Raw genomic sequence first — 72,089 nt, forward strand, 5'->3', positions numbered from 1 at the left:
CCGCCTGCCTCTGCCTCCCAAGTTCTGGGATTAAAGGCGTGCGCCACCACCGCCCGGCACGTGCTCATGTTTCTTAGAATATACTGCCCCTATGCAACTCTCAGACCCTGTTTCTACCACACAAGAGACGCAAACAGAGTCCAGTGCTTCTGGGCTATTTGATCACAAACGTTTCTGGGAGGGTGAGATCCTCAAACCACTGTGTAATTATAAGTCGTCGTTTACACAGAAATAAACACCACACACTGCTCCCCGGACGCAATGGAGTTAACAAGAGTGCTACTTGTCTGGAAGAGCAGCCAGTGCTCTTAACCAGAGCCACTTCTCCAGCCCCAATGCACACATATTTAAAAAGCCGATTGCCCCGGTTTTTGGCATAGGTAGCTAGCTGTAAGGTGAGATAGGTCTGGAGTGGAGCAGATGCTAAGGAGCTTTAGACATGTCGATGTGCTCGCTATCTCTAAAGCTGAGGTTGAAGTATCTATGAATAAATTGATTTGTAGCTCAGAAGAGATATAGGGAGAAGACAGACAGCTGGGTTTATGGGTTTGCACGAGGCACCTGGAGACACGCAGTGAAAGGCAGTGAGCTTTCACTCCTGCTTAAGTCCTGTTGGTGGAGCTAGGTTAGCTGTGATTTTTATTGACCTATACACCAGGTCCTGCACTACATCATTGCATAGAATACTCAAGACCACAATGAACTAGGGCCTCATTCAACCATTTTATAGAACACGCATGCTTCAGTAGGGCCCTACCAAGGGGCAATGAGAAGCAGAGATCCAGGAACCTAGCAGAGGGTCCAAAGCTCTTCACATGATGCTGGAGACGGAATCACTAGCAATGTGATTCAGCTCTTTCCATTACATTAAGCACTTAGTTACATCAGTGTATGAGAAGCCTGTAAGATACCAGAGTATCTTTTCACTCAGAAACAGGATATGCTTCTCTCAGATAAACTTCAAACGCATCTATATGTGCATCATTATTTTGTTTATTCATTTATTATGGCTTTTTTATGGTTTATTGGTATGAAGGTGTCAGATCCTCTGGAACTGGATTTTCAGACAGTTGTGAGCTACCATGTGGGTGCTGGGAATTGAACCTGGGTCCTCGGGAAGAGCAGTCAGTTCTCTTAACCGCTGAGCCATCTCTCCAGCCGCTATTTATGGCTTTTAGAGACAGTGTTTCTCTTTGTAGTCCTTGCTGTCCTGGAACTCACTCTGCAGAGCCTGCCTCTGCCTTTTAAGTGCTGACAATAAAGGCAAATGCAACCACCACCTGGCTTCTATATGAGGCAGGAGGATTGTGGTTTTAAGGTCAGTGTGGACTATATAAAAAGACTTCATATAAAAACTAAAAGAGTAGTGAAGACTGAGTAAAGCAGGACTTACCTTAGTCTAAGGCTAAACCATCCTCAAAATATTCTCCACTGAGCAACATCAGCAAACGGAACAGATGTAAAAAGCCTGGTCACCATAGCAATTTCCAGAACAGTCTGGACTATACATATGCAATGAGTTCTTACCTCAGGAAAAGACTTACCTGGGTACCGTGTCACACGCCTTTAGACACAGCATTCAGAAGGCAGAGGCAGGCCTCTGTGAGTTGAAGGCCAGCCTGGTCTACAGAGTAAGTTCCAGATCATCCTAGGATATACTGTGAGATAGCTCATTAGGCACTTGGTGACCAATGACGCAAACCCGACTGCCCAAGTCTGAGTCACATATAAACACATTAATTTTTTTAAATAAAAAGCTCCACATCCTTTAAAAAACCAACCAACAAACAAACCCCTCAGGTATGAATGGCCTTTATTTTTGTGTTGTGTGATGCTGCAGATCAAAGCCAGCATCTGAGCTTGAGGTACTCTACCTCTGGGCTACCCTGTGCATACTTGTATCTCTCTCTTTTTTTCTTTTTCTGAGACGGGGTTTCTCTGTAGCTTTGGAGCCTGTCCTGGAACTTGCTCTGTAGATCAGGCTGGCCTCGAACTCACAGAGATTCCCCCAGCCTCTGACTTCCAAGTACGGGGATTAATGGTGTGCGCCACCATTTCAGACAACAAAAAAAGATTTAGGTTTAAAGGCAAAAAGAACCACTGCTTCAGAGACAACAAGACATTAACAAGCAAAGACTGACAGAGCTAGATGGAAGATGGACAGGAAAGAGTGTGGGGTCATGAACCACTTAGATTATTAAAGAGGGATGGCGCATCTGGCAAGACAAAAACCTTCCTTCCTGTTCCTTTCTACACGATGTTAGGCAAACTGAGACGAAAACCACAAAAAGCTCAATTTAGTATTGTCAGCTTTATTTTGAATTAACCATCTATCAAGAGTGCACGCCAAAAGAGTAGAAAAAAAAATTAAGGAGCCTATCAAAAATGTCCCCTGATGAGCGGGAGGAAGGATGAGACGTTAGGAGCCCTTCTTAGAGAAGGAGATGTTCTCCAGGTTATGGATGCCATTTTTGTCAATGACCCGAACGCTGAAGGTAGGCAGATTCAAGATGAAGCGCTTCTGGAGCTGCAGAGAGACAAGGGAACCAGTGAGCAGACATTTACTGACTACTAAGCACGTGGCAGGTTCTGCCCTCAGCTAAGGGGACAAGTGTAAAGGCTCTCCTCTTGTGGAACTGGCCAGTTGGTACCATGTCACTGCAGAATGTCTAGACAGGAGCCGGATGCTGACTGGAAGGCAGTGGCCATGACCTGGGAAACGCAGCTGTGAGCCTGCCTCTGGCCAGTCAGCAGGCACACGAGACAATCCAATGTGTATCCTCACAGTCTGCTACCAGTCGGTCTACAAGAACACACTTGCCTCTAAGAAAGTCTCCATATACTAAGCTAGCAAGGAGGTCATCTAAGAACAGACTCTGGACCGGGACAGGAAGCCCTAGGTGCCAACAGTTTATGTAGTCACTTCCCCGTGTGTGTGTGTCTGTGTGTGTGTGTGTGCTCGCGCGTGCGCGTGCACTTGCAGCTGCAGAGATGGTGGGAATCATGTCCAGAGAACATTCCTGGAACAAGCCATGCTCTTCTCTTGCAGTCCAGGTTAAGGCTGTCCTGGTTACCTCTTCCCACTAGGATATCTGTGGGTAATACGACATGTCTGTCAGCTGGATGGTTAAGAAACCCACGACTGATTCTCAGCAGCTCCCGTGAAGGGAAATTTAAAAAGAGGAAGAGGGATGAGGCCACTGTGGCCTAAAAATGATAGAGTTACTTACACAAGAGGCAACTGAAGCCGACAGTGCTGCCAATGCCCTCACCTGCTCTGTTCCCTCTCTCACTAGACAATTCATTCAAGTTCATCCTTAGGTCACAAGGAAAAAGAATGACATGTCTAACAAGGCTACTTTCTGCCAGCTCACCCTGTATCCTACACTCTTCCTATGAGAAGACTTTGGGTGTGTGACTTCCCACAACAAAGATCTCTCTCCCCCTCTGATCCAAATTCCCAGGGGCTTTCTCCGGTGACCTGAATGCAATGTTACGGGAGTAGGCTTTATGGTGGCACAGAGTGTACACAGTCCAGGGTGTTAGGGCCTGATTATCACTGCATTCAAATCATCTGGTTGCCTAGCCAGATGTACCGGCAGACATCTTTAATCCCAGCACTTGGGAGGCAGAGGCAGGCGGATCTCCCTGAGTTTCAGGCCAGTCTGATCTACAGAGCTAGTTCCAGGTGCTACATAGAAAAACCCCGGCTCGCCGGGCGGTGGTGGCACACGCCTTTAATCCCAGCACTCGGGAGGCAGAGGTAGGCGGATCTCTGTGAGTTCGAGACCAGCCTGGTCTACAAGAGCTAGTTCCAGGACAGGCTCCAAAACCACAGAGAAACTTTGTCTCGAAAAACCAAAAAAAAAAAAAAAAAAAAAATCATTAGAAAAAAAATCATTTAGTTGCCAGTTAAAACAAGAGACTCAGTCTCTACCTATCTACAAATGATTTAGAACTAGGTGCTGGGGCCTACCAGGGATAAGGGAAGCTTCCCCGAGGTGAAACACAGTGGATTTTGAGAACCACTAGTCTAGATTAACCAGAAAGGAAAATAATTAAATCAATGAAACCGACACTGACGCGGAGGTGACCGAGGGAGAAGCTAATATGCAAGTGCATTACCCACACCAACCTCCTCCACGGTAGCAACTTCCCGTCTGACAAGGAGCAGAAACAAGCAACCAAGAACAGGAACGGTATTTCAAACGGAGACAAAACATTCCTTCCGGATCCCCTGGGAGCTACTCACCTCCTCCAGACATTTCCTAAGAAGCTCCACTGCCCTCTCACGTGAGATAGCTGAAAGAGAACAGAGGCGGAGCACTGTAGGCTGTCGGTGCCCAGCTCCTAACAGCCTGTGATTAAGTTTCAAACTTCCTCAGGTCTGAGTGCCACACAATTGGAAAAAGCAAAACACACTCGGACTTCTAGCCTGTAACAAAGTTAGTCCACATGCAGGGGAGGGCGCCCCAGACCAATGCTCCCACAGCCCTGAGCCATCACAAATTGATTTGCTGCAGTGAAGGGTAAGCATGACAGAATTCTGTCTCCTCTGGCCTGGACCCGCCTCTCAAGAAGTTCAGCAGCCTGCCTCTCTTTTTCATAGCTCAGCCTCACCAGTCCCCTTTAGTCCAGGGCTTAAATCATTTCCACCTGCCCTTGCCAGCTGCAAATCAGGGATCGGGAGGACAAGGCCAGAGCGCCACCCTCATGCTCCCAGCTGGGTCTCAGTGGAACAATGGGAAGACAGTTAAGAGGATGGAACTGAAACTCTTCTGAACAAGATCCAAAGGAATCGCTCGTAGGCGTGGCAAACCGGGATGACATATTAGGCTTTAGGCTTCCAGGGCGGCTGGTGGTTACTTTGGTGGGGGAAGTCAGCTGTATTACTGACAGATGCCAAATTAAGAGACAGTCACCAGGAGGCCAGGCTAATTCTTTTCAGGATGTGGCCTGCAGCTCTAGCATGGCTGAGGGCTCATGAGAGAGCAGTACCACAAAGAGAGACCCTGCCGACTGCTATGACGTTTCCAGGGAAGACTGGAGTGCAAGGGGGAAATGCTCAACCGTGCCGCAGCTCTAGCCTGGGAGAGCCCGCCAGGAATGTCCAGTCCTCACGGCTAACGCTGAGGCTGGGAATGGGTCAGAGACAGACTTGGCACAAAAGCATTGCTCTTCTCATGTTTCATCAAGCTGACAGTTTAGGTACAAGCAAAGAAATGATTTTCTTTTATAGGAGGGAGTGATCTTCAAAAGCTTTGACATTTTTAAATAAAGAAGTCTTTAGCTGCCATGGTTGGACCTGTTCATCCTTACAAGTTCAAAACATTCGCATAAACTGTTTTGTTTACGGCTTGGCTCACTGTGGACAGCTGAGACATCAATAACCACCTAGGCAGAGGGAAATGCACGTAAGAGAAGAACTGGATAAGGAATGTATTCATGGTGACATCTGCCCCAGCACCCCTTTCAAACAAAGTAAAACCCAGCTCTAGAGAGAGGAGTAACTTATTTTGGTTGGCAGGAAGACTTTTTAAAAAATAAGTACGTTGGTATTTTGCCGTGGTATCAGGTCTTCTGGACCTGGAGTGACAGACAGTTGTGAGGTGTCATGTGGGTGCTAGGAATTGAACCCAGGTCCTCTGGAAGAAGCGCCAGTGCTACTAACTGTTGAGGCACCTTTCCAGCCCTGGCAGGCAGAGTTTTATCAATAAGGTTTTTGAAGATTGTATTGACCCATGAGAGAGAGCAGCTTCCAGAGAGGAGTTATCCTCAGCCAACTCCAAGGCTTGACAAAACTGGGAAACAGCTAAGGGTTTCTCCCTAGACTGCCAGTACTTACTTGGTGTGTAGTATCGGTCAAGGATACTGAGAGTCAGGAAGGCACCATAGCCATGAGCTGCAAAAGGAGCCTTGGCCAAGGCTGCCAGGTAGTCCATATAGTAAAGGGCTGGCCCTTCATGGTCATCATAACCAGCCAGGAGGAGGTTCACATGATATGGAGTCTGCAAAGAAAAGACACAACAATGTGCTGATTAGAGCAGCACGCCAACAACGCAAACAGGAACAGGAGTTCTGGCTCCTGACAACAAGCAAATACTAGCAGCAACTGGCTAAATCACACGTGGAAGTAAAAGTTCACTCCTACCTGGAGAACTAGTATGGTCAGAGGTACAGGAAAAGGCTTTTGTTGTTGTTGTTTGTTTGTTTCTATTTAAGGTCTATGGAAAAGAACCTCATATGGGCCGTCAAGAATGGTTCAGCAGGTGAGGGGACTTAATAGCCAAGCATAATGATCCAAGTTTGATCCCAGGGAACCTGACTCCCACCAGCTGTCCACACACGCATGCACACATAGGCAGATACACACACACCACACACGTTGTAATCAGAGAATGCTTTTCCGCTTCCCTGCAACCCATACCTGAATAATCACACAAAAACTGTATTAATTATAACATTGTTTGGCCAACAGCTCAGGCATATGTCCAGTTAGCTCATTATATATTAATTATTAATTTGTGTATCATAATGATACTGTGGCTTACTGGTAAGGTTCTGGGAGTCATTCTCCTTTGGCAGCTTCATGGCGTCTGCCTGACTCTGCCTTCTTTTCCCCTATATATGTATCACTGTTCAGATCTCCCTCTGGGCTTCACTCTGCTAAGCCATTGGCCGAAACAGCTTTATTCATCAACTAATAAAAGCAATACACACAGAGAAGGACATCCACATCATACGTGGTGGGGAGAGGAGGGAGATGATACAAAAGCACTTCAAAGGCTTAGATGTTCTTGGGTCATTCTTTACTACTGAAACCAAGAGCATGGAATAATGGTGCACACCTTAAATCCCAGCACTTGGGGGACAAAGGCAGGCAGATCTCTGTGAGTTCCAGGTCAGCCAAGGCTATATGGAGAGACCCTGTTTCAAACAACAACAAAACCCAATGCAATTACGCAATCAGTCCAGAGACTGGGTCCAATTATGTCATTCAAAAGAAACAAGCTAATGAGCCTAGGAGTTTAGGACTGGGGTCTAGACTGGGCAACAAAAATCCCACCCTCCCCCAAATCCCACCCCAAACTAGTTTAGGTTAGGCATTAGCTTAATATCAAACAATAAACTGTATGTTCTATAATTACTGAGCGGGGAAAAGAGAAGGGAAGGATAGAGGCACAGCAAATATTTAAGCTAAAACCACTACACTTTTTTTTCTTTCTTCCCTCCCTTCTCCTTTTCTTTCTTTTGTTTTTCTGAGACAGGCTTTCTCTGTAGCTTTGAAGCCTGTCTTAGAACTCCAGGTTGGCTTTGAACTCACAGAGATTCATCTGCCTCTGCCTCCTGAGTGCTGGGATTAAATGTGTGTGCCACCACCACCGGGTGTCTTTTGGTTTTTCTGTAACCTTGGCTGTCCTGGCACTTGCTCTGTAGATCAGGCTGGCCTTCAACTCACAGAGATCCACTTGCTTCTCGAGTCCTGGGATTAAAGGTGGGTGCTACCACTACCTGGCAATCAGTACTTTTCAACTCAGGGAAAAAAAAGGAAGAGGAGTCCATGATGACAAAGAGCAGCCCCAGAGCTGAAGAGCTAAATGAATTGCTGGCATTTTCTCTCTCTGAGCTGCATTTATTTATTGTGTGTGTACATGCCCTTCATTTCCCTTTCCTTTCTGGAAGGCCCCATTTACTTCTCGTATCTGTGTATCTATGGAGGTTAGAGGACAGTTCTGTGGGGTTGGCTTTATCCCTCCACTATGTGGGTCCTGGGATTAAACTCAGGTTTCAGGGTTGGCGGTAAGCAGCTTTTCCCACTGGGCTATCCCTCCAGCCTAACATCCTTCTAATACAACAAGATTCCGATAAAATGGATAAAATCTACTTTTCATCAATGACACAAATAAAAAGATGGTTGTAACTTGCATTTAATAAATATTTGTTCTTCATATTACCTGTAAGTCTAAAAACACAAAGTCTGTGTTGCTGTTCATTTCCAAATGGATAATTACTTTTCCTGTATCAGCCGGGGCATTTGCCTTGCTAAATGCAGTCTGTCTATGCCCCAGGCAGCAGTGGTGGCAATCCCATTTTGTGGGCTTCCTTTTTGTTTATTCTTATATCTCTTGTATCTGTTTCAGGGGGTAGCATACAAGCCTTGTCCATGGTTTGTGCCTATCCCTACACTTATGCTTGTGTTCAATTAAATGAGACATTCTATCATGGAACATGAAGTTGGAACAACAAATGGCTTTAAAAGAGACACTGTATATTTTTGTACAGTGATCAACGTGGGCATCTGTTAGCTTGAAGAAACTCATGTTAGAGCACACAAATATACCCACTGGAATCCTGCTAACCCAGATGTGCCACTAAGCAGGTAGACTTCTAATGTCCCTCGAAAATAAAGGAGTACCAACCTCCAAACAAGTGCCTGGTCATGGAGTAAAATAGTAAACAGCTCACAGGAATAAGAATGAGCCACAAGTAGTCAGGACTGTGAAAATAATGGCCAGCCTATCTATCACATTTCCAGTTTAGTGTGCTGTAGTTTGGAACTGTACTTGGGACTACCTTCTCAGTAAGTCCAACCATAGGTAAGAGGTTTAAGTGTTATACACTATGAATATCTATTTTCTTTTATTATGCTTACTTATTGTGTGTGTGTATTTGCCTGCGTGCACACGCCATGGCACATATGTGGCTTCAGAGGACAACTTTGCAGCAGTGGTTCTCTCACCATGTGGGCCATGGGAACTGAACTGAGGCCCAGGAGCAAGTGCTTCTACCAGCTGATCCATCTCACTGGGCCCTGAGCATGTTTTCTTATGTGCCAAACTAAGTTGATTGCTATTACTTCTATCTTCTAAGGCAAGAGAAAACAATACAGAAAAAGCCCCAGATTCTGGGGCAGGAGAGTTACCTAAATTTCTAGTGTGTTAGCTACATTCTAACATTTTAATAAAGCACACTTTAAACAACAACAAAAGCTCTGCTTAAATTAGCTAAAGATAAAAATATATAGTTAATAGATTTTTTAAAATTTATTTATTATGTATACAATATTCTGTCTGTGTGTATCCCTGCAGGCCAGAAGAGGGCATTACAGATGGTTGTGAGCCATCATGTGGTTGCTGGGAATTGAACTCAGGACCTTTGGAAGAGCAGGCAATGCTCTTAACCTCTGAGCCACCTCTCCAGCCCCAATAGAATTAGTTTTAAAGTGTTAAAACAGTCAGTACTACAAATCTGACAAGGCATAGAATATTGTGATGGTCTTTTTATTTTACTTTTTTCTTTGAGAGAGAGGGGTTTCTCTGTGTAACCCTAACTGTCCTGGAACTCGCGCTGTAGACCATGGTGGCCTTAAACTCATAGAGATCTGCCTGCCTTTGGCCTCCCAAGGTGTGTGACACCATCACCTCACTAAATCTTATGATGTTCTTATAGTTTAGGGATGGGGAGAAAAAGGCTAGCCTAATGTCTTTAATTAGTATTCTTCCTGTAAGAGAATCCAACGATACATTTTCTTACCTATCACAAAGTAAGTTTAATCTTTTTCCTAAGTTTATAACTTGGTCCTTCCAGCTCAGTATAGCCAGAATAGCCACTGCAAGATTAACCAAACCAATTTTACCAAGTTGCATGGTGTATTAGGAATCCATAGACACTCAAAGAGGCCCCAAGCAGCAGATTCCAGGTATGTTCTATTTAATGAAGTCTTCCTATAGTATGAGATTAAATCATGCTTCAGAATAATCCATGCTACTCAACAGCCATTACTAGAAGATTTTATATGAGACCCCATGTAAACACAAGTACAGAAGCAACTGTGGTGCTTACTTGATCTACATTATTTATTTATGCTTAAGCATCTCATATACACTTAGTGAAGTTGGTAGCCAGAACCTACAACTTGTGGTACAGAAGTTAACTCACAAATATTGTGTGACTTCGAATTGCCAACTTCTGCATGTGTGAGATCTTAAGCATAAATAAGTGGTGCTGTCTAGACTAATTAAGTCAATACAGCTGGGTGACAACGTGCTGTTTCAGAAATTCTGACAATTCTCCATCAAAGACCTTTGACTTATGTTGGCTTTGTTTGTTTGTTTGTTTTGTCTTTAAATTTCAAATAAAGTTTTGAATGTTGTCATTGTTTTGCTGGAATCAGATCAATTCCAAGTCACCTTTGTGCTATTCTAAGCAGTTCTATAAGGAAAGGTAACAGCTACATGTCCCTACAATTTTGTTCTAACAGCTTACACAATGGTGACTTCTCGTGGTGTGATGGGAAAACAGTATATAAAAGATACAATCCACCTATTCACAAATATTTCATTCATTCATATATATATATATATATATATATATATATATATATATATATATATATACTGGTTTTTCAAGACAGGGTTTCTCTGTAGCTTTGGAGCCTGTCCTGGAACTAGCTCTTGTAGACCAGGCTGGCCTCGAACTCACAGAGATCCGCCTGCCTCTGCCTCCCGAGTGCTGGGATTAAAGGCGTGCGCCACCACCGCCCGGCTATTTCATATATTATAAACTCTGTGAAGACAGGAGTGTGTCTGTCTTCTTCAACGATGCACAGGCATACAGCATATATTCAATAAACATTTGTTAAAAACTATTTATTTTAAGTACATGTGTGTGTGCCCGAGTGTATGTTTTTAAAAGAAGAAAATGGGGCCTGTTACATCCTTGCCTTGTTTTAGTGGTTTTCATGATATTTTCTTGTAATATTAAACATTGGCCACATATATGTTAAAATGTTTGAGATACTCTTTTGTATGATTATTAGTGTTCACTCATTAAACAAATGTTTATTGAATATATGCTGTATGCCTGTGCCCTCAGAAGAGGTACTGGATCCATTGGAACTGGGGTTATAGACAATTGTGAGTTGCCATGTGGGTGCTGGGAACTGAACCAGGCCCTCTGCAAAAACAGTAAATGTTCTCAACTACTGAGCCACTTCTCCAGCCCCAATAGGCCCCATTTCTGACAAGTGGTTCAGGTTTAAACTAAATGCCTACAGCTCCCTAAATAAGTGGATTTGTTGCTTCTCTTTCCACCTCCCTCTAGACACAAGTTGCTAAGAAGAAAACAGTTTAGGATGCGAGCTAGGCATTGAGTCCCAAATAAAGAGGGGGCTAAACCACAGACAAACAACTCAGGAAGAAACAGGCCACAGGAGCAAAGGGCTGGGCCTGAGCTTGAATTCTGACTCTACTAACATAAAATCCGCCTTTCTCTTTTCGGGAGGCAGGTGGAGACATGGTCTTTATACAGCCCTGGAACTCACTACGTGATGAAGCTGGCCTTGAATTTGCTGTGAGTATTCTGTCTCATATCTCTAGTGCTGGGATCACAGAAATGTGTCACCATACCAAGATAAAAATTGCCTCTTATTACACGTGTGTGAGGGGCTAGGCAGATAGACTTTCCCCTCTTAAAAAGTACACAATAAGCTTATTTACTATGTGAAGAGTTTCAGGCCATTTTAAGATTTCCTGGTGTTTTAATAAATACATGTGAAGGGGTCAGGGCAAGGCTGGACGCACAGTAATATAAAAACCCAGCCACTCTCACCTGCTCACTTTTAGGAACTGACTGTACTAACAGGCTGGACAAGATAATACAAAGATCAAGGAGATGCTATTACAGAGAATAATCTACCTTTTATGGTTGCCAAAGGGATAACATCGAACTGGGTCCTATCTATAAAGCATATCTCTCATGTACTTCCTCCTGAGATCAAGACGCATTAACTCATCTCACAGATGCCCCTGAGAATCACAGAGCTAAGCTCAGTTACACACTGTGACTTGTACATTTGGGAGTGGGGAGTGTACATCACACACAGAAAGTCTGCTTAAATCTAACTTTTGTGCATACAATTCCTTGTTTGTTTCCTTATTATGAAAAAGAACACTGTGGTGTTTAAGAAGTGTGTGAAATTCCATAAATTTTACAGCTAAAGAGAACAGTTGTCACAAATACACGAAACAACAAAATCAGCGATGAGAGTCTGGGCGGTGACAAGCAGCGGTGTGACATCTGGCGGAAGCCAAAGTCACAGCAAGGGGGAGAGAGGTGGGCGTGAGGAAGCATCCTGCCGAGCGTGGACACAGAAAAGGAAAGGAATTGACAGTCTTCTTTTGGAGCCAGGCCAGCCTTTGCCACCTCTAATTGAATGGGACGACATCACTATGACTGAGGGTCTTGAGAAAGTGCAGGGCCATGTTGCACCTTGGAATCCTAAGCAGTGTGGGAAGCAGACGCCCATGCCTACTGGGTCAATAATGTGGAAGTAGGCACTAAAACACCACAGGACAAATGAGATGAGCATTTTAATCAACGGATTTCTAAACATATTAGACAATATATCTTTTTGTTGTTGTTGTTTTTGAGACAACAACAAGCCTGTCCTGGAACTAGCTCTTATAGACCAGGCTGGCCTCGAACTCACAGGGACCCACCTGCCTCTGCCTCCCAAGTGCTGGGATTAAAGGTGTGAGCCACCACTGCCCGGCTCAACAATATATCTTGAAAAGAATACTGTGGCTACCTTTTTGGGTGGTCGTGGTGGGAATCAAGCCCCGGGCCCTGTGCACACTAAACACCCGCTTTAACATTGATCTATCCCACCAGCCCCGTGCCTGCTGTTTCTTTTAGTCCAGCAGATTGCCAAGATTCCACCTTTTACCCTAAGATGGATAAAATATAAAAATGCAGTTTGGAGGATCTATGAGCTCAGTGAGCTTACCCAGCATTCCCTTTACACATGGAGCCAATGGTTCAAAAAAAGAGAAGACTGTCATCTACATGGGTCCTTAACACCAGATTCAAGACCAGAATTCAGGCTTCCCAACTACAAGTTCTCTGTACCCTCCAGGAAACTACTCTGTCTCCACAAAATGGAAATTAGTAGAAATGTATGATTCAATATACAGCCGTGAATTTCACACACAAACACCCCCCCAATTTTTATACTAGTACCAACTGTTCTGCATTGATCAACAATTCAACAATGTTTTAGGACTTAGGAGAGCAGGTTTAATGCCATAGCTGTGATTCTTCTGTAAGTATCTGTAGGAGGTATCCCTTAACTGCTTTGTCAGGATCCATTTCATCTTCATTAGGAAGTAAACTGGATCAATTATTCTTCGATACTAGTGCTGAACTGACTGAGCAACTTGTTTTCAGTAACCAACAGAATTTACTACCTTTGGGTGGTTTCAGAGTATAATGTTTTAAAATTCTAATTCTGCCACTTTAATAGCAGACTAAGATTATTTCTGTGTTTGTTGAGTGACAGAGTATACATGTGGTCACCTGTAAGAATCTAGTTCTTTCCCACTACCATTTGAGTTCCAGAAACCAAACTCAGGCATGGCAGCAAGTGTCTCTACCTGCTGTGCCATCTTGCTGGCCCTATCACAGATTTCCACACTTAAAATAAATTCATTCCAAACATTTTATTTTATTTGTTTTTTTGTTTTTTGTTTTTCGAGACAGGGTTTCTCTGTGGCTTTGGAGCCTGTCCTGGAACTAGCTCTGTAGACCAGGCTGGTCTCGAACTCGCAGAGATCCGCCTGCCTCTGCCTCCCAAGTGCTGGGATTAAAGGCGTGCGCCACCACCGCTCGGCCATTCCAAACATTTTAAAATTGAGTAATTTCCAATTATCGTGATTAAATACTTTTACTTGATCTAAAATAATATTTTAAATAATATTTATTACTTATTCCTAAGTAATACAGAATCATTTCCATACAACAGAGATCTCACTAAATAACCCATGTTTGCCTTGGACTCATGGCAATTCTCCTGCCTCAGACCTCCAAGTACTGAGATTACAGGAATCAGCCACCATATCCAGACAAAAATGTCCGTTTTTAAGAAAACCATGTACACAGTCAGGTGGCAGAGCATCCCTTTAATCCCAGCACTCGGGAGACAGAGACAGGCAGATCTCTGTGAGTTCGAAGTCAGTCTGCTCTACAGAGTGAGTTCCAGGACAGGCTCCAAAGCTATGGAGAAACTTTGCCCCATACGCCTTTAATCTTAGCACTTGGGAAGCAGAGGCAGGTGGATCTTTGTGAGTTTGAGGCCAGCCTGGTCTACAGAATGAGTTTCAGGACAGGCACCAAAGCTACACACAGAAACCCTGTCTCAAAAACCAAACCAAACAAACAACCAAAAACCAAACCAAACAAAAAAGATCCTTTCTTAAAGGAAAGGAGGAACATGAACAGTATGTAACCACGGAGGAGATGGTGAAATTTAACCACTTTAGGCCAGGAACTGACATTTATATGTATGACGAATTAGGATGAAACAGAAAGGGAGAACATTCGAAGTGTACCCCAGTAGTCTAGTGGAAGATAGTGAGGGTTAAGCTGTGGCAGAGGGGGATGGGGCAGATGTGGATTATGAGGTATATTTAGAAGGTAAACTGGTAAGACTGAGGAACGAGGAACAGAAAATGCAACAAAGAGTTAAGACTTTCACTAAGGGGAAAGTGGTCAGTCAGTAAGCCTGAGCCAAGGCAGCCAGTGAGGAGCGTTTACTCGCACCAATGCCTACACGCTCTGACACGTGGAAGACAGTAAAGGGTATAATCACAACGGGACACTTGCCGGAAGTATATGTAGGGTTGCTATGACAGCACGACGTTGAAGGTGACATTCATGTGAAGGAACGGGGTGAAGAGTTCAGAGAAGATTTCCCTAATAAATGCTAAACTGAGCTTAATCAGTGTTCTGGAGAGAATATTAGCAAGGACACAGATACAAGAAAGAACTTAAGGAAGGTTGAGCTCCTGTTACTGACTGGCTAAAGGAAAGGAGAGAGTTGGAAATTGAACACAGTTTCCTTCTTAATCCTTAATCCTATGGACAAATAGAAAAGAAAAAACCCTACAAGTTTAAACTAATTAGAATCAGAATATTAACTCTAGGTTTCACAAATGTACTTAATCACTGCAGCACTAAAGACTGTTTGTAACCACAGCTCTGTAGGAGGATTCCAAATTCCCAGCTTTGACTATACTTTGCTTCAAAAATGAAAACCAACAGGTTGGGGAGGTGGTTCAGTCAAACTCAACCCCCAGCATGCATGTAAAAGGCCAGGCTTGGCAGTGCACCTGTAAATCCTGCTGAGGCAGAGACAGGAGGTTCTTAGGACTTGATGGCTAGCCAGCTTAGCTGAATCTGCTGAGTTCCAACTGACTAGGATCCTACCTTTAAAAACAAAATAAAACACCCAGGATAAACAGCACTGAGGAGACACTCAGTGTCTTCACGCCTCTGCCCACATGCACACAAGAGCACATACACACAGACATTAAAGAAAACAGAGGGCTGGAGAGATGGCTCAACGGCTAAGAGTGCATATTGTGTTTGGTGTTGTGGCACATGACCTTTAATCCTAGCAATCCCATAACTCAGGAGGCAGATACAAAACTAGGGCTATAGAGAAACTATGAAAGAGAGAAAAGAAAAGCAAGCAAGCAAGCAAGCAGAGGCATGAGGTCAATTCCCAGCACCCATACCTGCTTACAAATGTTTGTAACTGCAGCTCCAGGGATCCGATACCAGTGGCCTCCAAGGGTACTTGCACTCCCCTGTATCTGCCCCACGTAACTAAAAATAATACATTTTGACTGGAGAGACAGCTGTGTGGTTAAGAGCAATTGTTGCTCTTGTAGAGGGTCACATGGTGGCTCACAGCTATCCATAACTGCAGTTCCAGGGGATCCAACACCCTCTTCTGTCTTCTTCAGGAACTAGGCACACATGTGGTGTACAGATACACAGGCAGGCAAAACATTCATACACATTAAATGGGTTAGATCAATATGTAAGAGCTAGCCAATAAGAGGCTGGAACGAATGGGCCAGGCAGTGTTTAAAAGAATAGTTTCCCTGTAATTATTTCAGGTTAAAGCTAGCCGTGTGGGCGGCCGGGTGCCAGGAACGTAGCCCGCCGCTCATATTACAACATAAAATAAGCTTAAAAAACATTTAAAATAAAATAACTCTGGAACTGGAGAGATGATTCAGTGGTTAAGAGCACTTGTTCTTGACCCATGTTCAAGTCTCAGCATCCTCACAGTGGTTCACAATAACCAGCAATTTGCCGGGCGGTGGTGGCGCACGCCTTTAATCCCAGCACTTGGGAGGCAGAGGCAGGCGGATCTCTGTGAGTTCGAGACCAGCCTGGTCTACAAGAGCTAGTTCCAGAAAGGCTCCAAAACCACAGAGAAACCCTGTCTCGAAAAACCAAAAAAAAAAAAAAAAAAAAAAAAACCGGCAATTTAAGTTACATGGGATCTGATACCCCTTTCTGACCTCCCTGGGACCAGGTATGCATGTGGCACACATACATAACATATACAGGTCAAGCACTCACACAGAAAAGAAGTAATAAAAACAATCTTAAACTCACCAGCCAGGCGGTGGTGGTGCACACTTGCCTTCAATCCTAGCACTCAGGAGGCAGAGGCAGGTGGTTCTCTGAGTTTGAGGCCAGCCTGGTCTACAGAGAGAGTTCCAGGACAGCTTGAACTACATAGAGAAGCCCTGTTTTGAAAGATAAAACAACCACAAAAACCTCAAACCAAAAAGACACAAACCACTAAATATTTGCTAGGGATGTAGCTCAGTGGTTCAAAACTTCCCTAGGATGTATGAGGCCCTAGGTTTAATCTCTAGTGACTTAATCAATGTCTATAAACGTGCATGCCACACCGAGAACAAAGAAGCAAGGTGCTACAAATGAAATAGCCACGGGACTTTCTGAAACGCTAAATGAGATACGTCTACAATCCAACCATATTTCTGAAACCCTAAATGAGATACGTCTACAATCCAACCATATTTTTGCTGCTCTTTTTTCTTTGAAAGTATATTGCTCCACTTAGAGCCTCAAATGCCCAACCCACTTGTCTAATGGTGATATGATGATCACAGTGCTTACCTGTGTTAAAGTTCCTAGGAGTCAATAGTAAGTACTAAATAAATCTGAAGCGTAGGAGCCAAAGGAAAAGGAAGGAAGAAAAAAAATTAAGTAGCATGTAACCTCAATGTTTATTAAGTCCACCCCATAAAAATGCTAAAATGCTATTAATTTTATTTCTCTAAAGCCATTGCTAAGCTCAAGTTTGGTTGATTCTATTAAACGCTGTAACCTTACAGTAATTAGAAGTTGAGAAATTTAATGAGTTGAAATGCAACATGGCACAGATGCCTTATTATACCAACTAGTTAACACAGTATTTGTTTTCTACATTAATTTTACTTGCTAATCAAAAATACTGCTTTCTCCCAAATAACATCAAAATAAAATTGCTGACCCTGCAATGGCAAAACCAACACCACGTTTGCAACAAGGTTGCTTGGATCCTTTCTCTTGAGCTGGTGGTTTCTAGGACAAATGTAGGGTTCCATGTACATTCAAGTGAATTACTAAAACTCAAACACAGACAGACTCATGCTTTGCTATACACATGCATAGCACAGCTTACATATTAATGTCTACACAGAGCATGTCCGTGAATATCTAGGAACGCTGATGCATAACAGATTCATCTCCAAGTGAATAGACACTATTCTAGGAGGGAACACTTAGAATATATACAACTGTGTATGTTTTCAGATGTCAACAGTGTACACACAGAGTAACAATGAATTCTCCAGGAAAAAGACTATTTAGGAACCCTTCTGTGAGAACAGTGTTCCCTATTAACACCTCATATCCAACGTAAGTTATTCCTACTGTCAGTAGCTACATGAGCTCAAAACTCTCCCTATTTCCTCAAATACTCCAAAGAGCAGCCAATGGTCTAACAAAATCTGATCTGATTATGCAAATCTCCTCTTTAGCCAAAAGATTTTCAGAAAGGCCCACCGATTTTTTCTTTTGTTTTACATAATTTATTTATTTTTATTTTGTGTGTATGAAATGTTTGTCTCCATGGCATGTATGTATGTATTACAAGATGCATACCTGGTGCCCAAGGAGGCCAGAAGAGGGAGTTGGATCCAGTGGAGCTAGAGTTACAGATAGCTGTGAGCTATGATATAGGTGCTAAAATCTGTGTCCTTCTTAACCACTGAGCCATCCTGCCAGGCCTGCCCACTGCTTTTATGATAACATGGACCACCTCTCAAGTTTCAATCTCTTAAAATCCCTCTACCTGGGCAGACTTTTGAGTTTTATGACAGCCAGGGCTACAGAGAGAAAGCCTGTCTTGAAAAACAACAATAAAACCCCTCTAAAACTCCCAGTCTTATTTACCAAACTATAGAGTTTTATATACAATAGAATATGTCACCTATTAACATTTTGAAAAAATCAGTAATACCCTAATTTGTATACTGTATCCTATTACTTAAAACAGATAAAATTGAGCATCTGCAAACACTAACATGCTCTCGCACATCCTGGTCTGTGCTCCCAGCTGTCCCTTCTCCTGCATCTTTTGTCTTTCAAAGCATAGGTTAAGTCTGTTCCCAGAATGCCCTGTGTACATATGTATCCCAGCACTTTCATTCTGCAGTACAACTGACTTTTTACTTCCATTTTCCCATCTGAAGGGACACACTGAACTTCGCACCTGCTTCCTCAGCCCTAAAGACAGTGCAGGCTGGAGATCTGCTGAATGAATGGCTATCGGCAATTAAAGAGCATCTTGGCTCTAGGTCACCCCTATTTAAGGCTTCAGAAAAGGATTCATATGACTCTGGTAGAACATTTCAGTGATTCAGGTTATTATATTTGGGTCAGGATTTAAGTAGGTGGTGAGCATTTGCCTGGCAAGCACAAGGCTCTAAATTTGGTCCTCAGCTCCCTAACACAAGAACAAAAACAAACAAAAACACCAACAATTAGCACACAGAAAAGATTACTTTCCCCTTCCTTTTCTTCTTCTTCCCAGTCCTGTTAATTTACAATTATGTTTTCTTGCTGTTAGCCCTTCTTTTGTCTTTTTATGAACTAGACCTTTTTATGAGTAACATGTAAAATACATAAAACATACATGTATAGCTTAAATGAGTGTAACAGATACATATGCAAGACTTCCCGGGTTAATGAAAAGCAGTCAATTCTTCCTCTACTGCGAAGCCTTCTTCACTGTACACATGCATTTTTTGGTCAGACAATAAAAGGGTTTTGGGGACCAGTCCTTAAATCCATAACATTGTATGCTCCTACAAAGATAAAAAGAGTCAGCAAGAAGCCTGGGCTTATGTGTGCTTCTGTCTGTGTGTTAGGACTTACCCACAACCGCACCTACACAAACTAGGGCACTGGTGTAACCGTAAAGGTGGGGTAAGTTGGCGTTTCTAAAGCAAACACCGAAAACTAAAAGTATGTTCTTATTAAGCTCCAGCCTTGAACCAAACCTTGATAGAAAAACCACATAAAGTTTTAAAGATATTGTTTCAAAATAATACAAATCTAAGCCAATTACTTATATTATTTCACCTCCACTGTGCTTAGGAAAGATATTTTAGGTGAAAAGTTGGCATTATGGGATTGTACGATTCCAGGCATCCAATAGGCTTATTCCATACAACCAGAACAGGGGTTCTCTCTGCTCACAGCAGGCATCCAACAGGGTAGCACATATATGCTCTCTGAGTGAGAAAGCAACACCTTCTCACATACAACCCCCTGGAGAGATGGGGAAGGGGAGGGGGAGGACTTTACACCTGCAGAATCCTAACTCTATCAGCACTAGGGCTGGGAAAAACACCACATAATTTTTTTAAGAAGGGGAAAAAAGGTTTTCTGATAAAGAAGAATCATCTGAAGCCATTTTCTTTTCCTTAGGAGCCAGTAGGTATAATGATTCAACAAGCACTCGGTCTTCTTAACGGACTTAGGCAAGCCCTAACAACTGAATAAGCAAGCTGCCTAAAGGACTGCCGTCAGAAGTCTTACCCTGGTGTCATGTTAATTAAGGTACCTCAACTTCAAGGCACACCTGTCTCTGGGCCTTTGGATAATCAAAATGATCACTAAAAATAGAACAGTAGTATCTCCAATGGGGCAGACATGAGCCACCCCCAGTCCTAGGGGACTGATGTGACCTGGGATATTCATATGTTTTGCAGTACAAATGAATACCTATCTAAATGTAGCCCTGTTTAGTTTTTAGTCTACCCTATTGATACTAGGAGGTAAAGCGACAAACACATATAACTCTTAGCCCACAATGAAAATCCACAGACTAGCTGAGACATTTGTGGGGGAGGAAAACTGCTCCCCACCAGCAGAAAACTGCTAGTTGTATCGAAAGTCCAGGAATTGATTAACATCTTCAATTTTGTTTTTCTCCCCAATTTCCCCGTCACCCAGAGCAGCCAGCTCTGTCTGTCGGGATGCCCGGGCTGGGTAGCAGTGCTGCCAAAGGCTGCCATTTGCTCCAAGGCACCGCCATCTGCAGCAGCACAACATTGTCTCCGGAAAATAAACACATCTGCCTGTGCCAGTGTCCTCCCACTGTGCCGCCCATCTGGAGCAGGTGAGCTGGAAGGCAAGCCTGGGCAAGGGCAAGAGGGGGCGAGCAGGGAAGACGAGGCCCCAAGGGAGATGGCACACAGAGGAAGAAGGCCGTGCTTCGTCATGTCACATCCTGCTAACCACATTTGCCAAAAAGCATGTGAAATTACCCTTGTTAGTGATATTTTAATCACATGTAACAAATGGTTGGCTGTGTTTAGGGGATAAGACCTGCAAAGCCAAGGTTTCACCTGGCCCATCTGTTCACCAATCACATGATCCCAAGGCTACCAATAAACAGAAGATGGTCTCGGACCCAGCCACGTAAGGCATCAAGAGAATAACTCCAGTGCAGAACAGCAGTCTCTCAGCAACAGGATTCTTTCAGAAGAGGAGCACACTGTACCTGCCTCCCATTACTCAAAGCAAATGCTTCAAAACCAGAGCAGAGAGAAGTAGTGGTCACTTCTGAAGTGACTAATACCAAAACTTTTCCGGAGTTTCTTTTCCCTTCATTGAAACAAATATATTCAAGCCTTGACATCAGATCTTTATGTTTAATTTCTTGCAACCAGGGTTGGACTAGGGCCTTGCTAAACGGGTGCTCCACTGCTGAGCTACCCCCGCCCCCGCCCCCACCAACAGACCTTAGATCATGCCATCTGATCCAATCACCGCACAGATCATGCCATCTGATCCAATCACCGCACAGATCATGCCATCTGATCCAATCACCGCACAGATCATGCCATCTGATCCAATCACCGCACAGATCATGCCATCTGATCCAATCACCGCACAGATCATGCCATCTGATCCAATCACCGCACAGATCATGCCATCTGATCCAATCACCGCACAGATCATGCCATCTGATCCAATCACCGCAGGCTCTCAGCGCTGTCAACTAGCTCACAGCAGGGCAGGCCTAAACTTCCTACGACAGGTTTTAACTATTAGATTTTAAACTACAGGGGATAAGAATGATGAAGCCATTTTTTTCTGATTAAAATTTTACATGTAATTCCTAAATGTGGAAAATAGAGGTGGGGGTTAATTGGAGTGGAATGAGCCGAGGCTTTATCACACTGATCTTTCCTGGTAAGTGTTTAATGCCAGCGTAGGGATAAGGATTGGAAACCAGTATGCCAGGTTAGATAGCCTTCATTATTTCTACTGTTTATTTGCTAAGCATTCGCGCGACAGAGACACCAAGGGTTTATGAAGCACTCCAGGAAAAGGTTCTATGCAGACACTGAGCATTCCCTGAACGATGCCACACTACAGAGGCCAGCATTCTGCTAAAGCTTCAGCACAAAACTTCACATTCCCCAAGGACCGCAGCCCACACCAGTGACATGGGGATGGTGTACAGAGCAGATTTTTTTTTAAATATTTTTTTATGGTTTATTTAACTTTATGTGCATTGGTGTGAAGGTGTCAGATCCCCTGCAACTGGATCTTCAGACAGTTGTGAGCTGCCATGTGGGTGCTGGGAATTGAACCCAGGTCCTCTGGAAGAGCAGTCAGTGCTCTTAACCACTGAGCCATCTCTCCAGCCCCCCAGAGCAGATTTTTAAGGAAATCAGATAATCATATAAAAAACCCCAACAGTGGGGCAAGGCAGGCAAAATGACTCAAGGTTTGCAACCAAGCCTAACGGTCTAAGTTCAACCCCTGAGTCCCATCCCAAAGGATGAGAGAACCCGACTCCCAGTTTCTGCTGGGCTCCACAGGAGTGCCATGGCATGCACACAGCATGTGCACGTGCACACATACAAAAACAGGGCTTGAGTGACAGAGCACATACTTAGCATGCCTAAGGCTCATTCAAAACCCCAAACTAGGAAATATAAGCTTAATTCTCACTCAATAAAAACCCAGGAGACATTTTCCTGGTTTTTTTTTTTTTTATGAATTAAAATATTTTATTAGGCTGAGCAGTGGTGGCACACGCCTTTAATCCCAGCACTTGGGAGGCAGAAGTAGTGGATCTCTGAGTTTGAGGCCAGCCTAGTCTACAGAGCGAGTTCCAGGACAGGCTCCAAAGCTACAGAGAAACCCTGTCTCAAAAAAATAAAAAACACAACAAAAAATTTTTTTATTAGGTCCTAGGTTCAAGCCAAGGTGACAGATGGCATGGAGAGAAGGGGTTAATTAACTGGAATTTCAATAGCCCTTCATAGCTAGTGGCGATCATACATCCTGGGGAGGTCTAGAACAAAGCTATGGAACAGATGCTTGGTGCTGGTTTATTTCTATATTCTCCGTCAATACTAGCAAATTCCTATAGCCCCCACTGTAGTAATTAATCAGCTCAATTAAAAATCAACAAATAAGCTGGGTGGTGGTGGCACACGTCTTTAATCCCAGTACCTGAGAGGCAGAGGCAGGTGGATCTCTGAGTTTGAAGCTAGCCTGGTCTACAGAGTGAGTTTCAGGACAGCCAGCGCTACACAGAGAAACCCTGTCTCAAAAAATCAAAACCCAACAAACAAAATCAACAAATAATTTCCTATAAAGATAACTTATAACCATTAAATTGCTTCTTTAACCAAACAGTAATAGAGGCATTAAAAACAAAATCATTTATTAATCATTACATGTTTTACATAATGTACAAAGAGCTTTGCATGATTATCTCTTAATCTTTATAATAATCGCATAAAGTCCTATTATTTTGTAAATAGGGACACTGATCTTTGAATTAGTTCAAAGACACAACTAGCAGTAGTCTAAAGACTATTCAACCACAATTCCAAATCGTCTGCATTTTATTGACCTATTACACAACTCATTATATACACACAACCGATACCACTGGTAAGCACATGTGCACACGCACACTGAAAAGCAAACACTCTAAGCTATAGACATGGAACTTCATAGACATAAAATCTGGTTAATCCAAAGTATGGATCACGTGTCAAACAATGTCACCTTGTAAATATTCCAAATGTAATAACTTTAGGAATATACAAAACTATTATTTCTCTCTGTAGAATAAAATAAAGTACTGAGGTTAGAGGGGATGGCTCAGCAGTTAAGAGCATCTAATGCTTTCAGAGGATCTGTGTTCTCTTCCTAGCACCTGTATCAAGTCACTCATGATCACCTGTAACTCTAACTCCAGGGAATCCAATGCCCTCTTCTTGTCCACCTAGGCACCTACACACACACGCGCACATGCACACCCATATATACTTAAAAATAAAATTCTAAATAACTAAAGTACAAATTCCTATTTTAGAATCCACTCTGATAAGGGACTAGAAGAACAAAGAAGCACAGGCAGAGGCAGTCAATACATACCAGAGCGCCTTGTCATTGTGCACAAGGGATAAGTATTTGTTTAGAACATCAAACATTCTGCTAGCAGAGAAGATTACATGGATGCACTGCATTTTCACGAAGCAAATTCTCACTCTTATCTCAATTTTAAAAGGAGCTTAATTCATTCAATGTCTGCAGCATTTAACGGTAAACCTATTATTGTGCCCAAAACTGGAATTCTTATTCCAGTTCTGCTTTGTAAGTCAGAGGAACATTCTACACAAGAAGCTATGGCATACTCCTTGCATAACACAGGCACTTCTGGGTGGTAGGAAATCAATTTTGTCCCACACTTCTCCCTCAAAGATTAAATAAAAGATCCCTAACTTTTCACCCAGATAAAAATAATGTACATAGGGCTGGAGAGATGGCTCAGAGGTTAAGAGCATTGCCTGCTCTTCCAAAGGTCCTGAGTTCAATTCCCAGCAACCACATGGTGGCTCACAACCATCTGTAATTGGGTCTGATGCCCTCTTCTGGCCTGCAGGCATACACACAGAAAGAATATTGTATACATAAAAAATAAATAAATAAATATTTAAAAAAAATAATGTACATAAATCTGTCTTCACCTTGCAATCCATTATGTCTGTGACTTATTCTTAAAAATAATGATCACTTGTACAAATGTATTATATATATATATTGTACTATGTATTATATATAGACATACATGCTGGCAAAACACATAAGTTAAAAAAAATTATATACTGGATCATTGAGATTGCAAAGCCCTTGGTCAAAGCTAGCAGTGGGATAGATTCTATTTAGGGAGATGTTTGGGGTCTGGTATTGGGCACTGGAAAATAAAAGTGCTTTAAAGATCTACAGTAGGTCTAGAAAGATGGCTCAATGGTTAAGAGTCTGTACTGCTCCCAACACCCATGTCAGGAGCCTCACACCCTGCTATACCGAGCTCCAGCTCCAGAGTGAGCCAATGCCACTGACCTCTTTAGGCGCATGCAGTCATGTGCACATATTCATACACAGACATACAAACATAGCTTTAAAAATAAATCTTTTAAAAAACCAACGGCAAGCAGGCATATAAAAAGCTTAACACCCACACTTGCTTTGATTACACGTGACTAAGTTTACGAAGGTAGATGAACCCAAAGCATCAAAAGACGAATGCCCTAAACTGTTACTGAACAACCAAAGAGTTGACCTTAAGGTAAACAGTCAAATTATGGTACAATTACTGCCACTTTGTCTGACCTGCTGTGTGCCCTGAACTAGTCCCTCTGCCACTTTATGCTTTTCACAGTATCAGCAAGAGAATCAACGATTATCTGTCTCAGTGGAATAGTGAGTAGATTAAATTATTAAGCAAAATGCTTTGGGCAAAAGTCATATGAATGTTAAATATTATGATTTACAAGTATTCATTTTCCTGGCACTCCTGTGGGGTTAGGAAGTTATCTGGATATCATAGATAATAAATAGGCATGGGGGTAAGGTCCCATGGTAAGAGTCTATTTACTTAGTCCCTATGGAGAAAATACACACCCTTTGGCAATCATGTGAACTTCCTTGGCACACCCTACACAGTCTTTAAGCATTCAATCTCTAAGTCAACTTTGCCTCTTTTAACATGAGACAGAGAATGCTACAGTACAAGACCAGAAAAAAAGAAGACAACTCCCCATGCTTGGCTGAAGAGTCACAGAAAGCTAGGGATAATCTCCCTCCATTACTGTGTAGGGACCTTCAGCTACAGTTGAACAAAAATAAAAACACCTCAAAAATTTTTTGGCACTTTCTTACAAAATTCACCATATTCTAACTTGGGGTGATGGGAGGCAGAGGCAGGCAGATCCCTATGAGATCAAGGCCAGTCTGGTTTACAGAGCAAGTTCCAGGACAGCTAAGACTATACAAAGAAACAGTGCCTGAAAATAAACAAACAAACAAACAAATAATAAATAAAATCAGCATATTATTACTGCACAAACCAGCAATCACACTCCTTAGTATTTGCCAAGAAAATTGAAAACATCTAAACAAATCCAAGATGCAAACTGCCTCAAATTGAAAGCAACAAAGATGTCCTTCAGTAAAGGGCAAAGAATAAATAAACTGCTGTATACTAAGAGCCTAAAATTGCTTTGAAAAAAATTAAGTCTCAGGGAATGGGGCAATTTATCACAACAAACACTACACCTCTCTTTTGAGGCTCAGCAGGTAAAGACAACTGCCTTCACGCCTGTCAATCTTACAGCTTGATCCCTGCAACCCACAAAGTTGGAAGGCGAGAACCAACTCCTCTTAACTTTTTTCTGACCTCCACACCCACACCACATACAAAATAAACATTAAGAAAACAAAAAAACCGCCGGGCGGTGGTGGCGCACGCCTTTAATCCAGGCACTCGGGAGGCAGAGGCAGGAGGATCTCTGTGAGTTCGAGACCAGCCTGGTCTACAAGAGCTAGTTCCAGGACAGGCTCCAAAGCTACAGAGAAACCCTGTCTCAAAAAAAAAAAACAAAAAACCAAAACGTTCTTTTAATTTACTTCTTAAAATAAGGCATCTTATCATTACATTTTCAGGGCTGACCTAGAACTAGCTATGTAGACCAAACTAGCTTTGAATTCAATAACCTTCGTTAGTCTCCCAAGCAACAAAATTAGATAGTAAAAAGCAGTAACAAAGGAAAACAAACCCAAGGGAATTAAAAAGGGATGAATAGCAATGGGAAGGTCTCAGGAAAGCCAAAAAGGGGGCAAAAATACCGTTCATGTCTAAAAGAAATATAAAAGCACCCATCTTTCTGCTGTTATTGTAGGCCACTAGCTGCACTGCTTACCCGACTCCGAAGACAGTCAGCCAGGTTCCGACGTGTGAAATTAGCTGCTGCCGTGGGGGACAATTCATATCCTGTCCAAAACATAAACAATTGTATCTGAGTGCAGCAAGAAAATAACAGCATCCACCCAAATCACTTCTCTATACCTTTTCTTTTTAAAGACAGGCTTTAAACTTGAGCTCCTCCTGTTTCTGCCTCCTAAGTGCCAGGATTGCAGGTGTGCACCACCACAATATCCTAACTGGACTATTGTTAAAAGCCATTTTTATTTACTTATGTTTTCTAAAATATGATCTTGTGTAAACGGGGTCTCTTAAGTCAGGCTGCACTTGAGGATGGCCTTGAACTCCAGTCATCCCACCTCCATCTTCCAAACTGGGCGCCACTCTGTTGTAATAGGAGCAGCGGGGCTGCGTCCCCAGTGGCCCGCGTGGCTAGCTTATGTCCCGAAATAATTACACGGAAACTGTATTCTTTTGAACACTGCCTAGCCCATTAGTTTCAGCCTCTTATTAGCTAGCTCTTACATATTCATCTAACCCATTTTTAATAATCTGTGTAGCACCACGATCTGGTGGCTTACCAGGGAGATCTTAACCTGCGTCTGTCTGGAGTGGGAGAATCATGGCCACTCCTGACTCAGCTTCTTTTTTTTAGCATTTTGTTTTGTCTACTACACCCACCTAAGGGTTGGCCTATCAAATGGGCCTAGGCAGTTTCTTTATTAATTAACCAATGAAAGCAACATTTTAATACAAGACCCACCTCCATCACTTACCCAGGTAACTTAGGGTCTTTAAAAGCTAGCCTTGCAAACACAATTTTTCTTTTAGGCACTGTCGTTTAGCACCTAAAACACATGGAACAAGCAACTCTTCCTAATCTTATCCAGTTGACCCCTCTCAGGACAGCCGAGAAACAGCACCAGTCTTCAGGAGCACTCTCAGACCCTTCACCCTAAGTATGTGTAAGCCCAAATAGCGTATGTTTTAGGTTCCTGAATGGCAGGTTCCGAGTCCTGATCACTCATAAATTTCCAGTGTATTAAGCACAGTGTTTAACACTGGTAACATCTTCAAAAATACTTAAGTAAGTGGGTATATAATGCTAAATGTACTGCCTAAAAAAAATGTATGAATGTATGCTAACTAATCTTTTTACATATGTGATCATATAAAAATTAAACTAAAGCTATATTCTGTCTTTTTGGGTTTTTTTTTGTTTTTTTTTTTTTGTTTTTCGAGATAGGGTTTCTCTGTGGCTTTGGAGCCTGTCCTGGAACTAGCTCTTGTAGACCAGGCTGGTCTCGAACTCACAGAGATCCGCCTACCTCTGCCTCCCAAGTGCTGGGATTAAAGGCGTGCGCCACCACCGCCCGGCTTTTTGTTTTTTTAAAAATATTTATTTACTTATTATGTATACAATATTCTTCCTGCATGTATGCCTGAAGGCCAGAAGAGGGCACCAGACCTCATTACAGATGGTTGTGAGCCACCATGTGGCTGCTGAGAATTGAACTCAGGACCTTTGGAAGAGCAGGCAATGCTCTTAACTGCTGAGCCATCTCTTCAGCCCCGTCTTTTTGTTTTTTAAGATGGTTTCTATGTGCAGCCCTAGCTGTCCTTGAACTCAGAGACCCATCTGCCTCTGCCTCAAGTGCTAAACATTTGTAAACCATCATGTGGGTCTGGTACCAATCAGATCCCCTGCAAGAGCAGCTCAAATGCTCTTAACTACTAAGCCATTTATTTCTCCAGCCCCAGTCCAATGTGACTGGTGTACTCATGAGAGGAGATCTGGACAGAAACACGGAGGGAAAGTCATGTAAAGGCACAGAGGGAAGATGGCCACCTACAAGTCAACAAAAAGGACTCAGAAGAATCCAATCCAGCTAACTCCCTGACCTCAGTAGCCTCTTGAGATATGAAAGGGTTCTGCTGTTCAAACTGCCTGGCCTGTGGAACCTTGTTATGCGACCCTAGAAAACTAATGCAGCAGCCAAAGCTACCCTCCAAGTCTTACCCACCATTCCGCATCTTATAAAGCTGCACGTTTTTCTGGATATATTCTGCAAACTGTACAGTGTCTCCAGCCTCTCCAACACACAGGAGTAAGATTTTTTCACTCATCTTAAACATCTTGTCATGATCTGCTCAAAGAAAAAAAAATCCATATTAGAAAATATCACCACAGAAACAAAAGGTCATTTATTATATGCAACCATAAACAGGTCTTCTAATTACTAGCTAAATAATTTTACTAACCATTATTATTATAAGAATAGTTTCAGCCGGGCGGTGGTGGCACACGCCTTTAATCCCAGCACTCAGGAGGCAGAGGCAGGCGGATCTCTGTGAGTTCGAGACCAGCCTGGTCTACAAGAGCTAGTTGCAGGACAGGCTCCAAAGCCACAGAGAAACCCTGTCTCGAAAAACAAAATAAGTAAATAAGTAAATAATAAAAAAAGAATAGTTTCACTAACCAACAGGTTAACTACATATTTTACTAAGGTTAATTTCAATTGAAAATTGTATATGAAAGCAGACTATTTAAAATACAGTTGTGGGGGAAGGCAGGGTTGGAGAGACGGCTCAGCAATAAAGAGCATTGGCTGCTTTTCAGAGAACCCAGGTTCGATTCCCAGCACTGACATTAGGATTCACAACCATCTGAAACTTCAGTTCCAGGGAATCCCACACCTTCTCCTGACCTCTAGGGGCACTGCTCACATGTGGTGCATACACGCACCTATACACATAAAAATAAATAACTATTTTGTTCTAATTACAATTTGGGGCTATAGATGTATCAGAGTGAGACAGCATATGCTGTGTGCATGTGAGGTCCTGAGTCCAATCTCTAGCACTTAATTAATTAATTAAACAATAAAATTTAAGATTGACATGGGGTCACATGCTTTAATCCCAGTACCCCAGAGGCAGAGGTAAGCTGATCTCTGTGAGCTGGAGCCCGCCTGCCTGTTCTACATGGTATGCTATAAGACAATTATTACTACATAGTGAGACCCTATCTCAAAATACAAACAAACAAGCAACAAAAACCAATTTAAGAACATTTAAAATACAAGGAATAGAAAAATGGGGTGGGGGGAGTGAGGCAAACTGAAGGAATCCAGACTACCGTGATTACCTTGAGGCACAAGACCAGGTTCAAAGTTCTGTTACTACAAATACAAATGTTATATAAACATACAAAAAATGTGAAAAGAATGGATTCTACAGTTCAAATTAAGGAACCATTTCAAGAAAAAACAATCAGCGGAGACTTCAAATCTCAAAGTAAATGACTGCACTTCCAAAACAAAAAAGAAAAGTAGCTGCCAAAGAAGAAACTTTAAGGAATGCGCTAACAGTGAGCTATCTAAATACCTAACAAAACCGTAATACTCTAACCTTATCTAGCTGAACCAGACTCATTCAGATTAAATAGATAAATAATTAATCAGGCTGTAATTGTTGCCTAGGGAAGAGAGCTCAGTATTTAGTCTGCAGCTTCAGAGGAAAGCTTAACTCTTCCTATCTTCCCCTGCTTTCACTTTTCATTTCTCTAACAGTGCTGAGTAATCTCCCCTGGGAGACATGTTTTCCTGTATGAAAGCTTTTGAAATGTCAAAATCTCTTAATAGGATTTAAGGAACAAATGCAACTATCAAATACTTTACAAGTGTTGGAGAGTTGTAGACACTAACAATATGGATTTTTAGACTGGAGGGGGGGGTCCTACATAAAATATGCCTATAGACAATGTTGAATTGCCTTAAAACTCCCAAATAAACAATTTTTCACTTGCTACACATTCAAAGACTGTTAGTTTGCAAAGTTGTTATAAAAGGAAGATTCATTTACGCACGCACGCACGCACAGGGCCAGAAGGGTAGATATTCTAAGTTCCTGACAATGGTAAGAACATGAACAATTTTGATTTCCTTCTTTTGCTTATTAGTATTTTCCAAATCTCTATACTTAACATGCTTCATCTTTGTAAGAAAACATAATTTAATAAGTTTACATTATTTTTAGAAGCAAAAAAGGATAAGCATCATGGCTCAGCAGGTAAAAAAAGCACTTGCCTCCCTGAATTCAATCCCCAGAACCCACACAGAGGAAGAGAAATGACCCCTGCACACGTGTGTGACATGTCTGCACACATAATATCGGGGAGCAAAGTAGTTCTTGTTGGGGAGTAAGTTTACAAACATCACATTTCAGCAAAAAGGCTAAGATTCTAGGCAGTAAACTGTTAATTATGAAATAAATGTAATTCAGGCAAATTTACCTTAAACAGGGAGCATGCTCACGCTCACAAAAGACGGTCCTTCAGAACAGGGCTGTACAAGACTCCGCCTGTACAGCTCTAGGACGTTCTTACACTCAATAAACTCACAGGACCCACACACAGACAGCCAGATGAGAACAAGCATGTAATGCCACGTGGGAACCGACCAGACACGCATTCTGCTCAGACACAGTTACCAAAAATGTGTAAGTGGTGACACTATCACTTCTGAATGCCTAGGTCACAGGTAAGGAAAACTATTACTCTTAGTGTTAGACAACAGAGTCTAAATCACATATGCTGTGGGAATTCAGAAAAGCAAGTTTCTGGAGACCTCTGAGTAACTTAAAAAGGTACTCTGTTGAGAGCAAGAGAAAAAGGCATGAACTTAACTACATATCCAAGCAAACTGAGAGCGGAACCAGTTAGCTTCACCAGCAGGCATTTGGAAGATGTCTTCTTCCTAGTAAGCAGCATGATGAAGAAACAATGCCTGGCAGGATTCTGAGCCTGTGTTTTGGTACATGCCTATAACTCCAGTCCTAGGAGGCTAGGTTACGTGAGAAGTATCAGGTCAGCCAGGGCTACATAGTGAAGACCCCATTTCAAAGGGCAAAAAAGCCCTCCTCCCCTAAAAGCATTAACAAAACAAGCCTCTCCCCAAATCACTACTGCTCATCACTCATGCCTACTCTACATAGATCCCCTCAGACAACTCTAAACCCTCTACCCCAAGTTTTTCACACCAGTTGAGTGCAATCATTTCCAACTCATTTTCAAGAACTTGCTCAAATGTATCCTTTTTCTATTTCATACACTTTTTTCTTTTCTGTGGCTATTCATAGGACTTACTCCAAAAATTATTAATCTAAAAACTAGCCAGCCTAAACTGGGAGGCGGTGACACATGTCTTTAATCCAAGTGCCCCAGAGGCAGAGGCAGGGGAATCTCTGTGAGTTCGAGGTCAGCTGGTATTACAAAGTGAGTTCCAGGACAGCCAGGGCTACACAGAGCAACGCTGTCTTAAAAAAGCAAGGTTCCCCCAGCCCCACCCTCACAGTAAACTACCACCACCAAAACCAAAAATGGGTGGGAGAGAGAAGTGTAGCTGGAATGTAAAATACATTTTTTTAAAAAAGCACTTAAAAAAAACAGTAACAAAAAAAAAACCCTAATCTAACACTAACTAGCAATACTTCTATCACACAAAAAGCATCTTGTATTTATTTCTTAGGTTTTTCTTTGATTTTTTTTTTTTTGAGACAGAGTCAGAGTCTCATTAATATAATCCTACAACAGCCTTGAATTCATTATGCAGACCAGGGTGGTCTCCAGCTAGAAATCATCCTGACTCTGCCTCCTATGGGATGGGATTAAAGGGAAACACTGTGCCTGGTTCTCCTTGTGCTTTTTTCTGCAGGTTTCACCTAAGAAGCTGCACCTCCTGTAACAACTAGCAGTACAGTATGGATAAGGGCTTGGAGCACATTCTCCATCTCAAAGCCATTCACTATCCCTGTGATGAAACAGAAGACACCTGACCTGGTGACTGCTCCGCCCACACGCCTCATGCTAAAATCACCTGCTTTTCAGAGCCTCACTGTTCAAAGCAACGGGCAAATTGACCCTCACAGCAAAGACTGTGAGGAGACTGGTTACAAACAGAACTTCTACAAACTAACCATAAATTTCATAAAGTCTCTTGAGAAACAATTCATACTGCAGGTGTATGACTTCAAGTTCTTCAGAAAGAACAGAGCTCAAGCAAAGTTCATAGAGTTCTTTCTGTTTTCCCAGATGGGAGCTCCAGGCTCACGACCAGACAGGTGCCTTTTCCCTTTTCCCCTGTAAAAGCGGCCACAGGCACCTGTGCTGCTTCACCTCCGATCACACGCTTCAGGAGACTCCAGCATCGACACTTCTTCCCAGGGTTAACTGCTGTTCGCCTTCAAAGCTTTCCCTGGCCTCTACAACCAGAATCTCCCCCTCACCACTGTTACCTAAAAACAGCCCCCTCTTCCTATTAGTGCAAAGTTTGAGTGCTCTCGTCATGACAAATCAAACACTTTCTGGCTTGTTTTATAATTATATATACACATATCTAAATCTCTTATTGAATTACTGTGTGTGTGTATGTGTGTGCTATACACACAAGAGTGCATGGGTACACAAAGCAGCTCACCCTTTGGGCTTGACTGACTGGCCAGTGAACTCCCAGGATCTGTGTCCGTTGCTCCCAACAGGGGTTAGAGGCACACAGCCATGTATGTCTTTTTTTTTTTTTTTTTTTTAAAGCGAGTACTAAAGACTTAAATTCTGATCTGCATGCTTGCACAGCTACTCAGCCATCATCCAACTCTGCTAATTTCTTTTAAAACAGGGATTACACAGCATCCTTTCCCCGCCTCCTTTCAGCACTTAGCACTGTAAAGTACACAGAAGTGCCCGAAATTTGTCAAATGAATTTCTAATTCACTGGACAAAAGCAAAATACCTTCCAAACATGCCTATGATCAATCATGAAAACACATTCTTAGATTTTGTGGGTCAATTGCCACTATAAAAGAAGCGGCTGCGTACAGTAGTTATGGGTCAAAGGGATCATATTTCACAGACCGCCTACTAACTTGTTTCTGCAGTGCTAAAAACAGAACCCGGACCTTGCGCATAGCAGGACTGTACTTCACCACCAAACTGCAGCCTCAGTCCCAAGTCACACGGTTTCTGGGTCTGCCACTTGTAAGCTTAGGAACTTTTTCTTTAATAATTTAAAAAGTATGTATTTATTTAGGGACTCTTTCTTGTTCTGCGCATGCATCACAGAAGGGGTGTGGAGGTCAGAGGACAACCCGCAGTGATCAGTTTCACTCTCTACCATCTGGGCTCTGGAATCAAACTCGGGCAGGCAGGCCTGGCCAAAAACACCTTTCCTTACTGAGCTTTTTTGACATCTCCTTAGGAAAGGTTTTTGTTTGTTTGTTTAATATTCTGTGTCCAACTAACTCTACAAAGAGGGGATATAACACTGCTTATCTTTTTTTAAAAAAAGGGCTGGACACACCTGATACATAAATGCTTCAGTTTGTTAAGTATTTGTCCAGTGCTAAACTCTTACACATAATGCGTTCACGCAATCCTCTTAACAAGTTTTATGTTGAACATTACTAGTCTGAGAGATAAGAAAATCTGAGCACTAAAAAAATAACGTACAAAAAGCAAAGCAAGTAGAGAGACGCCATCTCTGCTTGCATTAACTATTTAAATACAAGAAAAACCTAGCAGCAGGTGAAAGCTGAAGAAGGAAGATCTGAGCTGGGCAACTGAAGACAGCCGAAGCAAACTGGAATTGCCATAGTCTGGCCCCAGTCTCAGTCTCTCCAGGATCCCACCCTAGGGCGCCCGCAAACTAGCCTCTACTAGTGATCGCGGAAACTTAACCAGCAATTCGGAGGTCTGAGGAGCCTAGCACCGAGCACACGCTTCAGCTCCTACAAATTGAATCCCCCACCCTGGGAAACTCTCACTTAGCAAGCGGCAACTGGGCAAGGCCAGAGCACAGCCAGAGTCCTAAACTTGTCTGCCAGCTTCCTTGGTTCTAAATCCTGCAGTGCTGGAAGGGCAGAGCAGGGCTGAGCTCCATCTTCCAAGCTGTCCTGGGATTCACCCTACACTTTACCAACTTCCGCCGACTGCCCCTACACCCAGGCCCGCCGGGCCTCCCCTGCTTCTTCTCACCGTCCTTCATCTGGACAATGTTGCTGGCGGCCACCCGATCGGAGGCGACGAGGACATAGTCGGGGCCCTGGATGCCGATGAGATACTCCATGGTGGCGGGAAGCGTAAGGCAGCAGGGTCTACGGAGAGAAGGACTTCCCGGGTTCACGGCCTCACCAGTGAGACAGCACACCCGGACGAAGCTGGGCGTGACGCACACCGCGCGACAGCCCGGGCAGTGGCGCGGACCAATGACGTAAGCTCTCGCGAGAGAGCAGAGACCCGGCGTGAAGTGGTTCAGGTGTCATTTAATAACGTACCTATGGGTTATGCAACGTTCGGTTTCCTTATGTATCAAAATCTGTACGAAGATAAAGCCGCGCCCCGTGTGAGAAGTGCCAGCGCATGTGGGTCTTCAAGTTTCTGTTTCCTTGCTCGGTAAACTGGCTGAAGTCTTGTCCTCCTAGCTAGATTGGAGAAAAACCATCTTGAGCCCCGGAGTTAGGCACCAGCCGGGGCAACATAGGGAAACAAACCTCACAAATAGAGCAAACAAAAACTACTTGGCCGTGGTCCACTCTGGAAATCCTAGTATTGGGTAGGGTGAGGCAGGAGGAGGAGGCGTGTCAGTCAAGCCTGACGACCAAAGTTCAATTCCTCAAACCCACGGAAAGAGAACTGACTCCCCAAAGATTTCCTCTGACCACACACACACACACACACACACACACACACACACACACATCAAATTTTAAATATTTACTTGGTGCTTTTTTTGTTTTTTGGCTTTTAGTTTTTTTTTTTTTTTTTTTTTTTTTTTTTTTTTTTTTTTTTTTTTTTTTTTTTTGAGACAGGGTAGCCTTGATTGACCTGGAACTAGCTTAAACTGTGTAGACCAGGAGGATCTCAAATTCATAGAGATCTGCCTGCCTTTGCTTCCCCAGTGCAGATATTAAAGTCCTGGGCCACCATGTCCCACTTAAAATAGTTTCTTGAAGAGAAAGAGTAAGATAGGAGATAGGAAGGACTGAGAAACGGCTCAATGGTTAAGAGCACTGACTGCTTTTCTGAAAGACCTGGGTTCAATTTCCAGCACCCACATGGCAATTCACGGAAGGTTATTTGTAACTCAGACACCTCTTTGGCCTCTTCAGGCACTGCACACACTTGGCGCACAAACATATATGCAGGCAAAAACACTCAAAAAATAAATCTTTTAAGGAAAGAAAGGGTAATAGAGATGTGACTACAATTAAACTACACATAGAGATGCCATAATGAAACATGACTTGGTACAATTGATATACCTTAATAAAAAAAATTAAACATTAAAGAGTTGAGGTGTTGCTCAGCAGTAGAATGGTTATCTAGCATATTTAAAACTCCAGGGTTGGCCGGGCGGTGGTGGCGCACGCCTTTAATCCCAGCACTCGGGAGGCAGAGGCAGGCGGATCTCTGTGAGTTCGAGACCAGCCTGGTCTACAAGAGCTAGTTCCAGGACAGGCTCCAAAACCACAGAGAAACCCTGTCTAGAAAAACCAAAAAAAAAAAAAAAAAAAACTCCAGGGTTTATCTCCACAAAAATAGAAAGTAAGAGTAAATTAAATGGGCATTATCTGTTGAACCTATCCAAATAAATGTCTGCGCAATGACCCAAGAATTTGTGTGAGAGAGGTTTGATGAAAAGAGGAGCAGGTTCCATGCTTCCGAAGAGCTGTGTTACAGATGGGGCCAGTTGCATACAGCGTCCTATTGAGAGGGTGCAGTTCACAAGCATGCACAAGGACCTTGGCCCAGAACCCACAGGCCTGGCATGGGGCCATGTGTCTGTGAGCCAAGTCAGGGGAAATGAGAGGTGGGGACAACAGGATCCCTGGGGGATCTTAGGCTGGCTGATTTGGCCTGTATGGTGAATGAGAGACCATGAGAGACCCTGTCTCAAAGCAAAAATTGGAATGTGCCTGAGGACTCTCTCTCTCTCTTTCACACACACACACACACACACACACACAAATATAAAAGATGAAAATGAATTGCCCTTTAATGCAAGACATATTTCATTTAACTGAAAATGAAATTGCTTTCTTATTTGTACTAGGATGCCATTTTATAAAAGAGGAATGTTCGCCTAGGAGTGGAAAATATTTAGGAATATTTTAAGGTCAGTCATATGCAATCATTTAGTGTATATGATTTAAAGGGAAAAAATTTTCCCTTGAATCTGCCAGAATCCTCTTCTGTCCATCCTGGATTCTGGGATTGTACACAAACTCCACTATGTCTAGATCACTTTTATTGTACATGCATCTGTTTTGTTTGAATGTTTTATTATTCTCAAGTGTTACTTGTATCTCTGTGTGCATGTTTGGGTGTATGTGTTGAGGAACATTATTATTTTTTTAAAAGATTTATTTATTTATTTATTTATTTATTTATTTATTTATTTATTATGTATACAACATTCCTTCCATGTATGCTTGTATGCCAGAAGAGGGCACCAGATCTCATTATAGATGGCTGTGAGCCACCATGTGGTTGCTGGGAATGGACCTCTGGAAGAGCAGTCAGTGCTCTTAACCTCTGAGCCATCTCTCCAGCCCGGAGAGAGCTTATTTTAAGCTGTGTTACTTTTGTTTACGTTGCATTTGTTTAACTCTGTGAAGCTGTGTTTCTGTGCCTGTCTAAAACACCTGATGGGCTAATAAAAAGCTGAACAGCCAATAGCAAGGCAGGAGAGAGAAATAGGCAGGATTGGCAGGCAGAGAGAATAAATAGAAGGAGAAATCTGGAGAAAAGAGAGATCAGGGAATGAGAGAGAAAGGAGGAGGACTTCAGGGGCCAACCACCCAGCCAGACATGGAATAAGAAGGAATGAAAAGGTATACAGGAATAGAGAAAGATAAAAGCCCTGAGGCTAAACATAGATGGGACAATTTAAGTTAAGAAAAACTGGCAACATGGCGGACAATGAAGGCTGATGAGAAGCCAAGGACAATGGCACTAGGTTTCGATCCTAATACATGAACTGGCTTTGTGGGAGCTTAGCCTGTTTGGATGCTCACCTTCCTGGGCCTGGATGGAAGTGGGAGGACCTTGGTCTTCCTGTAGGGCAGGGAATTTGGACTGCTCTTCAGTATCGAGAGGGAGGGGGAATGGACTGGGGGGAGGAGAAGAGGAGTGGGGATGGGGGAGGGGCGTGGGGGAGGGGGCAATGTGTGGGAGGAGGGGGAGGGAAATGGGAAACGGGGAGCAGTTGGAAATTTTAATTAAAAAAGAATAAAAAAAAAAGAAAAAAAAAAAAGAAAAACTGGCAAGAAACAAGTCAAGCTAAGACCAGCCACTCAGAACTAAGAATAAGCCTTCGTGTGTGATTTATTTGAGAGCTGGGTGGTGGGACCCCCCAAAAAGCATAAAGAGTAAAGAGTAAAAAACAACCAACATGTATTGCATGTGTATGCTAGGGATTAAAACCAGGGCCTTCCTGACCTTCCTTTCTATGTTAAACATACACTTTACCACTGAGCTACAGCACACCTAATTGCTTGGGTTTTTTTTTTTTTTTTTTTTTTTTTTTGTCTGTTTTGGTTTATTTGAAACAGGTCTGTAGCATTGGGGCCTGTCCTGGAACTAGCTCTTGTAGACCAGGCTGGCCTCGAACTCACAGAGATCCACCTGCCTCTGCCCCCGAGTGCTGGGATTAAAGGTGTGCACCACGGCTACCTGGCTACACCTAACTACTTGTAATTAATTACGTGAGACAGCATTTTATGAAGCTCCAGATGGCTTTGAACTCACTATATAGCTGAGGGTGATTTCGAACTCTCCTGAGCCTCTTGCCTCTACCTCCCAAGTGCTGGGATTACAGGCATGTGCCACTACAAAAGGATTTAGTTAAAAAGAAATCAGCCACCTCTTTAAAAAAAGGGGGGGGGGGTAATTGCCTCAAGACTAGGTTACGACATATGCAACTGAGTCCTCATATGACTTCATGGGAGACAGAGAGTAAGTTGCAATTCTGTCTCCCAAAAACAACTATGGGATTCCTTGTCTCTGCAGAAATTCTAGTAATTACTTTTGTTCTGCATATTTCTTCCAAGTCTCTGCCTGTGAAGGGACACAGAGCCTGAGGAGTCTGGGACAGTCTGTCTATCATGGGATGTGTGCCAGGGCCAAGTGAGCTCATTAAGACAGCCATCTCTCTAACTACAACTACATCCATCATTCCCAAAGAATTCTTTTCTTAAGCATCACTAGAGAAAACCCCACTGAAACCCCCTCCTCTCTCTGTGACACACACACACCATTGTATTTTTATTGCTAAAATTACATAGTTATGCTGTAACTATATGTTCACATGTAACTCGCTAAATATCTCCTTTCATCAAAATAACCATCCGCAAAATGCTTGTATCTTTCATATTTTCCTTTGCACATACCAATATTAATTAATTTATTCATTTAAGAGGAAGCAGAACTTTGAATAGGAAGATCTGATACACATTACATATATACACATATGTACATATACATGTTTATATAATACATATACATAATTGTATATATAAGGTATATACATACACACATATACATATATACAGTCTCTTCAGTGGATGCTTCTCTTTTCTCCAAGACTTTTGAAATACCTTCTAGATTTCAGTCCCTAGAGAGGCCTTAATTTCTTGTTCAGAAAAAAAAATGGGCTTGGGGGCTGAAGAGATGGCTCAGTGGTTAAGAGCATTGGCTGGAACTAGTTCTTATAGACCAGGCTCCAAAGCCATGGAGAAACCCTGTCTCAAAAAACCAAAACAAAACAAAACAAAAAAGAGAGAGCATTGACTGTTCTTCCAGAAGAATCGAGTTCAATTCCCAGAACCCACATGGCAGCTCACAACCTTCTGTAGCTCTGACACCCTCACACACACAGACATCCATGCAGGCAAAACACCAATACACATAAAATTGAAATAAAGTATGGAAAAAATGAAAAAAAAGGGGCTTTTATGACCTAAATTATGGTGACAGGGTGTTGGGGGCTGCCCTGCATGGACACCCCTTGTGGAAGGGGGGTGAAAAGGCACAGAGTCAACGACATAGACTCCAGGAATCAGGTGACACCAAAAACCCACTCGTTTATTGAAGGTATGGGCAGGCCTCTTATACCCCCTCCCAAGGTCCCATTGGCTCAGGCAGCCGACTCTGCTACGTCGTCCTTTCCTCTTTGGCATCTCCAGTAGGAATGTCTGTGCCAGCAGTCTTTGTGTATGTCAGCAGGCCTTAAGGGGGCTCAGGGACGGAAGTCCCTGTTGCTCATGCTCATGTGGGCTGGTGTGGACATGGAGACTGCAGCTTGGGTAGGCTGGCCGACAATTCTCCGACAACAAGGGAGATGACTCAGTCGATAAAGTGCTTGTGTTCCAATCATGAGCTCAATCCCCAGTCTTCATGTGAAATAGCTGGGTGGAGTGGTGTGTGCGTTGTCCCAGGACTGGGGAAACAGAGATGGTGAATACCCAGGGCTCACTGTACAGCCCGCCTGGTTTGCTTGATGAGTGAACAGTGCATGAGGAACAGCACTCAAGGGATAGTGTCTGTGGCTAGCCCCTGACCGCCATGTGCATAGGTACTCTCAGGCGTGTGAACCTGCACATGTGCACCTGTGCATGCACAGCCAGAGGAGCAGGCAAAGAGGGCACACGGTGGCTCAGTGACGACCTGAGTGGGTTCTCCAGAATCCACGTGGAATAAAGAGAAACTTAATCCCTCTGATTGTCCTGAGTTTCACAAGTGCGCAGTTGCATGTGTGCATGTGCCACGAACGTACTACATAATAAATAAATGTAACTTTGTAAGAGAAAGGCCTCAACTGTGGTGTCTCACTATGAGCCAGAAAGAAACTTTCCTCCAATCAAAATGTAGAATGGCTTAGGAAGTTTAGAAGAAGTCAGGTTTTGGTGCAGACATGGCCGCCTTCAAGAACCACACACAAACAGTGCCTCAAATGGCCTCAAGAACTCCAGTCAGGCCGGGCAGTGGTGGCGCACGCCTTTAATCCCAGCACTTGGGAGGCAGAAGCAGGCGGATCTCTGTGAGTTCGAGACCAGCCTGGTCTACAAGAGCTAGTTCCAGGACAGGCTCCAAAGCCACAGAGAAACCCTGTCTCAAAAAAAAAAAAAAAAAAAAAAAAAAAAAGAACTCCAGTCAAGACAGTGCCACAGTAGAACAGAGAAGACCCAGACGGGTCGGTTTCCATTTGTCCTGGAGCCTGACACTACAGCTCTGGCACACTTCCTCCTGGGCAGTGAGGGCGTTTGGGAGATGCTGGGAACTAGAAGAAAAGGGAGTAGGAGTTTCCCCAGGGTTTGTGCTGTGTATTATTTGCTTTATTTAATGGTCGGGGTAATTAAGTTAGCAGGCTCCATGAGAACCTTTAATGGGCAGGAGTCTGAGTGGCTGGACAGCCAAACCTACATGGTCAGGGTCTGCTGTGTGTTCTTGGCACTTGCGGAGTGAGACAGAATGGTGTCTAGAAAGGTGCAGGTGAACTGCCAGAGACACTACGCTGCTTGTTAGAGGCACAGCAATCGTCACAAGGTCTTTAGGTGGTGAGAAAGACGGCTGGGTAGCTAATAAGATTTGGCAACTCTGGCCCTTAGTTTCCCCCATGGTAGGGATGTGGGGCAAAGCCTGTACCATTCATATCAAGGAACTGATAATATGCCAGCTCTGGTTTGCCCATTTCCTCTTGGTGTCCCCTCCTTGACTGGCCTGGCCCTCACCAGTGCAGGGGATGGCAGCATGTCCCTGCTTGTCTATACAGGAAGGAGCTCAGCCGTGTATCTTAAACTTCTAGGTACTGTTTTCAAGATGATGGCAGGCAACTGTTCTCCACATCCTGTTGGTCTGTTCCACAGGTAGAACATTGTTGAGTTGATACACACATTGGCTTTCAGGGGTCCATGGTGCCACATGCACACACACCAGGAAGAGCACCAGCAACCTTTTCAGTTAAGGGAAGAACACCAGTGATTGGCTCTTCAGAAAGATTGTACAAGTCGGTGGCTGTGGCTACATAGTTGTTGATCTTGAAGGACATTGTGGACAAAGCCTTAGAGGACAGGTAAAACCATAATTAGAATCTGGACTTTCTGGATCCCACTGAGTTATAGTGATGGTCATTGGTGATCTGAAAGGGTTTTTGTTGATGTTTTTTAAATAAAAAAATTGCACTTACTTAGAAGCCTTCAGAATGTCAACAAAAGTTACATTTTATTTATTATATCTATGTATTTTGCAGTTTACATAGTGGTATTCAGTTAGCAAAGCAACAATTATCTCTATATAAGCTGCATCAGAGACAACTGAAGATGAGAGAAAAATCAACTACCGCCCCTATATATAACTAATTTGTGCTGTGCACCAACAAGAACCTGTTTTAAATTTCCATGCCAATTACAACCCCCAGACTGATGGAATAGTGCATTATTTTCCATGTCATTCAAGGACAGTCTGAAGCAACTTGCATCCAAATAGAACCAACAGCAGTACCTATGAATGGTGCTACCTCTGGCTAATGCCTGGTTAATTCTCCTACAAAAGCTGGTGAAGAATCTCTCTCTCTCTCTCTCTCTCTCTCTCTCTCTCTCTCTCTCTCTCTCTCTCTCTTTCTCTCTTGATTTTTTGAGACAGGCTTTCTCTGTACCGCCCTGAAGTCCTGAAACTTGCTTTGGAGACCAGTCTGGCCTTGAACTCACAGAAATCCACCTGCCTCTGTCTCCAGAGTGCTGGCAACAAAGGTGTGTGCCATCTCCACCCAGCTGTGAATCATAATGTAAATATCTGATGTGTAACACCTGTGTAAGGGTCATTTGAACCTCAAAGGGGTTGCAACCCGCTGGGATACTTGATTGGCTTGAATATAAACACTGGGGGTAACTAGTGTCTTTTCAGTGGGTTCTGACATCCCTCGGGCCTCCAAACAAATGATGCCTTCTTATTTCTTGCACTCTCCTCAGGGCCCAGGGCAGTCACATCTGCTGTCCCACAGGAACAAGTACAGCTCCCTTAGAGCTGGACTGGTCCGTGATCAGAATCGTGTGCCTTACACTGTCTGCAACTGACCGTGCCAAACACACCACTGGCAGACAATTGTTATTTGTCACCTGTAATTGTTTTAAACTCTTGCTCAGCGGCAGGGGAATGGACCTAATGACTTTCAGAGGGTTCCATTCACCTAGGAAGTCTGTAATAAGTCAATGTCACAATGCTGGGATCTCTAAGAAATGTCACAGGGGACTTAGGAGGATTCTGCATAAACATCGCAAGTGTCGTTTGTCCCAAAGGAGAGGAGAGAGTGTCATGAAACTTGGTGTGTCTCCAGGATTTGAGACTACAAAGGCTCTCAGGACTCTGCTAATCCCTGCCTTATCTCTCTCCTTTTATTCTCATCCCAAATTCAACTTCAACCTGGAAGCCAGCCATGCCGTCCATCATCCATTCAGACTCTGAGCCAATGGAAATTGTGAGCGTTCTTGCTCAGGGCCCTATAATCTGTTGTCTCCTGTCCAATAGCGCCCCCACTTCTCTATGCCTACCCCTTGATATATGAAGGACTTCGAAACACGGCAACAAGAGTAAGATGCCAATGTGTCCGGGACCTAGTGGCCAAGAACTGATGTTTGGATTGCTGAGATTGGGCAGAAAGCCCAACCTGAATCTGGCCCTCCTCCCTGCTCATCTATGAGGAGCATTTGCTTCCCTGATGCTTCTACTAGGAGGAAGCATGGCAAGCCATCTTGCTGCTGGCACCTGCCACACTGTAGCATAACACCAACACTAATGGCAAAAATAATCACAGTGACAATGACGGCTTGGTTTATGTGCAGAAGGCACTTGTCATCTCCTTGGGAGCTTCCCAGCCTGGGGCTTCATGCTGATGGTGTACTTGGCCCTTGGCCCACAGTACACACTTGTCACAGTCACACATTGGTTTCCTCTGAATGGTTGACATTATCATTACTGTCATAGCGATTATGGTCAACTCTTGGTTTCTTCTTACGAAGCACATTTACTGAGGACAAACTGGATGCCGCTTCCATGCAAGGTAATAAAGGAGTCCTGCATTAAAAAAATTACTTTCAAGAAATAGTTTTAGAGGTGGGGAATATAGTGCAGTGGCAATGCATTTCCCTGGCATGCACAGCATGCACAAAGCTCTGGGGGGAAAACAAGGGGGATAAAAAGGAAGAGGAAGAGGAGGAGAAAGAGGAGGAGGAGGAAGAAGGGGATAAGCATGAGCATGAGGGGGAGATAAGCCATGCGTTATGCAGACAGTTATGAATGGATAGCGTCACAATGACCAGACAAAAACAGCAGGACACAGTGAGTGCCCAATAAACAAGTCTGGATAAAATGAACTGAGCAAATAAAAATCCAGGGATTATACAAAGGGCTACAGTATCTGAGACAGGGAGCAGGATGACTTTTAAAGGAATCAAGGAAGGCTTCTGGGGAGGTGACTAAAAGTTCTTTTCTGTCTTTTCTCTCCCTTATTCCCTCCCTCCCTCCCTCCCTCCCTCCCTCCCTCCCTCCCTCCCTCCCTCCCTTCCTTCCTTCCTTCCTTCCTTCCTTCCTTTATTTTTGAAGAAAAGATCTCATGTAGTCCAAGCCCTTAACTCACTATGTCCTGAGGATGTTCTTGAACTCCACTTCTTCCTGCCTCCACTCCTCACATGCTGGGATCATAATCCTGTGCCACTCTGCCTGACTCTAAATTCTGAAGGCTGAAAAGGCCGCACCTGATACTGCTTGGACCCTGACACTTGGGTTGGAACATCACCTGCACATTTGTAAAGTGTTTGATAGATAGCCAAGTATTACATAAACATCCAATAATAAATATGACTGGCTTGGTGCTCCTCAGACCAGCAGGATAGGAAGCTGAGGGAATGAGGAAGGGCCTTCCAAGCAATGTATTGAAGTTTCAGAAGAATGGTTTCCTCAGGAATAGTGGAAGACAGTGAGAGAAAAGGATTAGGAAGAATATTTTGAGTTATCAGAGTAAGATTTTTTTTTAAGATTACTTTTTATTTGCCGATCATTTCAGAAAGTTGCATAGTACTGAGTGTTCTAGTACACCTTCACAGTTTTGCTAAATGGTAACATCTGAAAGGGGCCATTGTGTTCAAAGCCAGACATAGTCAGACATGTCCTGGAAAGCTTGTAGCTGTTGTGGAGGAGGAGAAGCAGGAAGAGGAGGAAGGGAGGAAGAACACACATTCACCAGGAAAACGGGCTCTCAGCATTATCCCAATGGGCAAGCTGAAGGATGCAGTCCAGACACGGGGTGGCTAGGATGGCAAAAGCGTGTGGGGACTCCTGAACCAGGGAAGCTAGTTGTGGATGATCTGGAAGAGAAAGGGACAAGAGTAGGACCAGGGGCAGCCTCTGTTGGAGACAGTGGTTGACCAGCTCTCCGTGTGAACGACCAAGCATGTCTGTGAACGGGAATTTTTCTGAATAGCTCAGGAGACTGGCAAGCCTGGAATGGGATGGGCAGAGGCTAGGGTTCCTTTCCAGTACCCCATGCCCGCGTTCTGTGTATTATCTAACAGAGGGACTTCCTGCAGTTGCTCTTGGTAATTGGCAGCTAGACACATTCAGCTGCCTGGCCCTTATCTGGGGATATGGTCCCAGGTGAAGCAGCTTCACCCCGAGCCTTGAGGCGTTCTATCATTTGTACTGATGGCGCGATGTGGCATCAGACGGACTGGCTTAGAATCTCGGCTCTGCCATTAAGACTGTGTAACCTTGAATGGACATCTTAGTTTCCCTATGCCTTGGTTTCCTAGTTTGTAAAAAGAAGAGAGCTAACTCACGGTTACACTGGCCTTGTAAGTGGGACTTAGGGTTCAATCTGTTGATGTATGCAGTGAATTAGCACAGTCCCTGGGCCATCATTAGGTCTTATAATGTTTAAGTCATTCCATTAGTGTACTTAAATTTGCTCCGATTGTTTAATATCACTGTGCTTCTCATTTTATATCTGAGGACGTTGTCTCAATAGGAAGTACGCACAGATTATATTCTGCCCCTCCCCCAGTATGTCTAATACCTAGTACAGTACTTACAATAGTAAAGTCAGCATAGTTTTTTGAGACAGAGTCTCATGAATCCAAGGCTGACTTCACTATGTGGGATGTTTCTTGTTTCTAATCCTCCTGTCTCCACCACCCAGGTGCTGGGATTACAGATGTACATCAGGTTTACAGAGTGCCGGAGTTCGGATCTGGGCTTTGTGCATGCTATACAATCACTCTGCTGGGCTACATTCTCAGGCTGGCTCACATTTTTCTTGACCCCGCCTTTCTTCTTCCCTGTGTTTTCAGTTTGGCTTTCCCACCTAGCCTTATCCTGCCTTGCTATAGGCCAAGTAAACTTTATTATTAACCAATGAGAACAATACATATCACGGTATACAGAAGGATTATCCCACGGCACAGACCCATAAAAACTTTCCTTCCTCAGGCTCCCAAATACCGAGAGTCCAGGTGTGAGCCACAATGCCTGGCCTCTTGCGTGTTGTTGCCTCCACATTTTTCTGTACCTCTGTTCCAGGTCTCCTCTCAACAAACTGGCCCCCTTTGTTTTCACATAAGCTACTGTGGATGGCCCACACATGGGTAGCTTCCCTGCCCACGGCACATGAAGTTGGGAAGAATCTTTAGCCTGTCTTGGGCAGGAATCTCTCACTCCATTGAGTCCTCTCGATGGCCGGGAGCCTAAGGAAATGAGTGGTGTCTCTGGAACATGAGCCTCCTTCCTGACATCGGAGCTCCTTCCTGTTAGATTAAACTGAGGAGCCTCATCAAAACATCTGGTTACATGTGGCAGCAAGTTTGGTATGTTTGCTTGCTTGTTTCTTTGAGACAGGGACTGGCAAAGCAACTCAGGCCATCCCCAAACTCCCTATGTAACCCAGGGCAACCTTGAACCCGCGATCCTCCTGCCTCAGTCTCCTGAGTGCTGGAATTATAGGCAACATCACTGCTGGGATGCTGTTTGGAGCATAGGAGGTAGCAGAGATATTTCCCAGAGCTTTAGGAGCACCCTTTCCCAGGCCTTCCACTTGTGCTGACTGTTTGGCTTCTGCTGCCTCTGGGTTCAATTTCTAGAACTCTGAGGCCCCTACCAGGCAATCTGACCAGGTCAAGGGATCAAGAGCTATTTTTTTTTGGGGGGGGGACTTGACCTAGCACAAGGGAAGAGAAATTCTCTCCAAGTTTATGTTAGCAGATCTGCCTACCCAGCAAGCCAGGCCTTAATGATAGAGCTGAGATGAGAGGAGAGAGCAAGAGGAAGAACCTAGGATCCTAGAAGCAGGCAGCTGCACTGTAGGCATACGTTGGCTACCGTTTGTAACATTTTTCTTGCCTTGCAATCACTGCATACAGTTGGGACCTGCAGAAACCCTGCAGAGCTGATGTCTTTATCCCCATTACTCAGCTGATAAAATTGAGGTTCCGAGAGGTGAAAATTGAGGTTAGAAGACGTGACATGATTGGCCCAACATAGCACAGTTAGCTGCTGATCAAGGAGTGGAGCTTAGACCTGCTGCACTTCCAGCCCAGGGTTCCCCTGGATAGCTCCACACGAGTCAAGCTTCCGGAGTAAGACTGTGTCTCGGGGAGAATACAGAGGAGGGCAAAACTCACAGGTGGTCCGCGCTGTAGAGTTAACCAGTTTCTCAGTCCCTGGAGGAGAGATGGCCTGATGAGGCCAGTTGGGGACTGCAGAGAATGAGGAATCGATCCACCATTCCATGTGAGAATGGATTGCAGCCCCAGCCTGCGTGTGTCAATGGATCTGATTAGCACTTGCGTGAGTCTCCATCTATCGATTGGCAGGTGAGAATCATTCTGGGACCAGCAGGGAGTCAGTCCTCTCTGTCCCCTTTTCCATCAGTTTACTCCCTTTGCAGAGGCATCTTCCTCCCCCCTCACTATATCCCTGCAACCTGGAGGTCTCCAGGTTCCTCCAGTTCCCAGATCTCTAGGGAGTCAGGGCTCCTCTGGATGCTACTGACCAAGGAGGGGCACATGGCTGGCAGGCATCTCATCCAGCCACACCAGGTTCAGCCCTTAAGAGAGCCCATGAGAATGGATAGGAGCATTCACCTTGGAGCCTAAACCACACAAAGGAAAAATCAAAGGCTCTGCAAACATGTGTACCATGTAACCTTGGGCAAATCATCTGCCCTGTGAGCACCCGTTCCTCAATGTGCAAAAAATAAAATCTAGCATCCTCCCCATACTGTCTGTGTTGAAGTATGTGTAAAAGTCCCTTTCAGTCCCTGGCACATATGACCTAACATGTTAGATGGGAATTGATTCTCCCACTCTCCTGAGGATGTGGGCTCACTCTGGGTAACCCTCTCTAGTTGACCCCATTTCTGCTTCTGTTCTCTTCATTTGAATGCCATGCATAAGTGGCAGATTCTGCTGGCTCTACTGACTATTGGCTCCACATTTGGAGGGACCTGGAGCGGCTCTGCCTTCAAGGAATGCCAACCCATTCTATTGGGTTTTCTTTGGGGGCAATTGAATTGTCAAGCAAGGAAAGAAGACAGATTCAGCTTTTTCATAGCCTAAGAATCCTTTTGACCCAGAGGTCTTATCCAAAGGTAGCCATGTGCTATCTGGAGTGTGTGTGTGTGTGTGGGGGGGGGGTGTTAGGCATCTTTCTGCCTGCTAGGCTGGGACCAGCAGGGAGCCTGTGGCCAGAGGTGTGGTCTCTTTCATTACCCCCAACTGTAGGAAGTCCATGTGACAGGAGTTCTTTCTTTATGTTTCCTTCCCTGTCCTTTCCAGGCTGGAGCTCTGCCCAATTCACAGTAGTGGGGCTCCTTTGCCTTGATAGTGCCAGACTTCTCCCCTGGGGCCTGCTGGATTTGTCTACTGAAGGCTGGCCCTCAAACCATCTGTCACAAGAGCTTGTCCTTGGCCTTGCCTGAGTTGAGCTCTGTGGGACCATTTAAGTCACTGATGGCACAGCAAGTGGGAGAGCATGCCCTGCAATGGCAACTGAGAGCTGTGCTCAGAACCATGGACAGATGCTAAGGTTCCAGGACGTGTGGGGTCCTAACTGCGTAGGAACATAAACCGGACCTCACAATCGGCAGCACCATGGACAGACACCGCCAGCTGCCTTTGACTGGGAGAGGAGTCTTGGAGGAGCAAGCGTTGTCAACATTCTTCCGATTCTAAGCAATGAAGATCTGGGGGCTGGAGAGAGGGCTCAGCAGTTAAGAACACTCGCTGTTCTCAAATGGAGAATAGGAGTTTAGTTCCCAGGGCCATTCACAGTAGCCTCAGCTCTCTGATACAGGGACATTTTATTTGTGTTTTAATAAATAAAGCTTACCTAGAGATCAGAGTGCAAAGCTAGCCACACTAGTCCGCCATACAGGCCAGGCAGTGGTGGCACACACCTTTAATCCCAGTAGCCACATTAGTTAGCCATAGCAGCTGGGTGGTGGTGGTGGTGCACACCTTTAATCCCAGCACTAGAGAGGAATATAAGGTGGGCTGAGACAGAAACTCACTCTCTTTCAGTCTGAAGATTTCGTAGAGGTAAGAACTCTCTAGTGGTTGACTGCTTTGCTTCTCTGCTCTTTCAGCTTGAATCCCAATATCTGTCTCTAGGTTTTTACTAGTCATGCTACACTCTGTCATCCAACATCCTCATGGGAATGACCTCCTGGAAAACTGCATGTACCTGTGCATGCAAAAAAATATGTGTATTTGGGAGGCAGAGGAAGGGGGATCTCTGTGAGTTCGAGACCAGAGTGATCTACATAGTAAGTTCCAGGACAACCAGAACTACATAGTGAGAACTTGTCTTAAAATAAAGAAAGGAATACATGCATATACACACATGCACATATGCATGCTCTCTCACACAATACATCTTTAAAAAAATTTTAGCAAGATGGGGTGTTACTCACCTTTGATCCCAGCACTTGGGAGGCTGAGGTAGAGAGATCTCTGTGAGTTCAAGGCCAGTCTGGTCTACATATCAGGTTCTAGATCAGCCAAAGCTACATAGTAAGACCTTATCTCAAAAGTAAAGAAAAAGATTTTTAAAAACAAAAATGGTCTGGTGAATTGGCTCAGCATGTAGGAGCACTTGCTGGTGCAAGCCTGGTGACCGGAATTTGCTCCTAGGAAGCCATATAAGAAAGCCAGATGTGGAGGCACGTATCTTCAATCCCAGCAGTCCTATGAGAAACGGGAAGTAGAGACAGGGGACTCACTCAGAACCACAGGCCAGCGGTCCTAGAGTACACAGCTTGGCACAATCAAGAGAGACAGTCCCTGGGAGTTGGAAAGAATTGATTGCCAAAAGATGTCCTCTGAACTCCAAGTGCACACACATGCCATATATGACAATAAATAAAATAAAATTTAAAGAAAAAAAGAGAGATGAAAATTTATTTCAAAATAACCAAAGCTTTGCTTGGGCCAGTGGAGGCACTGAATGCCATGATTTGTTACGTTAAATAGTGTAAAGTTAAAAGTGCATTTTCCTTTATTTTATTTTATTTTGTTTTGAGATGGAGTGTCTTCCATATTTATGGCTGGCTATCCTGGAACTCACTATGTAAGCCAGACTAGCCGTGAACTCACAAAGATCTGCCTGTCTTTGCCTTCCGAGTGCTGGGATTAAACACACATACCACCATACCCAGCTCTCCACAGAAATGGGATTGTTTAAGTATCTATTTCTTCCTAAGTGAGCTTGAGTCAGTAAAGAAACTTCTTTGTATTCAAGTTTTCCAGTACACGACACAAGCTTCGTCTCAGTTTGCCCTTTAAATTATTTTTTTTTTCTTGAGACAGAGTCTCATGAAACCCAGGCTGGACTTGAACTTGTTAGATAGCCCAGGATGGCCTCGAACTTCTGATCCTCCTGCTTCCACCTCTACCAACTTTGCTATACCCCCTAGCTCTTTTGTCCTTCTGATGCTTATCAGTATTGTATTGATAACTGCTCCCTGGTTCCTGCTATTAATTTTGGTAACTTGTATCAGCCTGATTAGAAGTAAATTTAATTAAATTGCACACGTTTTTCCCTACTTCTGCCTCCACCTTCCAGCTTAGAACATTGTCGCTGCATTGTGGCAGCTTCCCAACAGGCTTCCAGGCTCTGTGTTCCCACCACGGTACATTCTGCACATTGCTGCCAAAGGAAGCTTCTTACTTAAAAGAACTGTTAGTGGCTCCCCATCTCTTCTGAATAATTTCCAGCCCCCTCCACTTTCCTTTAATGCCCACCCCCACCATCTAACAAGTAGTCATGGCTCCCGGAATCGTTGCCAACTCCTCCCCGGAAGAGAATTACCTCCTTTCCAGCTATGCTGGTCCACTTTTCATTTACATTAAACCCAAAGGATTACTTTTAACTCTGTGCTTCTAAAACTCCAACTTTGGTGAAATAAGAATACCTGATTTGGAGATGAGGTCAAGACTGGAAAGGATGGTCTGCCGGCTAGTTTTATGTCAACTTGACCCCAGCTAGACTCATCTGGGGAGAGGAACTCACAATTGAGAAAACGCCTCCGTAGATTTACCTATAAGCAAGTCTTTAGTGCATTCTCTTGATTAATGACTGATGTGGGTGAGCCCAGCTCAGTGGATCCTGGTTTTGAATGGTATAAGAAAGCTGCCTGAGGCCAAGCAGTGGTGACGCACTCTTTAATCCCAGCACTCGGGAGGCGGAGGCAGGCGGATCTCTGAGAGTTCGAGGCCAACCTGGTTTACTGAATGAGTTCCAGGATAGCTAGGGCTACATAGAGAAACCCTGTTTCAAAAACAAACAAAACCAATCAAGCAAGTAGCCTGAAAAGGCCATGGGGATCTAGCCAGTAAACAGTGTTCCTCCGAGGCTTCTGCTTCAGTGCCTGCCTCAGGGCTCCTGCCTTGCGTTTCCTTCACACTGAACTACAAATCTAACCCAAAAGAAACCATTTTCTCCCCAAGTCGCTTTTGGTGATAGTGCTTTAGCACAAAAGTAGGAGCCCTCAGACAGAAGACAGATGGTAACTATAGACTGTACTGCTCAGCATTTCAACTGCAAAACGGGAAAAAGCATTGGTTCTCAACCTTCCTAAGGTTGCTGCCCTTTAATACAGCTCCTCATGTTATTTTTATTGCTACTTCATCACTGTAATTTTTCTCTAGGTTGATTTTCCGGTCTGGGTCTTCTTTTCTAGATTCTATGGATATTTTTCTTCTTGGTTTAGTCTTTCATTTTGACAGAACACATCCTTATTCTCAGCCTTTTGGTTAATATCAAGACTAGGGGTAAGAGGTTCAGTGGTTAATAACACTTGCTGCCCATGCAGAGAATCTAGGCTTGACTCCTTCCTCCCTCCTTCCTTCCCTCCCTCCCTCCCTCCCTCCCTCCCTTCTTTTCTTTTTTTCTTTTTTCTTTTTTGGTGTGTTTCTCGAGACAGGGTTTCTTTGTGTAGCTTTGGAGCCTGTCCAGGAATTCATTCTATAGACCCGGCTGGCCTCGAACTCACATAGATCTGTCTGCCTCTGCTTCCTGAGTGCTGGGATTAAAGGCGTGTACCGCCACCACCACCACCTGGCCTAGGCTTGATTCCAGTCTCAGAGTATCTGTCACCATCTTCTCATCTCTTCAAGCGCTGCACACACATGATGCACATATACATGCAGGCATATACATATGTGCACTAAAAATATTTTTTAAAGAATAACTCAGTAGGGGCTGGTAATATGGCTCGGGGTTAAAGACACTTGCTTCCAAGTCTGACAAATTGAGTTTGATCACAGACCCCATATGGTAGAAGGAGAGACATGACTTCTGCAAGCTGCATTCTGACTTCCACATATGTGTGTGGTGCATACACACATGTGTGTACACGCTCGCATGTGCATGTGCACACGAATACAAAACGACAATGGCATACATGCTTTGACTACTTCCTGAGAAAGAACTCACGAAGAGACACCAATCCCTCCAGAAAAGTCTAGTGTTCTACTTTTGTAATTAGTTTATGATCTGGGAATCCCTTCAAAGTCCGAAGGCATTGCCGCGTACAGCTGTTGAGAAATCTGTTGCTCTTTCTGGTTCACCATTTTTCAATGTGTGTCCTACCCTTTTGGGCAGGAGGCTTTTACCATCTTATTTCTGTCTTTTTCCATCTAAAAAGTCTTGCTAGTGAGACTTAGTGGGACCCATTTTCACTCGTATATGTCAACCCATGGCTTTGGTTTGTGCACCGGTATCTTATGTCTATCCCCTATGAGGTAGACATAGCTCCTATTTCTTCTGTTGTTTCTGTGATGACCACTTCATTGTCTCTAATCTCCTTCTCAGTATCTAAAGGGCTTTTCTCTGTAGCTTTCTTCCCAGAAGCTCCAGGGGAAAGCTCATAAGTCTCACCCAAGAGGGCATATTTTTAAATGTATATCTGTAGTGGCACTTCACTTGTATTTTAATTAAAAAAAAAACTTGCCTGAGTATCAGAAAAGTAAAACAGCCACACTGGCCAGCCTTACAGACCAGGCAGCAATGACACACACCTTTAATCGCAGCAGCCACACTATCTTGCCATAGAAACTACCAGGTGGTAGCAGTGCACACCCTTAATCCCCGAACTAGAAATGATTATAAAACAGGAGGAGACAGCTCTCTGACTCAGTATCATTCTGAGATTCCTGGAGGCAGGATCGCCATTTTGGACTATGGTCGAAGTAAGAGTTAGTGACTGGCTGCTTTGCTTTTTCTGGTGTTCAGGTCGAACCCCAATTTCTCTCTCTGAGTTTTTATTTATTGTGCTTCATATATCTGTGCACCACATGTGTGCCTGTCTTCTCAGAAGTCAGAAGGAGGCATTGGATCACTTGGGACAGGAGCTGTCATGTGTGTGTTGGGAACTGAACCAAGGTCTTCTGCAAGAAAACTATTGCTCGTTGCTAAGACGTCTCTCCAGCCTCGGCTTGTCTGTTCCCTGTGTAGCCATGGCTGTCCTGGAACTCACTCTGTAGACCAGGCTGCCCTCAAACTCCCAGAGATCCACCTGCCTCTGCCTTCTGAGTGCTGGGTTTAAAGGCAGGGACCACCAGGCCTGGCATTCCAATGCCCTCACCTTCTGTGGTGTGTACAGGGTCTGATCTTTCTCTGGTCCTGGGTGTCCAGTTGGCTGCCTTCTCTTTGACATCCTTGGTCTACAGCTATCTCAATTTTCTAAACCTCTGCATCCACTTGACATCTTCCAAAAAGAAATCTTCTTATTGTTATTATTAGGTTACAAGGTTTGTTGGGAGGGCAGGCATACATGTTTATCCCACCTGTCATAGTTAACCATATTTTTAAGAACACACTCTAATTACCCCCACTGTACTGCCTCTCAAATGAGACAGCACATCAAGGATCCTTCAGTCTAATGAGTATGAAATGAGATCACACATGTGAATATATTTTGCAAGTGGGAGTCAATGTAAATTCCTCTGCCAAAACACCTCCCTTCCTCCCCTCTGTTCGCTGTCTTCTTCCGGTCTCCAAGGTACAGTTCAAGCTTACTTCCTCCTGGGGGCAATCTCTGATGATCCAGCTCACAGGTTTGCCCCTGAGATCAGTTACTGAATGAGCTTCTCTTTGGCCCTTCCTTGGCCTTAAGCAGTGCTGCTTTCTTCTGTTGTAGTCACAAAGCTGAAATTTAGAATCCATTGTGGGTCTTTGGACACATGCGCAACACACACACACACAATCTGCCTCGGCCTCAAGCGCTGGAAATAAAGATGTGCACCACCATACCCACCTCAGAGATGACTTTAAAGCACTGTGTAGCTTCTGTGGCCCTGAAGTCTAACCTGCAGCTGTGGCCCTCAGACAGAGCCCACCTTCTCCCTCTCGCATCTTCTCTCCCAGGCCTCTCCTCTGGACAGTGGGGCTGTGGCTGTACCAGCACCTGTGCTAATATTCAGGTGCTTCACCCTTTTACTATTATTATTCATTGGAAACCTTTTATTTCCGCATATAGGATGTGTGCATATGCATGTGTTTATGTGCGAGAGTAGCAGTGCACTCTTGCTAAGCACGCTGCAGAGGTCGGAAGACACCCCTCCCCCCATTAGTCCTGGACCCCGAACCTTGTTGGAGATCAGGGTCTCTTTTCTGTTGCTTGTTATTCAGTATGCAAAGCCAGCTGACTGGCAAACTTCCAAAAAGTTGCCTTAGGAATACTACAGATGTGTGCTATTGCACCCTGGCTTTTATACGGGCTGGAGAGATGGCTCAGTGATTAGAAGCACTTGCTGCTCTTGCAAAGGACCCGAGCTTTCTTGTCTAGTTCCCAGCACCCATGCTAGGCTGTTCACAACTGCCTGTAACTCCAACTCCAGTTTACACAACACACACACACACAAATAATTTAAAAAAAAATAATAAAAATCTTTTACTAAAATTATTTTCTGTTTACTTTAATTACATTTATAACTTATATTCTATTATTTCTACCAGAACTGCCTGATCCAACAATGCTTGACTGGACGCTGATCCCCCACGCAGATCTTGACATTCTTTTCCACAGGCCCAGGACCCTTCCTTGTCAATACTGAAGGCCCTGGCAGAGTGGAACAATGAGTGGATGATAATACAGCCCGTCCATAAGCATGTCACTTCTTTTCTGAACTCCTTCCCACCCTTCCCTCTGATTTGGGGCCAGAGGTACAGAGCATCCCCCTCCTCCCCAGCTTGAAGTCTCAGAGGACCACTGCTTGCTAGCCTAGACTCAAGCGGAGAACTCTCCAGGAGGCCCCAGGGCCCAGCGCCGTCTCAGCCCACACAGTCTAGTAGGGGATGGCCAGGTGGCCACGCAAGCAGCGTCTTTCCCTGATTTTAACTTCTTCCCTCTTTTCTGCCCTTTCCTCCCCCACCTTTCTCTTCCTTTTTAAAAGTCTAATTCTGAGCAGCCGGCTCCGTTCAGCCTGACTGGTTTGTTACGGCTTATAATCTGCACCCAGATTAATTACCTAATTACTGACAAACGTCCACTGGCAAGATTCCGCTCCAGCTTGTCAGCTTGAAGTGTTTAATTATTTTAATCATTTACTTTCATCTTCAAAATTTATGCTGCCAAGGGAGTTGCAGGGCATCTTTTAATTATGATTTGGGCTTCTGCTGGGCTGTGTTCTGTTCCTGGGGAGAGGGGACATTAGTTTTTACCATTTCAAAAAGCCTGAACACCCTTCGACTCCCAGAGTCTGGCTCCCTGTTCCAGAGGTGGGAGGTAGGAGGATCTTAGGTCACCCCTCATCACCATGCCTGAATCCTCAGAACGTGATGTGTGTGGGCGTGTGATGGGGGATTTGTACCTTGGACTACTTATGATGTGCTAGACTACACGATGCGTGTTTGTGACGAACAGTGTTGACATTTGTGAACATAAAGAATATTAAAACCCCTGATAATTGTGCTGAGCATCCTAGTGCCATAACAGGAAGAAGCAAGGAAGGGTTCGTTTCATTTATTTTCATGATATAACTTATTTTCAAACATTAAATTGCCGTATGTTAATTACATATAATAATAGAGTCAATTACTGATTTTTTTTTTTTTTAGATGGGTTTTACCATGTAGCCGTGGACATCCTGGAACTAACTCTGTAGACCAGGCTGGCCTCGAACTGACAGAGATCACTTGCCTCTACCTCCCAAGTACTAGGATTAAAGGCGTGCTAATGTGGTGTCTACGGCTGAAGTGTTTGAGATTTCTGAACAAATTTTAAATAAGGATTTCTTTGCTGGGAGCTGGAGAGATGGCTCTGTGATTGCAAGCATGTACTGATCTTGCAGAGGACCCAAGTTCGATGACCAGCACCCACACTGGGTGGCTCACAATCACCTGTAACTGCAGTTTCAGGGGATGTGATGCCTCTGACCTTCTCAAGCAGCTGCAATCAAATGCACAAACTCACACACAGACATACAATTTTTAAAAATTTTAAAAAGGACAAGCTTAACAGTTAAGAGCACTGACTGCTCTTCCAGAGGATCCGGGGTTCAGTTCCCACCACCCACATGGCAGTTCACAACTGTTTGTAGCTCTAGTTCCAGGGGACACAATACCCTCACACAGAAATACATGCAGGCAAAATACCAATGTCCATAAAATAAAAATAAATAATTAAAAAATTAGAACTGGGTGGTGCTGGTATATGCATTTAATCCCAAGATTTGGGAGACAGAAACAGGCAGATCTCTGAGTTTGAGGTCAGCCTGGTCTACAGAGTGAGGTCCAAGACATCCAGGGCTACACAGAGAAACCCTGTCTTAGAAAAGAAAAGGCAAACAAACAAACTGTGGTGGTCCCTCTAAGGAGTAGCACTATTAGGAGGTGTGACCTTGTTGGAGGAAGTGTGACACTATGGAGGCGGGCTTTGAGGTCTCATATATGCTCAAACCATGCCCAGTATCTCAGACCACTTCCTGTTGCCTGTGGGGATCAAGATGTAGCTCCTTCTCCACTCTCAGCTCCTCTCCAGCACCATGTCTGTTTGCATGTCGCTGTGTCCCACCATGATGATACTGGACTAAACCCCTGAGTAAGCCACCCAATTAAATGTTTTGTTTTGTTTTTATAAATGTTGCTGTGGCCTGCTTGGCGGTAGTGGTGAACAAAACAACAAAACCAAAAAAAAAGAGTTGTCATGCTGTTGCGTCTCAGCAATAAAAACCCTAACTTAGACATAAACAAACAAAAAACCCTAGCAACAACAACAACAACAAAACAAACTTCTTTGCCCATTTATTATGATGATTTTATTATGATTATTAAATAATAGAGTGAAAAATTAAAGTAAGAGCAAGACAGTTTTCTGTTCTTTAAAGAAGACGTATTGAGGGCTGGCCAAATGGCTCAGCTGGTAGAAGCACTTGCCAAGCAAGCCTGACCACCTGAGGGTATTCCTGGAACCCAATAGTGGAAGGAGAGAACAAACTCTGAAAGCTGTCTACATCTCTGCAAACTTGCCTGTACACACACGCACACGCTCACACACACATACCAAACAAGAGCAGGAGGAGGAGATTTCTAACCCCTCTGACCTCACAATGTTATCTTACCTAGAGATAGGCTCATCACGGAGGCAATCTGGTTAAAATGAGGTCATTTGAGTGGGACTTAATCCAATATGACTGATGTCCTTATAAAAAGGTGAACTTTGGACACATATGGAAAAACTTTTTCCCATATGGAAAAAGGAGAGAGAGGGGGAGAGAGAGAGAGAGAGAGAGAGAGAGAGAGAGAGAGAGAGAGAGAGAGGAGTTGTGTATCTATAAGCCAAAAAACACTAAAGATTACAAACAAACCACCAGAGGCCCAAGGAAAGGCACAAAACCAAAGGCAACCCTCCAAAGGACCTCTTCCCATCTCCATCTAGACATCTAGATTCTAAACATGTGACCACAAATTCTTGTCCCTTCAGCCCCTCTGCTTGTGGGGTCTTGCACAAGCACTAAACTGGCTCCATCCCCTAAGGGAGTTCAGGTTGTTCCTATGGAATCTGTGTCACTGCACTGACAGAAAACAGCCTCTGCGGGAGTCACTGAGGGCTGCCCCAGCCCCAGGCTGGGAGTGACAGAGGTGACAGCTCAGTGCTGAGAGACTAAGGAGAGAAGAAAGATCAATTTAATGAGCTCAGCAATGCCATTAATGAGGCATTAAACATCCAGAGGCTTCTAGCGTGGCCTGCATCAGGGCAAGACAAGCTGAGGGTGGCTCAGCTAGGTGCTCGGAATGTGCTCCTCTCCCCACCGCCTCTCCCCGTCTTTGCGCTTCCACGTGAACAGCTTGCTCATGTCTCTGAGAAAGCATAGAGGGAAAGACTCCTGCCTGAATTCTACAAAACCTTCTTTGTCTGGGATCTGGGCTGCTCCCTGTTAGAAACCCCTGCAGCTCTCTTTCCACCTCCTTTGAGAACCCATCCCTCAGGTCAGAGTTCAAAATCCCAGCCTAAAGGTCAGCTTCCTCCCTTATAGCCACTGGTTCACTCTGTCAGTCATGGGGTGAGGTGTCTATGCAGAGTCCAGAACCTCTGTCAGTCTTGGTTTCCTATAGCTAAGCCTAGCCTATGATGATGCGTGATGACATGGCCAGTCATAGCCCAGTGTGGGTCTGTGGGTGTGGGGACTGACTGGCACAGAAGTAGTGCCCAGTATGAGGCAAAGTTAGGCACAAAGACTGAATTAGGAAGGATCTCACTATATAGCCCTGACTGGCTTGGAATTCCCTAAGTAGACAAGGCTAATCTTAAACTCACAGAGATTCCACCTGCCTCTGCCTCCCAAGTGCTGGGATCAAAGGTATGAGCCACCAGCCTAAATAAAGATTTTGTCTGTTAGTGTCCCTGTTATTAGCAGACACCTGAGAAGAGTTGGAGAAGAGGGGGTGTAGGTTGGGCACTTGCATGACTTGCCTGTCCACCCACCCTCCTGCCTGCCTGCCTCCCTTCCTTCTTTCTTACTAACTCAGTCTCCATCTGTATCGACAAAAGGTTCTTTATGCCCCCCATAATGAGCCTTTCTCTGTCTAGCCAGCCAGCTCCCAAATAACAACACAGAGACTGATTATTAATTATGGAAGTTTAGCCTTTAGCTTATCCCACTAACTCTTATAACTTAAATTAAATTGCTTTTATTGTGCCTACATCATGAGCCCCCCAGAGTCCACCAGGAGTCTGAGTTTGTGTGCAAAAGCAAAGAGCTTTTATTGCAAACTCAAGCTTGGACTTTCCGTCTGTTCAGAAATAGTGGTTGGATCAGGGAGAGCCCCAAGCTCAGTTGTGGCAGGGTTTTTAAGGAATAATGGAAGGGGTGAGTTAGGGGAATTCTGGATTCAGATGGGGGGTGAGCTCCTGATTGGGTAGGAATGGGGCAGCAGGAGTTTTGTCAAACAGGGATTGGTGCTAATGCTGCTGTAAGGAAATTGGCAAGTTAGGTAAGCTATCCTTAATGTTCTGGAGCATCTAGCACTTGTTTGTCTCAATTCTGATTGGTCCCCCACAGGGTACAGTGTGTGGTTTTTCCTGATTCTTGTAAGGGTGAGGCCCAGCCCCAGTATTATTAGCCTGCAGCCTGTCATGGCTGCACTGATGCTAAGTTAGGCCTCTTCACTTTTATTAATCTACGTTTTACCATGAGGCTTTTTATCTTTCTTTCATTCTGTATGTCTGACTCCCTCCTTGTATCATTGGCATCTCCTCTGCACCTCGAATATCTCCTCCTTCACCCTCTCTCTGTGCCTGGAAGTTCTACCTATACCTCCTGCCTAGCTATTGGCCATTCAACTTTTTATTACACCAATCACAGCAGTACATTTTCACACAGTATACAAATATCCCACAACAATCATCTTCCCTTTTGAAAAAGGTTTTCCTATAACCCAGGCTGGCTTCAAACTCCCTAGTAGCTGAGGATGACCTTGAACTTCTAATCCTCCTGCCTCTAGCTTGCTGTTGCTGAGATAACAGGTCTGTACCACCACGCCCTGTTCATGCAGTGCTGAGAATTGAATCCAGGTCCTCTGCAAGAGCAGTAAGTGTGCTGGGCAGTGTTGGCACAGGCCTTTCATGCCAGCACTCGGGAGGCAGAAGCAGGCAGATCTCTGAGTTCGAGGCCAGCCTGGTCTACAAAGTGAGTTCTAGGACAGCCAGGACTACCCAGAGAAAACCTGTCTCAAAACAAACAAATCAAAAAACAAAAAGAGCAGCAAGTATTCTTAACCCCTGGGCCATCTCTCCAGTTCTGCCTGCCTCCTGCTTTACAGAGAATACACAGGGGTTAGGCGTATTCCTTGTGATTTCCTAAACCGCTGCCACTGACAGCTGCCCACCCACTTTTGCTCTCCTTCCCATCCTCCAGTTCCTGTCTCAGAGGTGTCCAGGGTCAACCGCTCACTGGCGCTTACACCCCACAGCTCCCATGTCTTCTGGTAGCCGGCCCTACCAGCTAGACCTCTCCACCATCTTTCCCTTGTTTTTAGACTCTTGCTCTCTGTTAGAGCCTTCCCTTCATGTACAAATATGGTCAAATCTCTTCCATTCAAAAGGTGCAATCTCCCAGGCAACACTTCTTTCCATCAGGCTCTCTCCTTCCATTTGTTGCCAATCGCCCTGAGTCCCCTCCTGTGGGATTCCCCTCTGTATGCTGTGAATACCATTGGTGAATAAAGAAATTGCCTTGGCCTGTTGATAGGGCGGAACTTAGATAGGTGGAGAAAACTAAACTGAATACTGGGAGAAAGAAGGAGGAGTTAGAGAGAAGCCATGTAGTCCCACCAGAGACAGATGTCGGAACCTTGCCAGTAGGCCATGAGCCTTGTGGTAAACTATAAAATAATGGAAATGGGTTAAATTAAGATGTAAATGCTAGCCAATAAGAAGTTAGAGCTAATAGACCAAGTAGTGATTTAAACAATATAGTTTCTGTGTGATTATTTTGGGTCTGAGCTGCTGGGCTCCAACACCCTCCCCCTTATCACCTCTTCTTCATTTCCCAAGTTACTGCAACATGTCCCTTGCCACCCACAACACCCACAGCAACTCATCAGGGGCACCAGTCATTTGTTTTGGAACAGACCACTTAGCCTGCAGAGGGATGCCCAGCAGTATTGGCTGTTCTTGACCATACCCTTCTTGAAAGTCGACCACGATGGCTCCTTTATCTTCTCTCTTGACAAGTACCAACTCTTGGTTTCCTCTCGCCTTTCTGGTCACCTCAAAGTATGTAAGGGGTGAGTGCTGGGGACTGAAGCAGGGCCTCACATGCTAGGCAAGCCCCTACCGCTCAACTATATACCAAACCCTCTCACCATCTCTCTTTCTTATTACGTTTGTTTATTCAATGGAAGGGAGGCACAACCATGCCACAGCATATACAGGGAGCTCAGAGGACAACTTTCAGGAATCAGGTCCCTCCTTCCATTGTGTGGGCCCTGGGTATCATCAAACTCATGTCAGACTTGTCATCAAGTACTTTTACCCACGGAGCCAGATCCTGGGTCCCCTCCCCACCGCTCAGTGCCCTTTTCTTCCTCTGTCCTGCACTTAGACTTTCCACGCCTCATCAATATTAATTGTGGAGCTTCATAATCCTCTTCTCTAAATGAAGAGAACCCTCCTTTTCTTCTTTACAACTGAGAATCTCGCTTTGACCTGAATTTAAACAGCTCCCTCCTACCTGGCCCTTTTCTCACTCACTATATGCATCTCATTTAAAATACCTTCAAGCCGGGCGGTGGTGGCGCACGCCTTTAATCCCAGCACTCGGGAGGCAGAGGCAGGTGGATCTCTGTGAGTTCGAGGCCAGCCTGGTCTACAAGAGCTAGTTCCGGGACGGGCACCAAAGCTACAGAGAAACCCTGTCTCGAAAAACCAAAAAAAAAAAAAAAAACCTTCAAAATACAAATAAGGCCAGGCATGGTGACACAAGGTGGCAACAGGAGATCCCGGGAGTCCAAGGCCAGCTTGGGCTACAAAGCAACTTTAAGACCAACCAAGGTTACCCTGGGTATTTGAACCTGATGCTATCTGCAGGGCACCCTCCTCTACCCTCATTCTGTCCATATACAATTCCTTTTGTCCTTCAGGTCTGAACTCAGCCTTCTCTCCCTTAAAACCACGACCCCAACTATCATCCATTAACCCATTTCTCTGTGTACTTAGTGAGGGAAGTTGAACGTAACTTTGAAAGCTTCCAAGAGAATGCTTCGCCCACCCAGATACTTCATAGCGAAGAGAAGAAACCAGAGGAAAGAGACTGTGTGGTCCTGGAGGTTTAAAGGTTTGAAGCTCAGAGGTAAAGGTGCTGAGAAAACAAGGGTTCACAGGACAGAGTGCTGTGGTTTAAGAAGGAAGTTAGGGGCTCAGCGAGTAAAGCAGCTTGCAGTGCGATGGTGACTTCAGTTTCATCTCAGGGAACTACACAGCATAAGGAGAGCACTAACGCCGAAAGTTGACCTCTGACCTCTACGTGGGTGTTGCAGCATACCCATGCCCACACCCATGCCCACACATAATAAATGAATTTAAAAAAGAAAAGAAAAGCAGGTTACTAGTAAAAACTGTGGGAAGTCTATCATGGTATGTGTGTGTGTATGTGTCTATGTATGTATGTATGTGTGTGTTTGTGTGTGTGTGTGTGGCTTATGAGGCAATGAGGATGACCTTGAACTCCTGCTTCTGGTCTGTGAATTGGGATTATGGAGTACTCTACCACACCTGGTTCCTGAAGTGCTGAAGAGCAAACCTAGGCAAACACTACCAGCTGAGCTACATCCCCGGCCCTCCCGTGACCGTCTTCTTGTCTCTGTAGTACTGAGAGTTGAACGTGGGGCCTTGAGCATGCGGGGCAAACTACATATAAACTTTGTTACATTGCTAGCCTCTCTTGTACGCTTTAACTAAACCCTCTTCACGGGCCATAAAGAACTTGGAGAGTGTCTAGTAGGGAAGCCCCAAAGGAGAGAAAAACTGACTGAACCATGAAGTCATACTCAGTGCTACCATGCACCCTGAGTCAATTGTGCTGTGCACATTCCTGACCACTGTCCTGGGACGAGGTAAGAGATCCTAGCCCCACTTTGCAGATGGGAAAACTTCAGAAAGCTGAGTGACTTCCTAACGGCTCACAGTAAATGACTGGCAGTCAAAACTCAGACTCAACTCTGAACCCCAAAGCTCTTGATCTTGATGATCTTGTGCTCATCTTTGCTACTGGGGTAAGCTTGGGGGACAGAGTCTAATGTGCCAGGGTGCCCATGGGTAGTTCCTACATTTAATGTCCCCATGGCACCTATCCTGTGTGTGCTGACAGCTTGACAACTTACACAGCAGCTGGCTTGCTCGGAGGAGATCTCCATTAATTAAAGTAGCTCAAAGGGAAAGCAGCCTGATCCATGTTGTTGGGTAATTAATGCAGAAGAGGGCTCAGGCGCCCAGGATGCTCAAGAGTTACCTGGCAGAACCAGATTCCACTCATTCCCCCAGCCCACAGTGACTGCTCTTTCTCTAGCCACAAGCTGCTGCCATCTGATGACCTCCATGGATGGAGAGGACAAGTGGTCCTCTGGGCCAGATCCTGGATCACCCCTCTGGTTCCCTCGGCCTCTTTGAACTGCTCATCGTTCCTGGGAGATCATGGGTGACACGGCTGGTGCGCATGTATCCGGGACCCAGATCTTAGAAGCGTCACCTCTGAAGAAGTGCGTGTCCCCATCTACCTTCTCCTCGTCAGGTGCCTGCCCAAAGCTGTTGCGGCAGGTCCCAGGACAAGATCCCAAATCAGCCTGCTTCAGCATCCAGCATCCTGGGACCAAATGCCTGTGACCCCAGTCGCATCAGCCGAGGCTTCCTGTTTGTCTCCCTTTCTGGACCCTCTCCGGGTCCTGGATCGCACTGACTAGAGAGTCTCATTTATTTCTTGTCATTTCTTCTGTTACATTATTACTATCTCTCCAGCAGTGCACTGAGAAAGTTCATTTACAAAGGAATCCACCAAAGTTCTGAGCCTTGAATTTGCTTGCCCAAGGACAGGGAGATTTCCCCTTCTTTCTCTGGAGACTGTTCTTTTCTGAGATTTCAGCCACTGGGACAGCCATAGCTTGCTTTTCTGTTTTCATTTCTTCCCTCTCCTTTTGGAGACAAGGTCTTGGTACATCTCCCAGTCTGGTCTCACATTCTTGAATTGCAGTAATTCACCAGCCTTTGCTTCCTAGGTGGGGCTACCGGTATGAACAACCGCATCTTATCTTGCTTTTCTATTTTGTTTTGTTTTAGTCTTGCTTTGCTTGATTTTGTGGAGACAGGGTTTCTCTGTGTAACCCTGGCTGTCCTGAAACTCGCTTTGTAGACCAGGCTGGCTTTGAACTCACAGAGATCTGCCTGCCTCTGCCTCCGGAATGCTAGGATTAAATATGTGCACCACCACCGCCTGACTGCTTTTCTGTTTTTAATAAACTTTCTCTTTTGGAATGCTCTACATATAGGATAGAAGCTCTAACATACTTAATCAGGTGCCCCATTGTCAACATTTCATGTTACCATGGCATGTTTGTCAAAGCTAAGAACCCGGGATGGGGCTAGGGAGAAGGATAAGCGGTCAAGAGCACTAACTGCTTTTCCAGGGCCCTGGGTTTGATGTCCAGAACCCACATGACTGCTCAAAACCGTGTGTAACTCAAGTCCCAGGGCATCTGACGCCCTCTTCTGACCCCACAGGCACTGAACATACTTGGTACACAGGCAAAATACCACACACATAAAATTTTAAAAAACAAAACAGTAAGAATCTCGTGCTGGAGCTCAGCGGTTAAGAGTGCCTACCTCTCTTGCAGAGAACCGAGTTTTGTCCCAAACACCCCTGTAGAGTGGCTCCAAACCACTTGTAACCCTAGCTCCTAGGCTGACCTCGTGGGGCACCTACACTCATGCGTACATCCAATACACAGGTAGATACATACATATAACATTTATTGATTGATTGATTGATTGATTTTCAGTTTTTCAAGACAGTTTCTCTGTGTAGTCCTGACTGTTCTGGAACTAGCTCTTGTAGACTAGGCTGGTCTCGAACTCACTGAGATTTGCCTGCTTCTGCCTCCCAAATGCTGGGATTAAAGGCATGTGGCACCACTGCCTGGCTACATATAAATTTTAAATAAAAAAATAAGAATTTGACATTGTGTACTTACTTTTGTGGCAGCTCTAAGGTCAAAACCCAGGACTTGTGCGTGCCTGTCAGGTGTCCTACCTCTCAGCTCCGTAAATGTCCCATCCCCGTGTATCTGACTTTTGAACCAGGAGACGTCCCCCTGGGAGAAGAGTTCCGTGTTTCTCCCTTCTCCACCCACAGGCCTTTGTTTAGTTGGCTGGTTGGTTTTTCGAGACAGGGTTTTTCTATGTAGCTCTGGCTGTCCTGGCCTCGCTCTGTAAACCAGGCTGGTCTCAAACTCACGTAGATCTATTTGCCTCTGCTTCCTGAGTGCTGAGATCAAAGGTGTGTGCACTGTGCCCAGCTCTAAGTTGTTCTTTTTGGTTTTGTTTTGTTTTTGCTTTTCTAAGCAGGGTTTCTTTGTGCAACAACCTTGGCTGTCCTGGAACTAGCGCTTGTAGACCAGGCTGGCCTCGAACTCACAGAGGTCTGCCTATCTCTGCCTCCTGAGTGTTGGGACTAAGGGCATGTGCCACCACTGCCCGGCTCTAAATTGTTTTTTATCAGAGTAGTTTTGTCACAGCAACAGAAATGAAACTAGAACAGATGCCAAAAAAATTTTTTTTGTTGTTAATTCAGCACCTCTCAACAAACTAGGCATGGAAGGAAGCTGTGTCAGCATAATAAAGCCTACCTATGAAAGATCCAGTTATACACAGTGGAGGCACTGGCACAAGGCTAGGAGATGTCTCAGGCTGTGGGTGGGTATGGCTCAGTAGTGGAACTCTGGCCTAGGATTCCAAAGGACATGGGTTCAATGTCCATCAAAGAAAAACAGAATGTTCCATAAAGGTGGGAGAAGGCAGGATAGTGGGGCTGTGAGTGTGTCTTCCCATTTGCCAGCCCTGTTGGCTCAGGCCCCAACAGAGCAAATCAAAAAGAAGTCGGAGTAGAGGGAGTGAGTGGGAAGGTGGCCCCAGGTGGTCAGGAAGAGCTGGACATACCGACACCCTCCTCCTGGGATTTTGTCCTTCTAGGGCCTGAACCCTCAGGTCTATCCCTCCTGCTGCAGTCTAGGAGCTCGGCGGCAGTGGGATGGCGGATGGAGGGGTGCTTATTTGTAAAGCGGGTTCCCCCTCCAGCCCCAAGAGCAGATCTGGAGAACTAGTTCTGGGGTGGAGGCAAGTGGCTGCTGGCATATTGGGTGACACACATAAGCTGAAGCCGTGTGGGGGAGGGGAAGGTAGAGGCAGAGCCTCCCACATCTCCACCCCCAGGGCATGGAAGCTGCAAAGGTGTCAGAGATAGAGACTTAATGACAAGCCTGGGGTCTACCTGCACAGATGAGCGGGCTGGGAGGCGGGAGCTGTGGAGAAATTGGAAAAGGGACACATTCATTTTTCAATGCATAGCTACATACACACACACACACACACACACACACACAAAGAGTCACAAACTTCTTCCTTTGCTATGGCTCCCACTCCTTTTCTATAGAGAACCTGTGGGAGAGAGGCTGTGCAGAGGCAGAGAAAGGAAGGCGTGGGGCCTCTCCCTCGGGCTTTGCCACTGTCTGCATCATAGCCTGGGGGTACGCTTTGTCAGCCAGGCTGGCCGTGACTGTTAGAAATATTCCTTAAGAGGAGCCTCTCTCCGCCAATGCAAATAATTCCAATCAGACCAAATTAAACCAAATAAAAGCTGCCCACATTTAATGCAATGCTCCCAGGTGGTACAGGGAAAGCATGGGCGAGGGGAAGAGAAAGAAGGGGAGACCACATGTTCATTCTCTGGGGGCAGTTTAAATAACCTGTGGGAGTGGTCTTGACTCTGGGGAGGGGTTACCATTTGGTGGGCTTACTCAGAGGTAGAGTTTGGGTTTGGACTGAGGCAACTCCCAGGGGAGGGGGCTTGAAATGGAGTTCCTGCCCAGTATTCTAAAGATGGGTGCCAAGGGCTGGGATGATGCCCCCACTATAATATTCCAGACTCTTTGTATAAAGGAGTGTTAGGGAGCTGGGGTGATGCTTTTGACCAAACATTCCAGGCTTTTTGGATAAGGGGATGCCAGCGAACTGAGGTGAAACCCCTCAACCAAACATTTTCGACTCCTTGGATAAAGGGGCGTCGGCTCAAGTCTGGCCGCTTCCTGCGGGCATGGGGCGATATGGGAGAGGGGAGAGCTGGGAGTTGGTGGGCTCACGCTCAGTGAGAGGTGAGACTGGAGTGGCATCCAGTTTACTGCCATCCTGGAGAACTTAGGCAGCTGTTTCTTGAGGAAGATGAGAAGGCAGGTGGCTAGGAGGAAAAAATATTGTTATTATTGGCCCTATGAATGGAGCTAACCATGGGAAGTCATTAACTGCCAGAAAGAATGGGACAGAGCAGTGCCCTGGTTGTACAGGTGAGGCTCAGGTGTATAACTGGGACACAATAGCAGATAAAACCAGATTTTGGTTGGTAGGTGTCCTTGCTCAAGGAGAAGTTGGTACCAATGGTGAAGCCCCAGGAGCTGGTGCAGGTGTTAGCGTTGTGGAGAGCGCTTTGTAAGTTGGTCTTGGCCCAGACAGCAGGAGTGACGCATCTTGGCAGGATGAGAAGATCGATTCCCCGGGTGGCATCCAGGAAGCTGAAGAGGTGCAAGGCCGCTTTTTGCTGTGTGGGTGGTCAAACATCACAGAGACTCTCACACACCTTTGAGGCTTTATTCAAATGATATGAAGATTTCAGTCCATATCCCGAGTGAACACAGAAGTCAATCCATCTCTCGTTTCTTTCTGAGGATTCTGGGAGATGTTTTACTGTTTCTTAGGTTCCTGGCTGCTACGCAAGGTGCTCGGTATGGCTGTGCTGGTCATGGACTGCCCAATTCTAAGGTGCTGGTTACGAAGTCCCGCCACGACATAACCCCAACTTTGTGCTTCTCTCCAGTCACCATTAGCCGTCAAGTTCGTTAGCTCAGGTTCAGATTCTTTGTTTCCAAAAGGTACTGGTGACCTAAATCCAAGAATCACGTGTGGCACCTGACTTAAGCTTCCATTGTTTTTACTTGTAGACTTTTTTTGGGAGCTGATTTTGCCACTGGCAACAATCAAATGTTTAAACTATGACGTACACAGCACTACGTCTCCTGCAGCATTCAGCTGCCTCCTAAGCGCTATGGTCTTTGTGCGGCTTACTAGAGGTGACACTTCTGAACTTTATTTATTTATTTTTTGTCTGTTTTTCGAGACAGGGTTTCTCTGTGGTTTTGGAGCCTGTCCTGGAACTAGCTCTTGTAGGCTGGTCTCGAACTCCCAGAGTTTTGGGTATGGCCCAAAGGCGAGATGATTGGGCTACAAAATAACTGTTTAATTTTCCGAGCAGCTGTTATACTTTCCCACAGCTGCCACGTGGTTTTACATTCCTGGAAGAAATTGCATTTGGCTCCAGTTTCTCTGTTTCTCCACTTTCTTGCCAGTTTGTTACTTCTCTTTGTTTTGGCGGCCCCCAGTTAGGGGTCCTCCACGGCTCTCTCTTTCCCTCCCTCCAGACAATAATGGTTATATTACATTGTCTAAGATCTCTTGGATTTATTCCCATCTCCTCCTGACCACCCCGGTCTGGTTCATGCCCTCCCAACTTCGTTACATAATTTGGTCTCAGTGACCTTCCAGCAGTTTCTATGAAGGGTCGTGTAGTCCAGAATGCTGCTACATGCTTCCTGGAGTATTATTCTAAAAAGAGGGAGGTGGGACTGGCAGGTCCCAAGCATGAGGACCTGAGTTCAGGTCCCCAGGACCCATGTAAAAGCCAGGTGAAACACCACATCTATGTAACCCCAGCACTGGGGGGCTCAGAGAAGGAGGATTCCCCAGAGCTAGCTGATCAGCCCACCCAGCCAATCAGTGAGCTTAGTGAGGCCACGGGTTCAGAGAGAGACCCTGTCTCAAAAACCAAGGTGGAAGTGGCTGAGGAAGATGCCCATGCTGACACGTGACCTCCACACACAAATACATACACATGCATATATCACACAAAGAAGGCAGAGAGACACAGTCTAATTAACATTAGTAAAGAAAGATTTGCTAATTTTAATATACATTTATTTTATTTGAATTGTAATACTTTCACAATTATGTCCAACAATTAATTATCTGTTTATCTAATTGCAAGTCATGTGGGACTTTGTTTTTTGTTTTTGTTGTTGTTGTTTTTCGAGATAGGATTTCTCTGTGTAACAGCCCTGGCTGTCCTGGAACTAGCTCTTGTAGACCAGGCTGGCCTCAAACTCACAGAGATCCACTTGCCTCTGCCTCCTGAGTGCTGGAATTAAAGGCACATGCCACCACCGCCTGGCTGCAAGATGTGTTTTGGAAAGCAGTTTAACAGGTATTCTCTAGTGTCATAAGATCTTTTGACCCAGAAACTTGAGTCTGGAAGACTGCCACAAAGACACAAAGAGTTTGAAGTATGAGGAAAACTATGGAAAAAAAAAAAAACTTAGGTGGGCATGGTTGTGCATACCTGTAATTCCAGCACTCAGGAGGCTGAGGCAGGAGACTTGTCATGAGTTCAAGGGCAACCTGGTCTACAATAAAAGAAGAAAGAAAGAAAGAAAGAAAGAAAGAAAGAAAGAAAGAAAGAAAGAAAGAAAGAAGAAAGAAAGAAGAAAGGAAGGAAGAAAGAGAAGTAGGAAGAAACAAACAAACAAACAAAAACCACTTTGACTGATTTTATCTGGGGTCTGTCAAAGTCAAGGTCCTGTTTTCTACCCAGGCAATCCAGGCAGTTATGAAAGCCCAGCTTTATTTCACCATAAGTACAGCCCTGGCGATTTAATTGTGTTTTCCTGGTGGCTAGTGATGTTCACCAGTATTTTATTTTTCTTTCTTTCTTTCCTTCCTTCCTTCCTTCCTTCCTTCCTTCCTTCCTTCCTTCCTTCCTTCCTTCCTTTCTTTCTTTCTTTCTTTCTTTCTTTCTTTCTTTCTTTCTTTCTTTCTTTCTTTCTTTCTTTCGATAAGGTTCCCTCAATGTAGCCCTGGCTATTCTGGAACTTGTAGATCAGGTGGCCTCAAATTGACAGAGATCCACCTGCCTCTGCCTCCGACTGCTGGAATTAAAGGTGTGCTCATTCATTTTTAACAAAACTAATTTTTAAGCAACATAAAGCTGAAATTTCCATTGTGAAAATTACCCATGTGTGTTTTGGTGGTTCGGATTTTCTCTTTTTAATTATTTAAAATTTAAATCACACCCAAACAGCACCATCTAGAGGTAAACACTGTAAACACTTCAGAGTTTCCTGACTTCTCTTCTGCCCTTTCTAGACTGAGTTGAAGTCATGTAACATTTAGAAATGTAATATTTGAAATGGGACTTGCCTCAACCTCTAAACATTACAGGATGTGACCATTTCTTAACCACTCTGCACTGACAGCTGCTTAGCTATTTTTAGTTATATTTAGTGTGATAAATAATTCAACAAGAGCCAGGTGTGGTGGTACACACTGACCAGGACCAGGAGCCCAAGAGCAGGCTGAGAGCTACAGATTCAGGTTGAAGTCAACCTACGTGAGACTCTGTCTCAAACAAACAAGCAAACAAAACACAAATAATAAAATTACAGTGGTTTGACATCACCCCTTCTGCCTCTTCAGGTTCAGATTTTTGAGGACAAAGAACTTGTCTTCTATCCCGTAAATATATACAATTATTATATGTCAATTAAAAATAATAAAGGAGCTGGGTGGTGGTGACACATGCCTTTAATCCCAGCACTCAGGAGGCAGAGGCAGGAGGATCTCTGTGAGTTTGAGGCCAGCTTGGTCTACAAAGGGTGTTCCAGGACAGTCAGGGTTATTACACAGAGAAACCCTGTCTCAAAAAACCAAACAAATTATTATTATTATTATTATTATTATTTATTATTATTATTATTATTAACAATAATGGTAAAAGAGGGCTAGGGATGATGCCTAGAGCAGAGCATTTGTAGACCAGGTCTGAGTTCAATCCCAGAACACAGCTAAGGATAAAATAAAGAACTAACACCACAAAGCTGACCTCTGACCTCCAGGCACATGACATGACATTCACACATGTGCATACACACACGATAATTAAAAAATAAAAATTTAAAAAATAATAAAGATTTAACTAATGAGAAAAAAAGGAGGGGAAACTGAAGAAAGGAAGAGGGGAGAAGGAGGAGGACAGGGAGGAGGAGAGAGACGGAGGAGGAGGGAGAGGAGGAGGGGGAGAAGGAGGAGAAGAGAGAGGAGGAGGAGAGGGAGGAGGAGAAATGTCTATTACTTTTCCCTTTCACTCTGTCAGCATCCTTCCAGGACAATGCTGAGAACACAGTGTACTTAAGCCCTTGCTATGGGGTGAGCGCTGTCCAAAGTGCTTGACATAGCAATGCATTTACTCCATCCTTGTAGCTTTCCTGTGAGGCGGATGACCTGATTCTCTATTTTATAGCCAAGACAGGTGAGGTAGAGAAATGTATACAGTGTCATCAGTTTTAAGGGGCAGTGGCAGAATTTGAATTCAGGTAGCCTACTCCAGAGTCTAAACTCTAGTTTAATTAATTACTTAGTTAATTATACAGAACCTTACTCTGAAGACCAAGCTGGCCTCAAACTTGTGGCTATTCTCCTGCCTCAGCCTCCCAAGGGTTGGGATTACAGGC

General features: G+C 44.4%; 1 protein-coding gene and 1 non-coding gene across 2 annotated transcripts; one reads left to right on the top strand and one right to left on the bottom strand.

Annotated features, from left to right (window-relative positions):
• Positions 1 to 2,292: 2,292 nt before the first annotated feature.
• Psmb2 (proteasome 20S subunit beta 2) lies at positions 2,293 to 34,904 on the bottom strand. The gene is made up of 6 exons (XM_057784446.1): positions 34,704 to 34,904; positions 28,699 to 28,821; positions 26,673 to 26,743; positions 5,846 to 6,008; positions 4,253 to 4,302; positions 2,293 to 2,527 (listed from the first exon to the last, which is right to left on the bottom strand). Exons 1-6 carry the CDS (start codon positions 34,792 to 34,794, stop codon positions 2,420 to 2,422), a joined length of 606 nt encoding a protein of 201 aa, XP_057640429.1. The 5' UTR covers positions 34,795 to 34,904; the 3' UTR covers positions 2,293 to 2,419.
• Positions 34,905 to 40,871: 5,967 nt separating this feature from the next.
• LOC130884524 (small nucleolar RNA SNORA55) lies at positions 40,872 to 40,969 on the top strand. Its single transcript, XR_009058050.1, has one exon. It is a non-coding gene; the product is annotated as a small nucleolar RNA SNORA55 (small nucleolar RNA).
• The last annotated feature ends 31,120 nt before the right edge of the window (positions 40,970 to 72,089 follow it).

This window comes from Chionomys nivalis, chromosome 11 (assembly GCF_950005125.1).
Source record: "Chionomys nivalis chromosome 11, mChiNiv1.1, whole genome shotgun sequence".
Taxonomy (NCBI): domain Eukaryota; kingdom Metazoa; phylum Chordata; class Mammalia; order Rodentia; family Cricetidae; genus Chionomys; species Chionomys nivalis.

Excerpts from the sequence above, each read along its gene's own strand:
- Psmb2 (XM_057784446.1), bottom strand. The coding sequence starts at position 34,794 with ATGGAGTATCTCATCGGCATCCAGGGCCCCGACTATGTCCTCGTCGCC. Across the intron at positions 6,009-26,672 it reads CTGACTGTCTTCGGAGTCGG|ACTCCATATCATGTGAACCT; the intron begins GTAAGCAGTGCA and ends TTTTCTTTGCAG. Across the intron at positions 2,528-4,252 it reads TTAGGAAATGTCTGGAGGAG|CTCCAGAAGCGCTTCATCTT; the intron begins GTGAGTAGCTCC and ends GTCTCTCTGCAG.